The sequence below is a fragment of the Eleutherodactylus coqui genome, chromosome 1 (assembly GCF_035609145.1).
Source record: "Eleutherodactylus coqui strain aEleCoq1 chromosome 1, aEleCoq1.hap1, whole genome shotgun sequence".
NCBI lineage: Eukaryota > Metazoa > Chordata > Amphibia > Anura > Eleutherodactylidae > Eleutherodactylus > Eleutherodactylus coqui.
In genome coordinates this window covers 459,340,721-459,412,809 of record NC_089837.1, presented here as the reverse complement: position 1 = coordinate 459,412,809, position 72,089 = coordinate 459,340,721, and the positions used below count along the sequence as shown (strand labels likewise).

General features: G+C 44.8%; 1 protein-coding gene across 2 annotated transcripts; it reads left to right on the top strand.

The window, feature by feature from the left end:
• Positions 1–38,489: 38,489 nt before the first annotated feature.
• On the top strand, positions 38,490–65,049 carry LOC136583401 (transcription factor Sp1-like). 2 transcript variants are annotated; one of them, XM_066584242.1, is made up of 6 exons: positions 38,490–38,604; positions 39,103–39,185; positions 52,191–53,565; positions 55,723–55,891; positions 56,940–57,139; positions 59,324–65,049. In XM_066584242.1, exons 1-6 carry the CDS (start codon positions 38,598–38,600, stop codon positions 59,629–59,631), a joined length of 2,142 nt encoding a protein of 713 aa, XP_066440339.1. In that variant the 5' UTR covers positions 38,490–38,597; the 3' UTR covers positions 59,632–65,049. The 2 variants fall into 2 exon arrangements, with proteins under 2 accessions (XP_066440339.1, XP_066440338.1); XM_066584241.1 differs by lacking the exon at positions 38,490–38,604 and having other exon boundaries at positions 38,822–39,185.
• The last annotated feature ends 7,040 nt before the right edge of the window (positions 65,050–72,089 follow it).

Here is a 72,089-nt window from a genome sequence, read left to right as displayed (position 1 = left end):
CTTTTCAGGACTATATTAGCGCTGTTTTCTCGCTGCCTAGCAGTGTGGAAACAGCACTCATCTGAAGGAGGCCTAAAGTCTACTCAAAATATTCATAAGGCAATTTAGATTTAAGTATCAGTGTCAATCAGGACCTCCATGTTTGGGGTGAATTGAGATAAAGAGTCTTTTATTCTATTAGAGGCTGGTAACACTATTTGCAAAAATTGGTAATACAGAAAACCTAAAAATGGTCCTTGCACATTCAACAAAATTTGCATAAATCAATTATAAGAAACTTTGTAACATATCTCACCTGAGAACAATGCTTCTTTCTCTACTTATCAGGTTTCTTTCTCCCCTTAACCCCTTAGTGACTAGCCTATTTTTTAAAATCTTAATCAAACTTTATAGAATTTTTTTTAATGCCTATTGTTACCTTGCAATCACACTGCGGGATGCTGATGGGTGACAGAAGGAACCATATAAGGGGTTAAACTGCCAGGATCTGAGGTTTCTCTGCATCTAGCAGCCAAGCCATACCCTTAAAAAGATGTATGTGCAGGTTAAAAGCCTATTAGTGAGGTCAGTAAAAAGGCGTATTGTCCGTCTAAGGGGTATATAAACTGTTCATTCACTCTGAATAATTGCTAAAATCCATCTTGGTTGACAAAATTAATATACAGGCCACTAATAGATCGGATTACATGCTACCCATAGAATCCTATGGAGAGTAAGGGAAAGGAAGGAGGAGCTGACTGGGAAAGCAGCAGGGAAACACACAGAAATACTGCTGCAGCTAAAGTTGGGTTTGGATTGCGTTAACGCTCTCTGTTAAAGGGGTTGCCTTATGAGAGGTTTTACTGACACTTCTTAACATGGAATCTGCATTGGGTTTACCAGATGTGGATTAGCCCAATTGAATGAAGCTAAAATCTGTGAAAGAAATCTACATGAAAGGCTCAGATTCCTGTCATTGAGATTTCGTTGTCCTTACGTACCCTGAGGCTCCACCTTTCAATAGTATTAGCTATACTGTCAGCAAATACGTATATGCTGAATGATCATTGCTTTAGGAACACCTACTCAATGTGTTGATCCACTTTTTGGGGTGATCACAGCTTTCAAGCATCAAGGAAGAGATTCCAAAAGGTGGCCAACATCCTCCATACTCAACTTGACCCATGTTTCTGCAGCAGCTCCGTCAGTTGGTGCACATTTTGCGGATAAGTGGGAGCAGATCTCACAGCCTTTTCTAGCATATCTCCAACCATGCTGAGCTCAATGACACAGAGTGTTATCCTGTTGAAGATGGCACTGTAGTTAGGGAAGACTTTCTGAAGATATAGTTGCAGATGGTCAGCTAACAGGACCCTGTAGCGTTCACCATTCCAGGATTGTGGTATGATGACCAGTGGTTCTAGGTCATGCCAGGAAAATTCTCCCCAGATCATGACACCGCCACCACCAGCCTGTTGTACCCCAATGGTGCACCCATAGGATACAGCTTCATGCTGTTTACGCCCTTTGCGAACCTGGCCATCCATATGGTTCAGCAGGAAAAAGAACTCATCACTCCAGACCACAATCTGCCATGTGTTGAAGTTCACTTGACGTCGTCTTTCCTTGGTGCTGTTGGTGATAACGCAGTTTCATTAGGGGCACCCTTGTCAGTCTTCGGATCTTGAACCCCAGTTTATGCAAGATACGTTGCATTAGTCGTTGTGAAAATTTGTCTAATTTCCCTGCTGTTGTTCTGTTGGGTCAATTTGTACACTGTGTACATTATTGTTGAGATACCAAATGTGCCACCTGACATTCCCCTCTAGGATCAGCCACATGGACTGCCACTGTAAAAATCTTCCATCAGATATCTGTCCATGGTACCACCCGTCTTGGTGCACTCTGGCAGCACCAACAATCTGCCCATGGTCAAGTTATTCAAGTCACCACATTTATCCATGACTGTCGAATGTCGCCTTCTGTGGCGCAAGGGAGAGGTCAGCACATTATCTCAGAACAGATCGTGATGTGGCCATCACAACATGTCACAGGACAGCTATTCCTAATCTATGTGTAGCTACAGGTAGGGAGATAGTGGTCATGCAGACAAGAAGACAAGTGTTTGCAGAATTCACTAGAAGAGCTGCTTCAAAATAAGAAACAGAGATTCTGCAAAGTAATACTAAGTAAACTAAGATACAAAGTCTGCATGACAACCTTTTTTTCAGGTTCTGTACACAATACTTGCTGTGATTATGGTTTATACCCAGTATAGGTACAGTATTTATAGTATCACTTTCATTAAGTGGATGGTGGTAATACATAAATTAAATACTGTTTTCCAAAGACTTTCACTTGTGATTTAACATTGAGTCACCAAGATATTATATGACTGCATGCTCTTCCCACAGCCATGATCTAACTATGTCCCGAAGTAAGTGCTGATAGGATTTGAGCCCTTGGTGTGATGAATGGCGCCAGGGAGAAACCAAGCACTGGTGTTAGGTCTTGACTTGGCCAAATATGAGGAACCACAAATATCCCACTAAATTGTGAAAAATATGCTGAATCCAAGCTAACGGCTTACAGTCAAAGACAACTTTTTTTTTTTAAATGACTCCCTGTAGACACAACACAGATTTGTCGCAGGCTTTCGACAGTATAGTATACATGTTCTATCATTTATTCTGGATGTGGTTTTATCTGTGCGCAAATTAGTATCAGCTGAGACACAGCAGAGGTTGGATCTAATGTCTGAGTCATCTTTTAGAAATATTAGACATTCTGGAATTATGGAAATTGAGCTACTGTATAAGGAAAAGGAGAACTGACACTACGACCACATTGTCAGGGTCCTCACATCATCTTACTACAGGGCGGCTTTACACAAGCGTGCCGCCCGCATGAGACAAGATGTACGGTGGGCAGGAAGATTTGTCTGAACATTCGATTGACCGAACATCAGCCCATATTAAAGTGCAACAGATCAGCCGACGAATGAGCAAACACTTGTTCACTGGCTGATCAGCTCGTTTGTGCAAGCATAAAAATGCTCGCTGGTCATCTGCATATGTCCCCAAATAAACAGGGAGATGTACAGCCAACTAATGATAGCAGTGTGGGGATAAATTATCATATTAACCCTTTAGAGACCAAGCCTATTTGCGCCTTAATGACCAGAATAAATTTTGGAAATCTTTAACATAGAATAACTCCGTAAAGATTTGGCATATCTAAGTAATTCTCACATTGTTTTTTCACCACATATTGTTTTCTTATTTAGGTGGTAAAAATAGACTGTTGGAATTTATGTATATTTATTTAAAACCAAAATTTGGAACTTTTTGAAAAAATTGTAAATTTTTTCACATTTTCAACTACAATTTGTCAAATATGTGCAAACATGCTGTACACATTTTTGATTAAATATATATTACCATCTGTTTATTTTATTCTGGAAGCACATTTGAAAAACTTTAGTTTTTTAAGCAATTTAAGAGACATACAAATTTAACATTATTAAAATTTTTGAGGAACATTTTGTTTTCCTATACCAAACCAAGACTGAAAGGCTTACAGGTGTCAGAATGATACCCCCATAAGTGACCCTATTTTTAAAAATACACCGCTTAGTTATTCACTGAGGAGTCTCATGAGTACTTTCAGGAGTTAATGCAATTAATGTGATTTTAAAACACTTTTTTTTTTCTATAGTGCACATGAAAATGATTTGCACCCCAAAATGGATACCCATGTTTGTCCTGTGTTCAGAAACATACCTGTTATAACCCCAATTGTATGTCTGTATGCACAACGGGGCCCAAAACCAAAGAAGCAGCTTGTGGCTTTCAGGGCAGAAATTTTGCTTGAAGGTGTTTCAGGCCCCATAGCACACTTACAGAGCCCTTGAGCTGCCAAAACGATAGAAAACCCAGAGAAATGACCCCATTTTGAAAACTAGACCCCTTAATAAATTCATCCCGGGGTGTACTGTGTATTTTGACCCACCGTTTTTGAATAAATCTAAGCAAAGCAGAAGGAAAAAAAATACGATTTTCATTTTTTGGGCAATTGTGACATTTTAAAAACAGGGTTTTTTTGTACAGTACACATATCTATGAAGATTTATACCCCAAAATGTATACCCCTGTTTATCCTGTGTTCAGAAACATACCCATTGTAGCCCCAATTTTGCTTACTGAACACACGGCTAGGCCTGCAATGGGGGGAAAACTGTTCGACTTTCAGGGCACTGCTGAATAAATTCTAGGCCCCATTGCTCAGTTGTAGAGCCATCAAGCTGCCAAAATGATAGAACCCCCCCCCCCCCACACACACACACAAGTTACCCCATTTTGTAATCTAGACCCCTTAGCTCATTTATCTAGGTGTGTACTGAACATTCTGACCCCACAGTTTTTTGCAAAATTTATTATTAGGCAGGTGAAAAATAAATAAAATGTAATTTTTTTCACAAATGTCATTTTCATGACAGTTTTCTTTGTTTCAAGCAGGTAAAACTGGGAAGACCCACCCCATATTGTATAATATTAGCTCTTCTGTGTTCAGCAATTCCCCCATTGTAGCCCCAATCTGCTTACAGGACACATGGCTAGGCCTACAATGGAGGGAACACTCATTGAATTTCAGGGTACAACTAAATAAATTCCAGGACCCATTGCACACTTCTGCAGGAAAACAAATTTGACTCCCTAAAAAGAATGCCCCTCCTCCTTTTTGACATTCCCTAAATCTTAGATAAAATTAATAATGCAAAACTGTGTGTTATGTCTCAAAACAGGGGTAATTTGAGAGGCCTGGTTGGCATGGGCAAAACAATTGTGTATCCCTCCTCTACCCATGCAAACCCAACACTTTTTGATGTTTTCTTGACCTCATTGGCAGGGATGGGGTATAAAAAGTGGCGTTTTGTGAACCTTCGCACATCCTCAGACTCATAAGCTTGCTGAGGTGCGGTGGTCTCACAAGCTGCTCCTAGAACTGCAGGAAAGTGAGAATTCCTTGGGAGTTTTTTAAAATTACGTAGGCATTATAGCTAGCGATCTGAATAAGGATGATCGCTACATTTTTATACCATTGGGTAACGGCAATCATGTGACCAAGACTGCTCCCCAGGGGCCTCCGATCACTGACCCAGGCTCTCAACTAGCTTTGGGGCATTTTGAATTTCATGGGCTGTCCCCGGCTTCTGCACATGCGTCTTCCATTTTGCTGGTGCGTGCATGCGAAGAAGCTAGGGAAAGGTCAGTGGAGGAACATCATCGTCGAGGGAGATTGCCGAGGCCTTGGTAAGTAGTTTCATCTCCCCTCACGGGAGGCATTCTATCAGTTTGGTAGCTTGATGTCAAAGCCCAGGACATGAAAACACGTATGAGTGGTCAATAAGGGGTGAAGGATCGTTTATCCTCATACAGACAATCATCTGCCCATGTTGACATTATTAATGAGGAGTGATCAACATGCTTATTGTCACTTGGGGCTTCTTAGCGCAGGTAGATGATTTGGCCCTATAAATGCAGCCTTATTCCACAAACCCCTTTCTTTGTCTAGTAAGATAATGATAGCGCCATCTGGTGTCACTACCTTGTTGTGCAGTTGTTATAAAATACTATTCGAATTGTTATGAAATACCATCACACCTACTGGCTGCACATTTATAGCACTTCTGCCATCTTATGTGGTAGATAGGCTTCAGGGGCCCCTTAGGCAATATTGCTGGAGTGTGACTCTACATTACATCCTCTATAGCAGGGGTGTCAAACTCATTTTCACAGAGGGCCACATCAGGCTAAGGCTGCATTCCCACGAACGTATATCGGCTCGGTTTTCACGCCGAGCCGATATACGTTGTCCTCATGTGCAGGGGGGGGAGGATGGAAGAGCCAGGAGCAGGAACTGAGCTCCCGCCCCCTCTCTGCCTCCTCTCCGCCCCTCTGCACTATTTGCAATGGGGAGAGGCGGGACAGGGGCGGGGTTAATTCGGAAATGTAGCCACGCCCCTGTCACGCCTCCTTTCATTGCAAATAGTGCAGAGGGGCGGAGAGGAGGCAGAGAGGGGGCGGGAGCTCAGTTCCTGCTCCTGGCTCTTCCATCATCCCCCCCCCCCTGCACATGTGGACAACGTATATCGGCTCGGCGTGAAAACCGAGCCGATATACGTTCATGGGAATGCAGCCTTATGGTGACCTTCAAGGTGCTGATTGTAAGAAAGAATAGTAAGGGCCTGTTCACACAAGCGTATTTGCGTACATAATATACAGTGAATAGAAGCCATTGATTTCAATGAGTCATTCATATGCTGTATATTTTCACACAGCATGACCTATTTTATTACATACTACGCACCCCAATAGGCCATTGAAGTGAATGGGCCGCGTAAATATGTGGTGAATGCGCAGGAAACCTATGTATTCACTGCATATTTATGCACCATTTCAGTGGCCCATCTGTGTTCTTCTTTGCAGGCATAAGCGATCTTCGATTGCGCAAATACGCAGCGTATTTGTGCGACCGAAATACGATTACACCCGTGTGAACGAGCCCTAATAGTGACCCCTATAGTGATCGCAGTAGTAATAGTGACCCCTATAGTGGTCGCAGTAGTAATAGTAACCCCTATAGTGGCCCCAGTAATAATATTGACCCCCACAGTGGCCAAATTAGTAATAGCGACCCCCACAGTGGCCTCAGTAGTAATCACGACCCCCACAGTGGCCCCAGTAGTAATAGCGATCCCCACAGTATTATTAACCCCCTCAGTAGTAATAACCCCACAGTAAAATTATCCCTCTCCGCAATAATATTATCCCCCTCAGCAATATTACCCCCACCATAGCAATATTAACCCTCCTCAGTAATAATAGTTCCCCCCCCAACCCATATACTTAACTCCTCCTTACTGTCAGCGCCGCTCCCCCTCTGCTCGCGCTGATACCCGGGTGCACACCACATCACGCGTATTAACTTTTTCCACAACACTTCTGCCCTATTCAGCAATTACAGCAACCTGATTGGTTGTTTGGTGAATCAGCCAACCCAAACAACCAATCAGGTTGCTGGAATTGCTGAATAGGGCAGAAGTGTTGTGGAAAAAGTTAATATGCGCCCGGCACGCTTCCTCCCTGAGTCCTCTCCTGCGGAACTGAGAAGCAAGAGACTCAGGGGAGGAGGATCCCGGCTGCACACTGACGTCAGAGTGTGCGTCGGGATCAGCGCTAACAGTGATTACCAGTGGGGAGCTGCGGCACCCCAGCTGCTAATCACTTCAGTGGTGAGAGGCCATCAGCACGCCGTGAGCCACATAAAATGAGGCAGCGGGCTGGATTCGGCCTGCGGTCCTTGTGCTTGACACATGTGCTCTATAGCTATGCCACTGCCTTGATTGAACCTTGCTGTCATGTTGCATATTAGTCAGCATTCTTAAGTAAAGGTGTAGTTAAAGGGGTTGTCTCGCGGCAGCAAGTGGGGTTATACACTTCTGTATGGCCATATTAATGCACTTTGTAATATACATCGTGGATTAAATATGAGCCATACAGAAGTTATACACTTACCTGCTCCGTTGCTGGCATCCTCGTCTCCATGGTGCCGTCTAATTTCAGCGTCTAATCGCCCGATTAGACGCGCTTGCGCAGAAGGGTCTTCTCCCTTCTGGTCGGTCCGGGCACGAGCGGCGTTCTGGCTCCGCCCCCTTCTACGCGTCATCGCGTAGCTCCGCCCCGTCACGTGTGCCGATTCCAGCCAATTAGGAGGCTGGAATCGGCAATGGACCGCACAGAGCCCACGGGAGAAGACCCGCGGTGCACCATGGGAGAAAACTGCAGTGCATCCCTGGGAAAGGACCGGCGGCCATCTTTGGAAGAAGTTTTATAAGTTGCTGAAACGCTAGAATGGTGAGTAGAAACCTTCTTTAAACCTTCTTTACACGTGTACATTGTAATGTTTGATTTAGAAGGGGGACTGGGCAGAAAAAAAAATGTCACTTTTGCCTCGGGACAACCCCTTTAAGGAAGTTGTGTGTGGGGGATTTCTATGCCTATTATGGGGGGGGAGGGGGTGGGGGTATAGATTTGCTCTATAATTTATATCGGTTTCTAGTGGTCTGTGGGACCAACTCCCACACACTTTTTTCCACTTTTCAAAGGTTTCAAGAGAAACGTAAACCAGCAAGAAGTTGCAAATTATTGCACAAATGTGGCATGCATCATAATTTCCAACTCTTTTATGCCAGAAAAAGGTGTAAAGCCTTCAATAAATTTCCCACTTAGTGTCCAGTAGAACATTTCATGGCAAGGTGGTTATTCTGTTGACAGTATATATAAAATGGTGAAAGTGAGTGTTTAGTACAAAACATAATGGGAAAGTGAAGCAATCTCACAAACTTTAATATAACAATCAGTCTACTCAAGCCTTCTAAAGATAGAAGCATTGGAGATTTTTACCAACAAAGTATATAGTTTCCAGTTGGAAATGTTACTGCCTTCAGCAGGGGTGGACATGTAAGGGGGGTAAGCACTGCAGCACTCCTCCTTACAAGCTGCAGTAGGTACAGCTGCCTATACTGCAGCTCTAGGTATTGCGCCAGTCTCTGTGTCCTCTTGGTCCAGGATCAGGCCAGAAGGAAGGGAGCATAGAAAGCAAACAGCAGTGAAGTGCTATCTCAGAGGTGCAGGGGCACCATTTTGGTAAATGCTGATGGGGCTGCTAAAAAGCAGACTCCGATGCTAGCACTTCTAACCATCTGCACAATTCAGCAACGCATTCTAAAACCAAAGATTGGTTTGAAGCAGGAGGTGTCCCAAACGTTGCCATGACAGGCATACAGTGAAACTGTCAATGTCTCATGAAATCAGTTACACTTCCTTTGATCGCTACAAGGACAGTGGGACCCATGAAGAACTTTGAGTGGCCAAAGCAGGACAATGAATTCTGTCTGGGTGTCAGATAGCTGGACACTGCGCTGGGAAACCTTTGTGGACTCTGTGGGCGCATGATGCTGGAACCAGCACGTTTGCTGAACTGTAGTGGTGAATCTCTTCAAAATTGGTGGCGACAACCTGGAGGCAGCCCTCTGAAAAAATTGTTTTGACAGAGGCTGGAGGCAGCCCTGGTAAAAAAAATAAATTGTTTACATATAGCCTATGGGGCCTTCTGAAGAATTGGCTGTTCGGTATGCTGACATGCTGGTTTAGGAGGAGGAGGAGGAAGATCAGAGAAGGATAGACCAAGCAACTTCTATCAACGGGGGACACACTTGGGCCTATTATGCAGATGCTTTAAACAAACAACATATAAAAGAATGAAAAACGAGAGGAGTTTTGTTAGTTGCTATATAGTCTGTGTACACCAGTAGCAGTATACTGTAAAGAAATGGTAACAGTATGCAGTATACAGCCGGGATGCTTGTGAATGCTTTGTGTGCACTACTGGTCCCAGGCAGCCAAACTGATGATGCACACAATGAGAGGAGTTGTAGTCCTAGAAAGGACTGTTGGGTTCCAATAATTCCAATTCCATGCCACCTCCATCACAAGATTGTCAGGAGTCACAAACGTGGCCATAAAGGTGACTCAGATGCTAGTACTTCTACACATCTGCACAATTCAACCACCCATTCTACAACCAAAGATTTTTGTACCCAGAGTGCAGGTAAACACCTGAAACATTTGTTTACCCAGAGTGTAGGCGAACCCCTGAAAAATTTGTGTACCAAGAGTATAGGCGAACCCCTGATAGATTTGTTTACCAAGAGTTTAGGCGCACCCCTGAGTACAGTCAGAGCTCCCTAGCTTCCGGTTCCTTGCAGCCTGGTCAGGTGAGGCCACTACAGGCCCTGGAGATCAGAAGCTAGGTAGCGTTGACAGTGGGAAACCTTCGGAGGAGGAGAGGGGCAGTGCCGAATACTATGAAATCAGCTGGGGATACGCGGCTGATTTCCAGTCAAAATACAAACTTTCACAGTTTTTTTGGACACAGAAATGCTGTGCAATTTGCTCCCTGTATTTTTTGAACCGGCTCTGTACTTTTTATAACGAAGGACGTAAAATCATACGTCGTGATAAGCCCCGCCCCTGACCACACCCCTTTGTCCCGCCTTGACCATGAGAAAATCTGGTCCCCTTATTTAAAAGTCACTCAGGGATTTACAACAGTTTTTTTTACATATTACAGATGTAATCTCCATATAATGTTCAGTAAAGTGCCATTTACTGAAATAAATCAAAATGCGTGATAATCGTTACATCTAAATGCAAAGCCAACGTTTACTATGTTTGTCGCTCACTTTCAACCAGCATAAAAATTATCGCTGCTTCACTCACTTTTCGCTGCGTGTAAACGCTCCCCACTCTAAGCTTCTCATAGAATGTGAAGCGCTGAGCAAGAAGTATCACTCACTTCTCGCTGACTTCAGCGCTCGTGCAGTCGTCCCGTGTAAATCAATCCTAACTTTGTAAATATATCACTTCACTTATTTTGCACTGATCCCGAATTACAGCCTGCTCTATAGTCCAGTAACCAGATCCACAGAGTCAGCTTTTTCTGGAGCTTATTTCTCAGGAACAAGTGGTTCCTTGCCCTAAAATCGATTTCGCATGTAAAATAATTTTCCTACATGAATAGACCTCTGCTGGTCTCCAAGTGTATTACATGATCACTGAAAACACATGACCCTTGATAGTGCGTGAATAATAATTACTGGAGAGGAAATGGCTCATACAGTAATCTGCATTCATTTACGCAGCCGTGTATGAGCAGCAGATATACATAGTATAACTTCTTCAGAGGGAGGACTGGGCAGTGAGTTCACTTATTTACAGGGTGGAGTTTTTATACAGTGACTAAGCACAGGGAAAACCCAGCCACATGGTGAAAAATGGGCGGCGGCAAGTAACCAGAGACTAAATGGGTGTACCCAAATATTGTACTCAGCATGTACAGAATAATTATCATAGATGAAAGACCTGGCAGATTAAATTTCTCCTTAATGGTTGTATTTAGCCAGATGTTACAGAGCAAATAAGGAAGGGAGTTGTTTCTTGCCTCGAGGAGATACGAAGTCTGTTAGGGAAGTATTGGCCGGAAACATACGAATATACATCACATGCTAGAGAGGTCTATGGTTCTTGACACATAAAATGAACAGACAGCAAATTTTGTATTGAAAATGCTATGGCTACTCCTAGGATGACTAAAGCCCCATTTACACGCAAAGATGGTCGCTCAAAATTCGTTCAAAAGATAGGCAGAATGACGGTTTGAGCGATCATTTTGCATACACTACTAATGGGTACTAATGCGCATTTGTAGCTTAATTTGCATGTAAATAAGGCTCCCTTCACTGTATGCAGAGAACAGCAGGTGGTCTGTTATCTGCATACAACTCCATTGTTCTCCTGCGGGACTGCCTCTGAAAACAATGTTATTAGTGCTCCCATGAAAAATCACAGCATATGGTCCCTGCTATCAGCTGGCCGTCTGAACAATGGTTTTTATGCTGAACTAAAAATCATCATTTGGGTGAAAAGCAAATGATGGTAGCATTTACACACAACGATTATCGCTTAAAAGACATAGTTTGAACGAATTTTAAGCAATAATCGCTGTGTGTAAATGGGGCTTTAGTGAATCCTGCACTGAGCAGGGGTTGGAACCGATGACCCTGGAGGTCCCTTCCAACTCTCAACTACAAGCAGGGTAGATGTTTGAAAAGGGCAGAAATACCGTAATTTCCCCAGGACCAATGTAAAAACTCTTATTTTTCTCTCTATCTGTTATATACGAGAATCATAACAACATGAGCAATCCCACTCTCCCCATTGAGTCCCCCCTCTCACAATAGAACTGTATGAACGAAGACATTATTTTATGCTAATGACTGCTGATGTTTTACATATCAGGTACTGCTGTTTTATAAGCCAACAAATATCATCAGATAGATTGGTGTTAAAGTCAAATTGAGCCAGATGCTATTAGACATTTAGGGACATCTTCAGCATACCAAGCTAAGTTGAGTCTGGCTGGTGGAGCAATAGGCTTTGTTCCAATTTAAAGGGTTATATATAGAACTAAGGATATAGTGACACCCCATTGGGCTAGAATTGCCTGGGTGATTCCTTTAGATTCTGCTTTCCACTAGTATATTATCCTTTTTTTTTGGAGGTCCTCGACTTATTGCACATTGGCCACTTTATTGGGCTGTGCAGTCATTTTTAGGGATACATCCTTCTGCTTGGACAGTTATTATCAGGTGTGGTGCCTATGAGGTGGGTTGCGGACTCATATCTTTCCTTCTCCACATTTATTCATCATAACCATGATGAACATCCTTTTTGAGAAAACACACTGACACCTTATTCTATATGGAAGAGACAGTAGTGTTTTCAGGTTGAAAGTATCTTTATGTATTTTTTTTGGCTGCTTGCTTAGGTTTTATCTATTTTTGAAATAAAAGTTATGTTTTAGGTTCTACTCTGTGATTGGTTGTCAAATAGGAAAACGCAGGAAGGAAGACAAGGCTTTATTAGCAATGTATTTCTAAAGGCCCATTTGCACACAATGAATATAGCTCAAAATTCGTTCACACGATGGCAAATGTGCGATAATCATTGCGTGTAAAGGCGGCTATTGTTCACTTTTTGTCTGAACAATAATTTTAAGGTCGGCTTAAGATCCATCGTTCATCCGGAGAGAGATAACACAGACTGTACGCTGTGCTCTCAGCGGGTGATGAGAGATTACATGGTATTCTGCCGACAGCCCATAGAAGAACAATACAGCTGTGTGCAGAGCCCAGCCCACATGCTGGGCGCCGCAAACAGCTCCAGGAGGCCCTTTTACACGCAAATGAAGGTGGTAAAGTGTTAATGGACATTATTGTGATTGCTAAAGCTGTCAATCTTTCATTCGTTTGAAAGATTGTCTTTGTGTGTTAATGGGCCTTAAGTTAGACCGCCTCCTTTTTCGGATCAATATAAATGCTCACAGATATAATCAATATAAAGGTAACAAAGCCTGGAAGTCCGGGCAGTGTCTAAAGTCACCAGGTGATTCTCAGGCACTTGTCCGTGGGGATCAACACTTACAAAAAATAAATGTATCAATTCATGAATAAATGTATAAAAACATTAATTGGCACAAAATATAAAAATAAGGAGTATCATTTCCTAAAAAAAAGACTCCTTTTAAAAATTTATCTATACCCGAACAGCTTACAATATAAACATAGAGAATCAATTCCTTTTTGAAATACAGATATAGGAAAAGTATTCACTTTGCAATAGGCATATCTGGACTATGTTTGAGGTCAAAGGGGAATTTTCAGTCAAGCTATAAAAAAACTCATTATTCATACATATGATGTGGATGAGTGTTAAAAATAGTAAGTAAAGCTATACAGATGAAAAAACAACCAATAATTGGAATAGAGAGTGTGTGGACTATTCAAAAAAGTTATATGGACCATTTAGAACGGTTTCATTAAGACCAACAGGAAATATAGTACTCAGTTTTAAGATTCAGAAGGACTCTCTGCCTATGCTTCTGGAATCTATTAGGGATATTGTGTTCAATAGGGATGATCCGCACGCAGCAAGTAATGATTTGATTTATGTATCAGAGCAAAATCCAATGCACTATAGAACATAAATCCATTATTAATATTTGATCTATGTGTGCTAACAAAGGTGCAAATGGGAAGATGGAACAGTGCCTCTGCAGCGTCACCTATTGGAAAGCAGCATTCCTGCAAGTCGATGTCAGACTTTTTAACAAGTCTTGTAACAATGACTGGGAATATAAACCAAAGTCAGATCATTGTTACAAAGCTTGTTAAAAAGTTTGACATTGACTTTCAGAAATGCTGCCTTCCAACAGGTAGTGTGGCAGAGGCATTGTTCCATCTTCATATTTGCATTGTTACGGCACTCTGACCCCCCCGAGCGCCAAGTGGGGTGCCCTGAACTTCCCGCACCCCACTGTCCCTGCCTACTTGCCTCGACCCTGGCTAACCCCAGGCAGACAACTGGAAGGGACAAAGGGTTTCAACAAATACTTGTGGAAAACCCTATGCACTTTCCACGTGGCTGGCAACTCCAGTTCGTAAGCGAGCGGGTTAATTACACTCGTAATGGTAAAAGGCCCTACAAAGCGCGGCGCAAGCTTTAAGGACGGGACCTTCAATCTTAGGTTCCTGGAAGATAGATACACCTTCTGACCCACCTTGTAAGGTTCAGAAACTGAGAGGCTTCTCCCACTGCGCAGCTGCATGCGAGACCCCACTACTTCTAGATTCTCTTGCACTTCCTTCCATCCCCCCTGCAGCACATCGGTGGCGACATCAGCTGCAGGACAGGCAGGCGGGGTAGGAAGAGAAGTCAGAACACGGGAATGCCCTTGTGCTTCTGGCAAGACAGTAACAAAATCTACCGAAAGGTGTGACCAGGGGCACGACGGCACGGGCAACGGTCTCAGGGGGCCCTCCGGACGCCGCCGGCGACTCTTGCTGCGCGCGCAAACAGAGCACCCCCTTACAAAGTCACGTATCTGACGCGACATGCCAGGCCACCAGTAGAGCCTGGAACAGAGATCCAGGGTCCTTTGCACTCCCAGATGACCCGCGAACCCTGACGAGTGGGACTCTTCAATAACCGTGAGACGTAGCGATTCAGGCACAAACCATCTGCCCTCGGGACCCCCTGGTGGAGCGTCCTGCTGAGCACTCTGAAGGCGGGGACTGAGCGCGGTATCTACTGAGCAGAGAGAAAGGGGAGCAAGATGGCTATGGCAGGATGGTCCCCAATGAGTGGGTTCCCGGGTGGTCCAGTTGAATTGGGGGTTGTGCAACGCCAACCACGGCATCCCTAGTACGATGTCTACCGACATTTTCTCCATCACCAGGAATGATAGATCTTCCGAGTGGAGACCCCCGACCGTGAACTGTAACACTGGGGTCCTCCATCGTACCAAGCCCGTAGCAAGAGGGGTAGCATCAATGCTAGTAAAACGAATTGGCGTCTTCAGCACCACAAATTCAGCCATCAGGGGTCTAACAAAACGCATGCTTATCAGGTTAGCGGCTGCTCCGGAATCAATAAACGCCTGCCCTGGGCGGGAGAAGTTCCGGAATCTAACCTGACAAGGTACCAGAAGTTTAGGAAGTACCTGTAGTCCTAGGCGATCCTCCCTGCAATCGCCTAGGACTTGGAGTCGTTCCGCCGGCTCAGACTGTGGGCGCTGAGGCCTCAGGGGGCAGGTTATCACCCGATGTCCAGCTTTCCCGCAGTAGAGGCAGAGATGATGCAATAAACGAATCCGGCGTCGCTCCTTGGGGTCCAGCGGGTCCAGCTCTATAGGCTCAGGAACAGAGACTGGTAATGAAGAAGGGAGAACAGGACAAACGACCTCCCGCTCTCTACGGGCCTGTCTATCTTGCTTCCCAGCCCTGAGCCTCCTATCTGCCTTCACCGCTAGCTCCATAGCCTCCTTTAAGGACCCGGGAACGGGATGGGAAATTAACAGGTTTTTAACCGCATCCGAGAGGCCCTGCAGAAAAACGTCTTTCAGAGCGCTATCATTCCATGCAGTATCACCCGCATAGCGTCTGAAGTTGGAGCAATAATCCTCCACACTAAGCGACCCCTGATGCAACGCCAACAGCCGGGAAACCGCCAACCCTGCTCGGTCCGGTTCGTCGAAGATACCCCCGAGTTCCAGAAAAAATGCGTCCACGGACTGCAGGCAGGGGGAACCCTCGGGGATGGAAAAAGCCCCGCAGGAGGGACATTATCAGCCTGACCCTCTGAGCCTCCGACCCGGAAGAACGGGGACGCATCTGAAAAAACAAGCGACACGCCTGTTGGAAAACAAAACACTTGTTCCTCTCCCTAGAGAACACCTCGGGAAGAGGGCACTTGGGTTCGGGACTGGTTGAGGCGTCCGGCCCCTGCGACAACCCCCGCTGCTCCTGGGCCGCCATGCGAGCGGATAAATCCTGGACCACCGGCACCCGAGCTTGCAACTGGTTCGCAAGGAAACTGATCGCCTCCATGGAAAAAACAGTTTAAAGGGCCAGTTATTATGTTACGGCACTCTGACCCCCCAAGCGCCAGGTGGGGTGCCCTTAACTTCCCGCACCCTACTGTCCCTGCCTACTTGCCTCGACCCTGGCTAACCCCAGGCGGACAACTGGATGGCGGTCCCTATCCTGGCTAGGAACCTGGCGACTACAAGGATACCACTAACTAATGGGGGACAGAGTGCCAACAGAAAAGGCAGATGGAATGGCCAAACAGGAACAGACTGAGGTAAAGGCAAACTAGAAGGAGACTGACTAGCAACTAGTACTGACTGAGACAGGCTGCAGACAGAACTGACTAGAGGCTAACAGAACCAATAACTGGCAGTGAGCTCAGGTCACTGCCAGCCTTATAAATGAAAGACTCCGCCCAGGGGCGGAGAGTCGGAGGAGCCGACTCCCCCACTCAAGCACAAGAGAGAGGAAGGGATGCGGGTCGGCGCCCTACGGGCGGACCCGCCCATGCCGCCACACACCGGCCGCCCCACGTCGCCGGGAGAGCCCAGATGTCACAGCTCCAGGATGCCGGAGCGGCGCGCGCTGACCGCGGGACCCCGCGCCGCGCTGCATGGTAACATGCATACAATTCCCAGAGCAGCATGGGTGCGCTCTCTATGGAGAAACCATATCTTCTTAATATGGATGTATAACGGTTGAATTGCTCTCCCAAAGTATTGGTGATTACAAGGACCTGCCTTTTCCTATTTGACAGCAGCACCGAGAGCTCTGCTATTTGCCGACTTCTTATACTGCACTATGGACCTGTTTTGCAGAACTCCATTCTGATAGGGCCGCACTCCATTCTGATAGGGCCACAACTGATTTCTGCCCTACGCTGTGTTGTGTCATATGTACAACACTTTCAGGTGAGTAGGCACCTATTGTACACTGCACTAATTTATTCTTATATTCTTACACATTGAGCGCTATTTCTTTTTTTCTTTATAGATAATGCTTTTTGTCACTTCATTTGAATTCTCAAGTGCCCATAGGGAGTGTCTGATGTATTTTTGCTGTTGCAAACCAAAGGGTGTAGATGAAAAGGAGAACTTCAGAAAGGGCCCATCATAGAACATGACTTTGGGTGTTTGGGCCTGGGTGTCTTACTGAGTGCATGGATGTGTACATTTGTAGGTAAGTCACCAAATTGCACACGGGCAATTCCATTATAGTCAATAGGTCCATCCGGCGCTGTTAGGTTCTGTCCAGAGACAGAACCGTTCAGCTACAGAATCCCCAGCGCAGGTGAGAAAGCAGCCTAATACTGTTATAGGATCACTATGGGTTCCACTGTTATTGAGGAACTAGTGCTACACTATTATGGGTCATTAATGTTGGCACTGTTATCAATGAGGGGTGTACTTCGGCAGCTTTGCCTTTGGCACCAAGACTGTTTGTTCCCTCCCTAGACTGTCTTCTTTACAGATGACGCAGTAGAAATTTCAACCTGAATAGAATGTCACTTCTATTGTGCAACCACAGACGGGAACATTATGAAAACACCAGCTTGACTAGTCTAGCTCCAGGCAAAAACTGAAAATTCAACTCTGTGCCAGAGTTATAAAGCTTTACTTTCCCTCAAAGTTTCCCTTACTTCTGTGCCATCCTGGGTAACCTCTCTTGTCCTCTATTAGACCACAACTGGGCCCAGAAGCAATGCAATGAGGCCCCCAGGAGTTTGTATCGAAAATGCTCCAACAGACAAATATTAGTGACCATAGCTGTTGTGTCTATTGCATGTATAGACAGCAAGGTTTCTTCTATCAGGAGGCCATTAACAGCTGTAGGGGAGGCAGGTGGAAGTGCAGTAAGTTGTTAGATGTATTTTAGGATTTTTATATTACAGATAAGTGGTGTTGTATTGGTAGACTTTAGTCTACTCATATAGCCTACATTCAATTCCCGACAACCTTTACTGTCACCAAATAAATTAAAGTATCACTATGGTGAAAATTGTATTTGTTTATTATTTAACTAAACCCTAGTCCTTATTAGGCAGCTAGTACCGATATTACCTTGGTTAGTTTTTCCTTTCTATCTAAAACTTCTGGAGTTCTCTTCTTCAGATGGGTCATGTCTCATTGTGACCACATGAAATTCACTTGCCTCTGTGTTCTCTCAAGAAATCACTATTTCAATCACCGGAACTTCTTGTATGATGAAACTGCATGGACTGTAACGCACAGGTTGTTCACAAGGAGGATAGAAATGCCTAACATAGTTTAGAGGCTCTTGTCACATAGTTATAATGAGTTTGATTACAGATCATCCTGCCTGACTGTATACTTATGTTCTTTAGCTTATTTAGGTGAATAAAGAAACCAAGGGTAATGATATTTACACTGTCCTCCCAGCAGGCAGAGATGGTACTGGCTCTAGCTGGTCATGTGATGCTGTGTGGATGAGGAAGAGAAAGTAGGGAGAAATCTAAAAAAAAATCAAGATGGTTGTCTGCTAAGTATTAAACACGCAGCTGAACTGCATGGAATTTAGCCTAATGTACATAAAAGAAGTCCAGTGTGTGATAGACAATCAGGTGAGTGATGCAGTGATGGAAAAATGTATTTTTTGCTGGAGTGGCCCTTTACTATACATCTTCAGCTCTATGTTTAAGGGTTTTTTAAACCATAAAGATCACTTTCATGTGGTTTATAAGGGTGAAAAAAATGTGTTAAAAAATACTTACTATTTGAATTTTCCTGTTGTCATCACAATGACATACAGGCAAGCTTCACCTGACTGTGGAAACCAATAGTTGGTCACATAAGTTTATATCCTGTATTTATATAAGGAAATAACAACTAGGTTATTTCTACCCTTTCTCTATACTACAACTTCCCAAACCTACTCAAGGTCTGAAACGTGCCTTCTCAGTTATATTTGACAGATCGCTCGGGCAGCCTCTTTTTACAGGTAGATACATCGTTGACTTCAAATGAAAAATCGTTCAGTCATTCACATTCGCTGTATAAGTGAATGAGAATGACTGAATGATCAGTATTTAAATTGAACGTTATTAAACGAGCCAACAATTACTTTTATGCCTGCATAAAATGAAAAATAAAAAGTTCTGGCATGGGCTGCTAAGAGAATACAATGTAATCTCTAGCTCCCATGGAGAACACATTGATGGATTTCAATGGGGCCGCAGCAGTGCCGACCCCATTGAAAGTAATGGGATAGCATCACAGACTTCTACCACAGCTGTGACAGCTGTGGCAGAGGATTCCTTCATCCCCGCGGTCCCCTATGTTCTCAATAGGGCTGCCGCTGGCCCGATTGAAAACACTGAGCAATATTGCAAAGTTTTCTCTGCACTGCGAGGCACTCACTCTCGCATCGCAAGAATATATATCGCTAGTGGGTAGGCTCCCTGAAGTGAATGTTATGTGTTATTTTATGGCTTGATAAAGGTGCGATGATGCACAGAAACCCGTTGCCACAAGCGGCATTTGTCCAATATAGGAAGTTTTACCCCATATACCTACGGAGTAAACGGATCGTGTTTATATCTTTCCTATATATTCGACGCACCATCATCAGGAGGGGCCTTCTGCTATCCACAACCCCCCCTCCCTTCAAAGTGTGTTCGTTTCACAGATGCTTCGGGATGACTTTTATTGAATTGGGGATACCCTGTGAGTCCAGGACTTCTTTAGAATTTCTTGTTTTATTCCTTATTTATGTGTGTGTGGGGGAGCCTCATTGGAGAGGTCCCCCTTAACTCCTGCAGCTCTCCCTTCCTATGAGTGAATGTCACCTGGAGATCCTCCTTGAATCCAGGTGTCCACACCAGATGAGACTGGGATAATATAAAAAATTTCCTGAAGCGCTTTGCTGTGACTGTATACACCATCTAAAATGGTATGACAACAGAGTATACAACTCTGTCCACATACTTACGGGCAGTCATTGTGCCTCCAACAACCACCAACTCAGTCCTGCTGTCACAACTGATTGCCCCCCAAACCATGACTCCAGGGGTTGAACCTATATGGCGCTCTTAAATCACAGCAAGATGGGCCTTTTCTTCAAAACGCTGATGGATATGTTGACGATTCACACTTTACACCAGACAGAATCAAGATTTGTCACTAAACACAACTGTTCTTCGTTCATGTGTCCAGTTGCATCTAGCAGTACACCAAGTTAATCAATGCTGGCAGTGAAATCGGGTTAGCGAAGAATCTTGGGTGCAACCCGCTATCAACCATGTAAATATGGCCCAAGGCAAGTGCTTGAGTCTTTGGCCTTTTGATCAAACTTAAGATGCTATCTTGTTTGTACTGACTGTCTGGTTTCTGACTCTGGCTATTCCGGACCTCACTGCATTCTCCATTCCTGACCATGGCGTACTGTATTGACTATTCTATTTGTACCATGCTAAACCTGCTCTGTGTGCCCTGACCTCCAGCTTGCTCCTCGTTCTGAAGTTACACTGCCTGCCCCTACCTGGATGAATCTGTCCACACCTCTGTTCACAGGCTTCGATACCGCACCTTGGTCTATTGTAGTGTCAGTTCAACATTACTGGAACCACCTCCAGTGTAACGGTTTGGGGACCCTGCAACAACTGGTGGGGGTAAAGGGTGGAAATTAGGGTTCCTCAGGTGTCACCTAAACCAGTGTGTAGCACAGCAGGTCCACATCTGTTGATCCTGACAAAACTACAGCACTATTAAGGCATGAAATTATCGTGATTGACGATAATGAGGGGATTCAAAATCTATACTAAATATGCAGCGGCAAATGCACACTAAATGGCGCAAATTTGCAGTGAATGTCACCCTTTAATTTGAAAAGGTGATGTCTGAGGTGAAAATTGGCAGCATAAATTAAGATATTCTCAGCAGTATTTTCCTCTAAAATCCCATCCACAATGCTTGTACTGTAAATGCTGCATATATTAGGATATGTAGTTGTTTACATACGTGTATTTGGGGGGAGAGGGAGGCGCAATTCTCATTTTCGTTTGGTGCCCTGTGATTTAATTTTTTTTAATGAAACAATATTTATTATTTTTTTATGCATTCAATAGCACAAATAGACCAAACAAACCCACACAACAAAGAGGTCCCCCCTGAGATTTCTATGCATTTCCCCGGTTCACACACCGAAAAATGACATTGTCATGAAGAATAGAAGCACAGTGTAGCTGTGATTTCAGTATTTGTAAATCACTCACCAGTCAGCTGCAGGCTTTTCAATAGACTTCTATGGGCAACATGAGTTCCCTTCCTTTTCTTCATTTTGCTACCTCTGTTACTAGATATTAGTATCAATTCACAACAGCTAGTGGTCAATAAATTAGAAGGAAGGAAGACCCTTCATGGCCACCTGATACACCGTGAGGTCACAAGCTTACCTCTTCTGGTGGCCATGGAACTCACCTGGTTCCTGCACATAGAAGACATCCTACTCTGGTGTTTGCTTGTTCTGTTACAGGGGCCCTGAGGGTGTGCGCACACACTTGCTTGCGCTACTAAAGGACCAATACGCACTTTACAAATTCTTCCCCTGTCAATCATGTGGCACCCTTGACTATATCAGACATCCTCCCACTATGTAGGATTCCTAAATTTGCAGTCTTTTGGTCCTGCTTCAGGGACTATTCAAGTGTATTCTGATCCTCGGATTCCTGACCTCAGGTATTCCTGACTACACTCCTGTCTCTGGTCTTGACCTCCAGCTTGTTACACGTTCTGAAGTTCTGCTGCATACCTAACCTGAACTGCCTGACTACGCTTCTGTTCGCACCCTTGAGTACTGTGCCTAGGTCCATAGAACATCAGCTGGGGCCCCCGCAGCAAAGCACACACCTCAATTGCTGGGATTAAAAGGTTGAAGGCTGGGGTACCTCAGGAGTCTCCTCTAGATTTGGCCTTAAAAGAAACCAATCTGAGCGCAGTGGATATATGTCCACTGTTCCTCAATGCAGCACTTTACATTGGGTTCACAACAGCATTTTGTTTTCTTTGTTCCGTCCTAAGCAGAAAAATAAAAAATAATCCAATAAAGTCCCCAATGATTTCAATGGGACTTATTACATTTTGGTTTGCTTCAGTGCCGTCTGGTTTCTGTTTTTTGGATGGAAAAACAGACTGACTTGCAGGACCTTTTTTCCACCCCCAAAAGACAGAAACTGGATAGAATAGATCTTTCCATTTATTTTTACATTATAGTGTACGGGGAATGGACACATATGGAAAGTATTCCACTTGTGTTCTGTTTAACGGATGCGTTTACAATACAGCTGCGCACGTGCAGTTGTAAAATAGGGCTACATCTGAAACAAAGAAATGAGATACAGATGACATTACAACTGTAAGCAATCAGTGTTCCATCCGTATTTGCCTCGGTATTTACTGTCATTGTTTTTATTTTCTACTATGCATGAACCGTATTTTCACTATAAAAAATAATAATACGGGGGGAAAAAATATAGGTCATGCTACGTTTTTAAAAAACAGCCATGAAAAATACGGCCATATGCATAGATACATGGATTTACATTAGCCCCATATTAAGAAAACAAAACATGGATGAAATACAGAGTAAGGGCTCCTGTCCATGGGCGATGATTCGCTGGCGGTAAATCGCCGGCGAATCATGAGCTCTGAAACTTTCTATAGCGTTGCTATGGAAAGTGGCGGCCCCCTGTCCACGAGTGGAGAATCACTGTGATTCTCCGCTCACGGCCAGCAATTCGCAGCATGTCAGATAGGCTGAGCAGCGGAGATCCGTCTGCCGGCTCCTGCTCCCGGGCGGTGGCTCCCGCAGCGGAGATCCGCAACGCCCGTGGACAGGCAGCCTTAAAATGGGCTCGTCTGAAAGTGGCTATAGAGTGATTTATGTAAAATGATTTGCGCTTTTGCTACTTATTCTGTCTAGCATATAAGCACAAGTTGTCTGAAAAGTCAATGACCATTCAAATATCACACTTGCTGAACATTTCAAATATTTTATTAATCCTCAAACGCTTTTTAATTTTAAGTCTGGGCTCACATGGCCGTCAGTAGCTGTGCGCGGCACCATGTTGGTGAAGATAGAGGAAGAGGAACAACTACCCGTAGCGTCTGGAGAGTGGATTTAAGAAGGAGTGAGTCCCTTCCAGAGAGAGAGTGCACAAATCGAAGTTAACAAAACTAGGTACCCATTCACACCACAGGCATCTATTTCCTGTGTGACCATCAGCCATTAGGATCCCCACACAGAGGTACGTAATTGTGAGACCCACACAAATAATGGGTGGGGTGCATCTAGGCTAAGCGGTCTCTAAGTAATTTCTGCTGCCAGAGTGTATGTGGAGTGATCCTGTTACGATCGTGACCAAAGGGAGAACTGGGTATGCACACAGGTTTCTGGCAAACTGACCCTGTGCTACAGGGGAGGAATTGCATGACCCTATCTAAGCGGGGACATTGACCCAATAAGGGCAGCCCAGCGGTCTTCGGATCTGGGCCCTAGCTGATCCTAGGAGCTACACACCAGAACAGGATGCATTCACATGCCACATGACAGGGACTGAACCACAGGACACACCGAGCCAGAATACACAGCATACAGCAGCCACAATGCAAACACTAATAGCAGATGACAAGCTGAATATAAATGCGAGGTGTTAGTTCGTACATTTGCCAATGAACTTAAGTTGCAAGCCCCGGCAAGACCCCTCGTATCTTGCAGTCCCTACACTAGCAGGACACATCTACTATAGGGCCCTAGGGGCCAACCTCGCGCAGACATAGCAAACAAACTCAGCAGACCAAACTGACACAAAATAAACGTACAAACGGACATGAACCGCAAGGCACAGATCACACAGCAAGCTGCAACAAAATACAGATAGCAGGTCACACAGCAAACTTCAATAGGCAAGGATTCATGACTGCTCACCCTGAACACCAGACAGACTGACAAGGAGCTGGGTTTATATATGAGCACAGACCCAGGAGATTGGCTAGCAGGAAGTACCATACCCAGCCAGCTCAATCAATTAACCCTGTGAGGGCTGTGCTGCTACGAAGCTTAGAACTACAGATCCCAGCAGCACACATAACAGATCCCTACCTTTTACCTCTTCTGGAGGATACTTAATTTCCAGGAACGGTGATATATATATAACATGGACTATAGGGCCATAGTGTTCCTGTGTTTTCCTCTCAACCTCTGAGCTTCTGCCTGTAACTTTATGCAAGTGAATGATACCTGTAACTCCCTGTTATTTCAAGCTTATCCTTAGGTAAAGTTTTCTGTTTCTTACAGATGACACCCGCGGGCAATAGCTGCAATCGGGCCTTACGGCCGATCACGGCTATTAATCCTTTAAATGCCGCTATCAATTGTGACAGCGGCATTTAAATTCCCCAAACGATGTTTGGGAGTCCCGTACGGCCACCCTGCAGTGAGATCGGGGGAGCCATCCAGGTGTCATGGCAGCCGTAGGCCTTCTGAAAGACCCCAGGGCTGCCTTGAGAGACTGCCTATCAAGCCATCCCCGTGGGGCGGCTTGATAGGCTGCCTGTCAGAATGCAGTATGGCGTAATGCTATAGCAGTAGCAATCAAAGCATCTCTTTTAAAAGAAAAGTAAAAAAAAGATCAATAAAGTTTTATTAATTGTAAAAAAAGTTTAAATCACCCCCCTTTTGTCATATCTATAATAAAAAAAATCAAAATCATAAAAAAAATACATATTTGGTATCACCACGTCCATAAACGTCCGATTTATAGAAGTAGCACATTATTTACCTCATGTAGTGAACGTCGTCTGAAAAAAAGTTAAAGAATGCCAAAAATGCACTTTTTCAGTTACCCTGTCGTATGTATTCCGAATTGGAATAACGGAAACTACAGGACATCCCGCAAAAAATGAGCCCTCGCTTAACTACGTAGACGGAAAAAACTTAACTATGTCTTTGAAAAAAAAAAAAAGGAGTATAGTAAAAAAAAACTATACAAGTTTGGTATCGTAGCAATCGTACCGACCCTTAGAATAAAGTTATCATGTTGTTTTTTATCCATGAATAATAATGAAGTAATGCTGTCCTGAAATGTGTTAAATAAAAAAAAAGAGCGGATACTCTCCCGATCCACGTCATAGGCCTCTTACTAGCCAAGCCAGAATCCTGCTGCACACTGATAAGGGGCAAAACCTCCAAAACAGCTATCTGTGTATGGATTCTGGTATAGTTTTCAATTCCCAATCATTACTCTATAGACCTGTATGGTCAAGGATTGATTTGAAGGAATGCTGCCATCCAATAGGTGCCGCTTTTGAGGTATTGTTCTATCTTCCTTATTTGCATATTACCCAGAGGAGCATAAGTCTCCTCACTTACCTTCTTGGTGCTCTCCCTAAGAAGAGAAATTAAAAAAAAAAAACTAATGGAGTCTAATCATTACTTCACAACTTAAAAGGTTTGACAAGTCTAATACAATGCCAATTTACCAAAAAGTTGGGACACTGTAAATATATATACGATTTCTGTAAATAAGACTGTAAATGTAAATAAATGCCAAAAACAAAAGAATACAATGATTGGGAAATCTTATATAACCATATTTTATTCACAGTAGCACACATATCAGAAGGTGAAAGTGAGACATTTTTCATTTCATTTTAAAGAATTCACTTATTTAAAAATTAATGGCAGCAACACATCTCACAAAAGTTGGGACAGGGCCGTGTCTACCATTATGTAGCATCCGCTCTTCTTTTACAACAGTCTGTAAACATCTGGGAAGTGAGGAGACCAATTGCTGGAGTTTTGAATAATGTTATCACATTCTTGTCTGATGTAGGATTCTAACTGTCCAACAGTCCTGGGTGGTCTTTGCTGGATTTTTGGATTCATAATGTGCCAATTTGTGAAAGGTCTAAACTGCAGGCGGCCTCATCTTCTGCGAAGCCATGCTGTTGTAATGGATGCAGTATATGGTCTTTTATATCAGCATTGTCTTGCTGATATATGCAAGGCCTTCCCTGAAACAAAAGTTATCTGGATGGGAGCATATGCTGTTCAAGAAGCTCTATATACTGCTCAGCACTGATAGTATCTTTCAAGATTTAGAAGTATCCTATGAAATAGGCACTAATGCAACCCCATACCCAGGACCATCAGAGATGCAGGCTTTTGAACTGTGCACTGATAAACTGGATGAGTCTGCAGGACATGGCATCCATGATTTCTAAAAATAATTTCAAATTTTGATTCATCTGACCACAGAAGTTTGCCATTTTGCCTCGTTCCTTCTTCTTTGCAAGATACAGCTTTAACTTGCATATGTGGATTTCATGGCAAACTGTGTTCACAGACAATGATTTCTGGAAGTATTCCTGAGCCCATGCAGTGGTTTGTATAACAGAATCATGCTTGTGTTTTAGTGCAGTGATGCCTAATGAGGGCCTGCAAATCTCAAGTATCCAGTATTGACCATCGGACTTGTCTTTTGTGCACAAGAATTTCTCCAGATTCTCTGAGTCTGTTGAGGATATTATATACTGTAGATGGTTGAATGTTTAAATTCTTCAGTTTTACGTTGAGGAACATGTTTATGAAATTGTTTCACAATTCTTAGAGTTTTTAACAGATTGGTGAACCTCTGGCCATCTTTGCTTCTGAGAGACTCTGCCTCTTTAACATGCTCTTTCTGTACACAACAATGTGACTTGGTAGAAAATTGACTATCCAGCTGTTTTTCATTACTACCACTTACTTTTTCAGCTTTTTATTACCCCTAAAATGTGTTGCTGCTATCAATTTCTAATTGATCTTGTTAATTTTTTAAAACTTAAATGGAAAATTGTCTCACTTTTAACTTCTGATATATTTTCTGTGTTCTATTGTGAATAAAATATGATTATATGAGATTTTCAAATCATTTCATTATTTTTTTTTTACATTTATTTACATTTTACACGACATACCAACCTTTTTTTGAATTAGGGTTGTATAAATTAAAATTGAACCAAAGTATTATAAATAGTTATGTACACTACCTCTCTTTTGGGCTACGCCACAGAGGGCAAATTTGCAAAGGACATTCCACAGCAGATCTGCAGCGGAAAATCTGCATCAAAACCCACACCATTTGGTGTGGATTTTGACACGGATTGTCACCTCAGATTTTCTGGTGCAGAATTCATCCCCCTCATTAGATGAGATGGAATCCACACCAAAAATCCAGTACTATAATTGACATGTTATGGATTTAATGTGTTAATTTTTTCCACAGCATGTGGACGTGATTTTGAAAATCTTATCCACTTTGCTGCTACAGTAAATGCTGTGGATTGTGCAAAGTCTAGCCAGCGAACGCTATATCACAGGGATCTGACCTTCTAATTCCATTTTTAAGATGCCTGCATTTATAGGCTAAAAACCTGCTGGATCCAGTCCTGGTTACCAACAGCTGATATTAATTACTGTCATGGCATGCCGCTATTCACTGGCTCATCTGCCGGCGGAGCCACAGTTAAGGGCCGCTATTCTGCACGCCATCCTCTGTCCTCCTCTGCCACCCTGTTGCCTGCCCATAGGGTGCGTGCACCATAAACATTTCCCCCACTAATCCCCATCCAGGCCCTGTAGGACACCTATACAATTGGTCTCCTAGAGCCATTTTGACAAAGCCCCCATCTGTGTATTCTGCTTCTGACCTTTACTTATCTTCTTGACAATTCTAATTTCTGTGCTCCCTGACCTCGGCTCTGTATGCTGGACTTCATTATTGCCTGCTGCCTGCCCTGACAATCCTTACAGCTGGCCCTAGCTATAGCCTACTCTCTGGATATGCACCTGTTCACATTATCAGGTATTGGTGTCTCAGCCCTGTGCAGCATCACCAGCCTCACTACAAGGACTATCTCTATGAGTAACAGCTTGTGGAGCCCACAGCAAACATTATATTCTGCTTGGAGGGGTCAAAGGTGAATACCAGGCTTCCTGAAATGCTGCCTCTTCAGATAGCTCTAAGTCAATTTGTTGTCTGCTGTGTGGCAAGGCGGATCCACATCCAACTCTCTGACAATTACACTGTATCAGTGCAGGCAACATTGCTTTACTACGATTCCATACCAGTTCTCTACGGTAGAGCTATGCGGTAATACAGCGCAAGTGTTATCAAATGGAGGTTCTCCATCCCTCTTGCAAAGCAGTATTATCCATGTGCTGCCATATTAATAAGCATGACCCAAATGGGAGTATGCTTCCAGCATCCTTTTAACAATTATGTCATGTGCTTTTCATAAAGTATCAATTAAACAGATACCATTATAGCCTATTGGTGATGGAAATGTTAAGCAGATGTCTAACAGTGGCGTTGTCAATCATAGGCTATAATAGAATCCATTTAACCGATATGTGTTTTTAGAGGATACCATTATATGTTATGGGTGATGGATGCCACTGTTTAAAATGCTGACAAGGTAGGGCTAACTATGGTAAGTCAGAGTTTGACTTGCAATCAAGAACTCTTTCCTATATTGATATCTAAACCACCCTACCAGGCACATGTAATGAGTGTCCCCTGTTCCTCTGTAAAGTGCTTATACTTTGTACTCATATATTTATACATGTAAAAGAGATCACTTCAAAGGCGTCTATTTTCCAAGATGATCAATCCTACTTTTTCTAGCCTTTCATTATGAGTCCTCCCGCCACATTTAATAATCTACTCGGCCGCCTTTGAATCTTCTCCAGTTTAGCTTTTGCAATGTGGAGCACAAAACTGAATTGCATATACAAGATGTGGTCTTACAAGGGATTTATAGAGGGATGATTTTTTAAATTTATACACTCTCAAATTGTATTTGCTTTTGCAGCTGCTGCTTGACATTGAGTACTGCTGCTTAGCTTATTTGTAACCAAAATTCCACAGTCCTTCTCTTATTCTGTGATCCCCATTTTTTTCCCATTTAATGTATATGCATTAATATGATTATTGTGGCCTAGTTTTCTTTGACCAACATTAAGGTCCACCTGACATGTTCTTGTCCATGCTACCAGCTTATCCAGGTCTTTCTGTAACATTTTTCAATCAAGTTGAGTGTTAAAGGGGTTGTCCCGCGGCAGCAAGTGGGTCTATACAATTCTGTATGGCCATATTAATGCACTTTGTAATGTACATTGTGCATTAATTATGAGCCATACAGAAGTTATCAAAAGTTTTTTACTTACCTGCTCCGTTGCTAGCGTCCTCATCTCCATGGTGCCGACTAATTTTCGGCCTCCGATGGCCAAATTAGCCGCGCTTGCGCAGTCCGGGTCTTCTGCTGTCTTCAATGGGGCCGCTCGTGCAGAATGCCGGCTCCGTGTAGCTCCGCCCCGTCACGTGCCGATTCCAGCCAATCAGGAGGCTGGAATCGGCAATGGACCGCACAGAAGAGCTGCGGTCCACGGAGGGAGCAGACCCCGGCGGCCATCTTCAGCAGGTGAGTATGAAGACGCCGAACCGCCGGGATTCAGGTAAGCACTCTCCGGTTTGTTTTTTTAACCCCTGCATCGGGGTTGTCTCGCGCCGAACGGGGGGGGGGGGGGGGGGGGGTTAAAAAAACAAAAAAAAACCGTTTCGGCGCGGGACAATCCCTTTAACTAACTATCCTACAAGATTTTGCATCTTAAGCAAAAAACAGCATTTTAATTTCAGTCCCATCAAGTCAGTGGTAAAGAAATACACCTGCACAGATCCTTCTGGTAATACAATGCTGACTTTAGGGCATTTTGAGTAAGTATCATTTATGATGACTCTTTGTATTTTGCAGTTTAACCAATTTTTTTATCCATATGCATACATTGTCCCCATGTCCCAAACTCTGTAGGATCAGTACAAGTCTACTGTGCTGTACGGTATCAAATACTTTTGCAAAATCTAGATATATTATATCCGCCACATGACCAACATCCAGATTCGCACTTAAGTCCCCATAGAAACCAAGTATGTTGGTTAGGCATGAGCTGTTTTTCATGAATCAATGCTAGCTATCAGTTATTAAGTGTATCTTTTTTTTATTTTGGCACAGCGGATTGGCTAAGTTTTTCAAAAATCAAACAGCCCTGGAGCACCCCTTTAAATTAGTTACTGCTATATACTTTTGCAGTTTCTCTTTTTGAATACTCTCTTTTAAATTAAATAATTTTTTATTGAGCCTTTTTGTTTTAACAAATCAACCCACAACAGTCCCCAGTGATTGGCTGAAGCAGTCACATGTCCTGGTCAGCAACAACCAGGAAGGACAGAGTGGTTGTGAAATCCCTTTAATTTTATTTTTACATCTCATATTGAGATTTTTGTAAGCATTGAATGCTTTTTCTGAACCCTCTGCCTGTAATATTTTAAATGTTTTTTGTTTTCTTATATTTTATGCTTTCCCATTTAACCATATTGTTTTTCTTTTATTCAAGACATTTTGTTACCAGAGAGTGTAAACTCACTACATGATTCATGTAATATATCTTGGAAAACCCACCATCTCCCTCCACAATGTCACAAACTTCATACCAGACATTTCTCTAGCAGTGAGGATACCTCTCTCTGTGCTCTGCCTGCAATGGGAAGACAAGCACACTAAGCCACACCCTATTAGTAAAACCTCTCCCCTCAGTAGTCTGACAACCCAAAGTAAAGACAATCATTAGAAAATTAAAAATGATGGTCTGTGAAAGATTTCTACAATACTTACTTCACACAAAGGGGCATTTAATGCTGTTTTATGTTTACATCATTCATAGTTATCTTTATTAGGCCGACTGCACAAGGTCGAGTCCTATTCTACATGCAGGAGTCCGTAGCGGAATCCGGCTGTGACCCCGGCAGGCGACCCTGCGTACCTGTCATTTCTGTATTACGGATGACCGCAGATGCTCGCTGTTGGTCATGGGCAGTACAGATGTAAAAAATATATATATTTGTTTTCCCTGCACCGTTGCTAGGCGATAACGTGGGTACCCGTAGCCTATCCACAATTTAAATTGACTACAATGGAGGCCGTTCTGCACAAAAATAGAACATGCTGCGATTTTAAATTCGCTCATCTGAGCGGACATGCAAAACTCTATCTTTTCAATAGATGCGGATTACAGCTGGTGACGATCGCAGATTCCGCAATTGAAATCCGGTCATGTGAAGCCGGCCTTATATGGGTTGTTATGATTGTGATGAAAAAAAAATGCACATGTTGTATGTGTTAACACTTTTGCAAAATAAAACCATAATTTATTGAAAAATACGGTTTATTTTTTTTTACTGTGCACATTTTTATAATAAACTTTATTTAACTTTAATTATTTTTTTAGTCCTAAGAGAATTTATAATGCGATACTCAGGATGCCGAAGCATTATTGTCTGTCAGTATCTATATGCCTTCATGTGATAGTTCCCATCAAGAGAAACCAAGTAATCTCGTAGATATGATAACTTTTAATGGCTAACAAAAATGCATGATGTTATAGCGAGCTTTCGAGCACCTCAGGGTCCTTCCTCAGGCATAATGAAATAGATCCGAAGAGGCATGCATATATATACACACATACATATGACAAGGCACAGACATGGATGTGATTAATTTGCACTTAAAAGAATACCATAACACGATAGCATGGGCTAATAGGCATATAGTCATGGTTGGCCTGAACCTTTCCTAGGTCCCCGGTTTCTATGATAACCCATTGGCAGCATCTATAAGTTAAAATGCCCAGAATATTACAGCCAGCACTCACTGCGGATGGCATGGGCATAGCTCCTGCGCCTGTGACATCCACTGGATGTAAGTGTATGCAAAATCGCAGTAAGGCACCACTAAAATGGCCATACAGTTACATAGATTTGAAAAGAAGAGGTTAAGTTGACTCTACACATGGTAGATTTATTGTGGAAATTTATGTGAATGACACTTTCATCTGAGGGTTTGCAAGAATACATGCACGTTATAGAAGCAATCCGAATTCAGATATGTTGTTCACTGGGCCACAGCCACCAATTTCCCTTACCTCCTCTCACTGGTGGTTGCAGTCCCTGTCCTCCTGCACTTCTCATTGGTGACAAACGCTAAATCCTCCTGCTCCAGGGTAGCTGTTTCTGTTCTCCGTAGGATGCACAGCGTCGTAGAAAATAGATGCAGTACATGAGGCTGCGGTAGAGCATTAGTAGTAGCGTGATATAGAGGACTAGCCATTGATATTAATGACCTGCAGCTTGCCTCACCTACACTACCCTCCAGGTACTGATTGATAGCTATCTCTCTATACACAGCCATAGGCAGACACAAGTCAACCAGTGACTGAAGGGGTATTGGTGCATCTTGTTTCCACCAGTAGAATGGGTGGAGAGATGGGTTAGGCTGGTTGAGTTATAGAGGAGGGACAGGTGATCCCCACAACAGAGGATTGGCTGATACTAGGCGTTCTGGCATGTGTGCTCCCCGGCTGAGGTGCCATCTCCATTCATCTGCGCTTCTGTCCACCGCTGTGCGTATCCCCTCTACCCCAACGGCCTGCAATGTCCACTCCCGACTCCGCTGTCACTTGGCACACCGCTCAGCCATCATCTCCCCTCACGGCTCATGTCACTGTCTCAGCCATACTCCTATCATTTTCCCTCCCACCTGCTGTCACTCACTCTGCCAGTCTGACTTGTCCCATCCTGACTCCTGCACTCCGTGTGTGCTTCCTGTTGGGTTTCCCCTCCCGCCTTGTGTCACTCACCCTTTCGCCACTCTCCCTTGTCCCCTCATGGCTCCTGCGTTGTCAGTCTTCTCACTACCGTCCCATCTGCATTGAAATCTGTGCTCCGGTCCTCCTTCTGTGCCACTCTCCCTTGTCCCCTTCACGGATCCGGCTATGTCAGTCTCGGCCCCGCCGGCCCATCTGCGGTGAAGTCTGTGCTCCATTCTTCCTCCTGCACCACTGAAGCTAGCTTCACTCTGGCCTGAGCCCTGCGCCGCTGTCAAGTGCAGGTACATAAGCCACAGATCACCTCTGCTCCGGTCCCCCGCTGTCACTCTCGCCACCGGCCTACATTCTCCACTGTAATGTGTCCTCGCTCTCTGTCTCGGTGCTGTGTAGAGCCGGTGTGAGGGTAGCCAATCATCAGCTGTGGGCGTTCCCTATAACTCCACCAGCACATACCCATGTCTCCACCCATAGTTCCGGTGGAGACAAGATGCACCAGTGCGGACTGAAGGATGGGACAGGCGAGGCTAGCTGCAGGTCATGAATATCGAGGATTACTTTTTGTATTCCTGTGTATCTGGCTGCTGCTAATAAAATTTACATTTTTTCCAAACTACTGCACAGGTACATACAGCAGACATATCTATGTAATGAGCATGCTTATCACTATCTTGTGCTGCTCTCGAAGAGCCTCTTTAACTCCTTAATCATCACCCATACGCCTTTTTACAGCGGCCATTAAAGGGCTTTATTCTGATGCAATGGCCTTTTTACGGAGATGAATTAGAAGCGTGACCCGGGCCTTCTGTGCCTAGGGGAGTGCTTGGCTGTTGGATGACAGCCTGTCATTTTTTTTTAACAGCAGGGACCAGAGCAGCCTCTGATGCCTGCTGCGCTTCATAGACTTTATAATACACTGCTATAGGCTGATACTATCTGTTGAGTGGAGATTACTTTTTAGTAGTCATTTCTTTATAATCACAGGCAGGATTACAATGACAAGTAGCAAATCTATACAGATAACATAAGATCCACGATTCACAACATGCGATGGACACAGCTCACTTCTTCCCCTCCCTGCACAATGACCTCTGCACAGGTCACGCAGCATGCCTACAAAACTCTCCGATGTCTCTCTCATCAATGAGTCATCCTCAGGCTATAGGTTCCTATTGTCCATGAGACTGCTGTATAGCATCTGTCTGAATGTTAACAGTTCAAACAAGATGGTCGAGCCCATAAATATGTAGAGAAAATACAACCAAAATCTTTAATCAGAAAATAAAATCAGATTAGAAAATGTAATATTTATTAGTATCTGGTTTCAATTCGTAAATAAAATACACATTATTAATCATTCCCTTTAATTCAGGCTTGGCTTTGGGCTCCTATTTAGTTCCTCTTTACATTCTGACAGTTTTTGTCATGTTGCCAGCAATGATTTCATATACACTGACTGATATTAGGTCACACCCCAAGGCTTTGCATTTTAGGAAACTTTTACAACTTAAAAAAACTGACAAGACAACAAGAGGTACGTGATACCAAGTACTGCGGTAACACTTTCTAATATATATTGTGTGGACATTCTGCAAGGACCTTCACTTTGTAACATAAAAAACATTAGTAAAGAGTCACTTAAGGCGTTTTATCATTCATGTATAGAAAAAATTGACTGTATGCACCTTTTTACCAGGTTTTTGAGGATTTTTACAATCTGTCTGAGAACAAAGAATTGGGCATGTTAAAATCCGACCTCTGCATTTGCCGTCAGGGAAGAACTGAGATACCCCATACACATATTAGATCATCTCAAACGACATTCATCTAAATTGTAGGACCACCTTTTGCTTCATGCTATGGCCGGCTGCACACGACCGGGTTTGAATTGTGGAATCCACGATTGTCTCTCTGGCAGAAGATCCATGGCATCCCATCCGCATGCTTTTAGCTGCCCTACAGATGCTAATGCATCACTATGGGCAGCAAGACGCATGGATCTCCCGTGCGGGGGCCATGTGCAGATTTTATAAATAAGATCCGCCCGTAGACATTAGACCTTAATCTGCAACAAATCCATAACAGTAGCTGTGGATTTACTGAGGATTTTGCACAGCAGATTTTCTGCATGGAAAACATGCAAATAATCTGCTGCAAAATCTGGAACAGTAGCCACGGGTTTGTTAAAGCACATTTTACCCACGGAAAACACTGCGGAAGATCCATGGAAAATCCAGCCTGTGTGAACACAGCCTTAGGCCGCCTGCAGACGAGCGGGTCGGATCCGGCAGTGAGAATTCTCTTCCGCGGGACCCGACCCGAGAGCCTGCAGGGACGAGCGCGTACTCACCCGCGCCTGGCGGCCCCGGCTCTGTCATGTGCCGGCTGCGGCGCAGCCGGCGCATGCGCAGACCGGAGCCGGCGGCCGGGTGAGTGCGTGCCCCGCACAAAAATAGGACATGCCGCGGTTTGTTTGCCGCGCGAGATTTCGCGCGGCCAAACCGCGGCCGTCTGCATAGGAGTGCGTATTGTAATGCACTCCTATGCAAACTTTCAGTGGCGGAAATCCCGCGGGAAATACCGCCGCGGGATTTCCGCCCGTGTGCAGGCGGCCTTAGGGCTTATTCACACAAGCATCTTTGCGCACGTAATACGCAGTGAATAGAATCCATCGATTTCAATGGGTTTGTTCACATGAACGTAATTTGCGCAGCAAATCTTCAATCTGCAAAGAACTCTGAACCAAATCCTGCAGGTTTGTTGCTGCAAATTTCTGTGCACAGTATACAAAAATAAATGGCTTTGAAATCCACAATTGTTGATTTTGTTGTAAATCCATGGATAATCGTCTGTAATACGGTTTTTTGCAGATTTTATTTTGAATTCCCCAATGAAGTCAATAGGGAAAATCCATAAACATTCTTTGACAGAAATTGTCAAAATCCACACTGCTGGTCATTTTTCACATGGAAAGTTTATCTAGTGCAGGCCGCCTTCACACGGGCGAGAAAATCGCGCAAGATTTGTGCGTTGCGAGAGATACAAATATGAACCCCATTCTTTTGCACTGCACCAGGGAGCAGAAGTCCCGCCATACCGCCAGTCCCCAACCTTTTCACTGTAATGTTCCCGGGTGGGAGTCATACCTCAATAGCCACCATGATCCCAACCTCCCACTCTGGGACATGACATACGGTATTAAAGTGACCCTCCGGTGCTTGACAAACAAAGATGGACACACCTAATGTACACTGCGCTTTAGTATGCATCATTAGTCTAAGGTACTACACACAGCTTTGATTGGCCGATGCTGCCAATGTTAGCAGTGCTGGCCAGTCGAAGCATGTAGTGTCTTAGACTATTGAAGCATACTAGTATACAATGTACGTCGGGTAGTAAGAGAAGTGGTGCGGCCATCTTTGTTTATCCAGCACCAGAGGGTCCCTTTAAACTAATAACAATTTGGACTATAGGAGTGAGAGCCCTGGTCACAAGAGAGGGTGCCGAGCACATCCGCCAGCCGGGAGAAAGAATATCCGGCCTGCACAGAGGAGAGCCCCGCAGCGTCCAGAGGGGTGAGTATAATGTATTTTCCCTCTCCATGGCCACGGGCACGCACGGATTTCAATGTGGGATTCAGGATGCTTATGAAAACTCTGCCCATACACAATGTATTGCGCACGGACAGCGTATCATACGCAGCCTACACAAACGTATAGGGCTCACGCTGCGCGGCACGTAAACAAATACAGCATGATGCGATCTATTTCTCGTGCGTATCGATATGCAGGTTGCATGCATAAATAACAGTCCACTGATTTTCACTGACTCCATTCACCACATATCACACGTTCGTGCAACGCACGCGTAATAAGAGGTGGAAACACGGTGGCGAACATGATCCCTAAAGCTACACTAACAACAGGGGGGCGCGATATCAGACCAGGAAACCCAAACCAATATTGCGCTTGACAATGTGCGTTTTTCCCGAGAATGCGAGGCGATTTTCATGCAAAAACGCCTCGCATCACTTCAGTGAAATTGCGCTCCTCCGGCGCTTGTTTCACGCGCATTGGAGACCCGGCAAGTGTTCGATTTCAATGGGTACCATCACATCGCACAGCATGCGATGTATTTGACTGTTCCATTGAAAACAATAGGCGATGCATTCCTAGGGGCGCAAAAAAATAAAGGACCTGCAGCGATTTTTGTTTTTTACCTCGCTGTGAGGCAAAAGAAAAAAATCGCTTATATGTCTGACTCAAAAGAATGGAGTTCATATTGGTACGAGTTTTGTGTATCTCGCAACACGCAAAACTTATGTGAGATTCACACTTGTGTACATGTAGCCTTCACACGGATGTATTGCAAAACATGCGTGCTCCTGCGCAACTTTTTTGCACAATGAACGAGGGTACTTTGAGCGCGTTCCTGCGCACAATACTGTGCGTATTTGAGTAGGCACCGCTAGTTTACATGATTTAAATAGCTATCACGCCAAAGGAGGTGCCGGTGTGTGCTGCGTATTGCGCATACCCACATGTGTATATGTCCGCATTTGCACAGCTCCCATAGACCTCTATGGTACGCAAATGCACACAAAATACATCATGTCACGACTTTTACTCCGCTCGCGGAAATCGCGGTTTGATTCCACGAGCGTGCAGGAAGGCGCGATTTTTCATAGCATGCTATGAACGGTATTTGCTGCGGATCCGCCAGCTGACCAGATTCCGCAATGCAAATCCGTTCATGTGCAGGCGGCCCTTATGGGGACGAACTAATTTACGATTGTTCATCGCCATAAACCAATTTGTGGGTCATATGAAGGAAAAGTAAACGAGCGCCAATCGCTACAATCTTCAGTCAGCATTCATTACGTTGGGCAAGAACGCAGCCCGTGTTAGGCCCACTACACGCGAATGTAATTTGCTGCACCGCCTCTATGTGACAGTCATGCAGCGACGACATTGCGTGTTTACTGCGGGACACCAATTACCATGCACTATCTCGGCATATGTGCACCAAGATAAAATATGCCGCCATCTTTATTGCACACGGCAGGTTGGTACAGCATATGCTGCACGCAAAACCAACGCGGTCGCGTGAAGGAGCCTTTAAAGAACCGCCAGTAGAGCGCAGCTGCATTGTATATTCTGCCTGCCCAGATCATCAGCCATTTTGTCCTGTGTGGCCCTACCGCTCACCTATGAGGTAAACATTGCTTATTTAGCCTTTTCTGAGGTAAAATCCGTGCAGCACTGCGGTGTAAGCCCAAATAATCACCTCACAACACACTATGGGCCATATTATGTAACGAGTCCAGCTAAGGGGCATTAATAAGGTCACTAAAGTAAAAATGGTCGCTAAGAAGCCTATGACGACCTTTGAATTCGAAATGGCGCCTAAACTTGTGCTAGTTTTCAGTCACGGATCATTATAACGCGCTGCTTCCCTCTCCTCCCTCCCCTCATCGCGTCTTTATTGCCCACAAGCCACGTCAGTCATGGTTTTTTTTTACTTTGGGGAACTCAGCAGGGAGAAAAGGAAGAGAGCTACGCCCTTCTTCCCGCCCAAACCACATTCCTTCTTCTCCCTCCCCCCAACCAGTTCGTGGGCGGAGCAGCACGATCCATCATTGGTCAGTTCCCCCTGTCAATCATGCCCCTTTACCCGCCCACCGCGCCACCCCATTGGGCGGGTGGAGCCTCCCCTCAGCGGGAGTGGTCAGGCTGCCTGTCGATCTCCGCCTGTAGCCCCGCCTGCTCTCCGTCTCCGCCGCGCGGCAGGCAGGTTAGGTTGCTATCGTCAGCCGAGGTTTGTGTCTAAGTGCCTGCGTCCACCTCCAGACAAGATGAGCGGTAAGTAATGGCGGCGGCCTCTAGAGTAGCGTAGAACGGAGGGGAGGTTTACTAACAGGAGAGGAGGGGTCATAGAAGAGCGGAGAGGTCGGCGCTGTAGGCCGGTCCTGAGAGGAGGGTGAGGCCGGTGTTACCGGAGGGAGTTGTGTAGCAGTAGTGATATCCGCCCTCACCGGCCCTCCGCTACCTCGCCCCCTTTTTCCTTGGCCCACACTCGGAGGTGGTGGTGGCGAGGATCCCCTCCCTCCCGTCTCTCCACCTCTCCCGCCCTTTTCGCTGTCCCCCTGGGTGGGTGGGGTGGAAGGATATAGTTGCCCCCTCACCTGCTCTGACCCCTCCGTAACCTCCGGTGGCCGCTAGCATCATGGCTGAGCCCGGTGTCCCCCGCCCCGTCCCGGAAGTTATGTCCGTGTCCCCGTCCTGCCCGCCATGTTTAGTAATACGCAGTTCAGGATGTGCTGATGTTGTACTGACTGATGCCGCTTCTCTGCCCCGCAGATCAGGAGCCGACGGCCGAGGACATCAATGCGGGCAAGTCAGAGAGCCGGGCGGGAGGAGGCGGATATGTCCAGAAGGGGCAGGTATGTGCGCCCACCCTGGCAGCAGCAGCCCATCCCCCCTCTCGTTCACACTCAGTGCCAGGAGGAGGGTGCGGGGGGTTGGTTTGTCTCTGCTCTGCGGCTCCCACCCTTTGCTTGCCAACCCACCCACCCCTTTTACTCTCGACTGCCCACTTGGGGCTGGCTCCAGGAACCCATCCTCCTGCCCTGCTGCTGTCCCTCCAGTTCTCTGCTGCTCCTGACATGCTGGTTTGTTTACATGCTGGCAGAATGCGGATGGATGTCCCCTGGCTGTGAATGGGTTAATGAGCATGTTTTGGATGTGATTTGCTTCTATAATCTGTATAGCGCCACCCTATAGCGTAATGAAGTTCGTGCTGTCTTTACATGCCCCGTGAATGGACTGGTTTATTCTGAGCTCGCTGACATGTGAGATGGTTCCTTGTTGACCAACGGCCGGTATATTTACCGAGCCGTCTTTTGACGTGAATGACTTATTATATGGCTGGGGAGTCATGTGACCGGCCGCATAATCTTCTATTTCAGAACGTTCTATGTTAGAACCTTCAGGATGTTGCACATTTTTGCTTGTCGTCACACTTCTGGCCACCGCCGCTTTGCCTGATTTCATTAGAAGATTGCTAAATAATCAGATGGCAAATAGAGTATTCTGTGTGAGGGAGCGCGGCAGGTTTAACCTGCTTGTGTGCGGGAGGCTTTAAAGGGCCACTCTGGTGTTTTTCTCCAATTTCTTCATGGTGTAGCTTTTTCCCCCTAGTATATATGAGAGCTAGTGTTATCTCAGTTAGGCCGGGCTCACACGACCTGGTCGGATTGCGGCTGTGAGCCCGGCCAGTGACCCCGCATACCTCATTAAACTGTATTGCTGAGGCTCGCAGGTGGTCATGCGCCGTGCAGGTTTTTTCCCTTTCATTGTATTTCCTGCGACGTGGGTAACCACAGCGCACATGCAATGTCAATTGCGCATGGGCTGCGGGTCGGACGCCTCTATTGACTTCAATGGAGGTCGTCCGCATGGATCCGGCGGCACATTAGAGCATGCTGCAATATTTCTTCCGCTTGCATAATAAGCAGTTCGTATCCACAAGTGTGAATGAAGAAAAATAAAAGGATATGTCTTTCAAATGCCTGCGTTTTATCGCAGATCGTCTGTGTGACGGGCGATTGCATAATCTACAATACAAATCCGGCCATGTCAGATTAGCCTTAGTTATTTATTCCTTTCTATCTGAAACTCCTGGCTTATTTTTCTACTCAGATGGTCATGTGATCTCAGATCTCTTACGGGTTATGCTGTCTGAAACTAGTTAACTTCAGGGCTGTTGCATTAATCCTGAAACTGTCTGCAGGGGGCGACAGAATCTCCTATCACAGATGCAAACGAGGACTGCACCAGTCTAAACAGGCTGCCCGAGTGACCTGGTGATGTCACCAGCTCAATCCTTCACGCAGACAAGAATTGTGAGATTCTTGGCCTGTGTATAAGGCTCGTTAGTCGTGGAGTATAAGCTTTCTTCTGAAACAATGCTGTTCCCCAAATGTCAGGCTAAATCTTCTGGGGTGCTATGTTAATCATCTTCCAGTAGTTTGGCCGGGCGTTGTATAAATCACTACTGAGTAAGTCGCAACCAATTGGTAATGTCACTTTGTTCACTGCAATGTGTGTGCACACCTACCTTAGGATCTGCAGGCTATAAGGCAAGGCTGGCACTGCATGTACCTAATGCACACAAGAGCCTTGATGAATGTCTTGTGCTAGGCACACAGCAGACAGTCACCGCTGGCATACAGTGACCACTTGCCCTATTGGCATATGTATACAGAGGTCAGCTTGTCTGGGTGGGATAGGTAGGACCCTCATTGTCTCAGAACTGTACTACAGGATACCTTCACATAGGACAACTGACCGCTTCACTCCTGCTGTGATACTTCAGGGGGCGCTCCGATGTCTGATGCCACCACCACCCATTTTAGCTTTCTGAATACTAAATTAGAGGCTAATATAAAGGGTAACAAGCATGAATCTGACTGCCTAGTCCTGTGCTTACAACACTTGGCACTGAAGCACCTTGAACCTGCTTCCTGTTTGTTCTAGATGAGACAAATGGCATCCGATCATCTGTCATCCCCTAACATGGGCTGCAGTTCTGTGTGCTGCCTGTGACACGCGTGCTGCTGGACGGTACAGTTTGTAGCCTCTCCTGTGCCTTAGATCTCCATCTGTGGCTCTTGAGAATCCTGCTCACCATTTGTAGTCTCTGTGATTGTGATGCCTGGGCATGTAGATACCGGACCTACGGGCCATATTGGAGGTTGCAGGGGAGAAAACGGACATCTGTATGACGCGGTTTCGCTTTAATTTTCCATGCAGCCGGAGGAAAGTGAGCGGGTATCACTGGGAGAAATAAGCGGCTTAGTTTTTAGCCGTCTTAGTAGGATTTTTTTTTTTTTTTTTTTATGATGGGTCCGCCATCTTGCCTGATCTGCAGTTCAAAGATTTGTTATGCAGAAGCCGCATTGCTATAATGGTTTAGCGTATGGAGGCAGAGCGCACTAGACATCTCTTCCGGCTGCCCACCTCCATTCACTGAGCAGGCAGTCACTTGTAGATTAACGACTGTTTACACTAAGCAAGAAGTCGCTCAGTAGTTGCTACCGTTCAGTGAGCTGACACCGTGACTAGCGATTTCTTGCTCAGTACCCTGTCGGGTTCCGTGTTTATACAGGTTGACTAGTTATAAAATTTGAGGATAGTTGGGCCTGGTAAAAGTACCCTTAGGCCGCCTGCAGACGGCCGGGTCAGATCCCACTGCGAGAATTCTCGCAGCGAAACCCGACCCCCTGTCCCTGCAGGCACCAGTGCTGGTCTCGCCTGCTCCCGCGTTTCCGGCTCTCTGACGTGCCAGAGCAGAGCCAGCAGCCCAGGAGTGACATTTCTGTGCGGGCCTCTGCAAGACCCGCACAGAAATAGGACATGATTTCAAGCAGACAAATCGCGGCCGGCTGCCTGGGATTGCGTCTTCTGACGCAATCCTATGGCAGCTTCCACGGGCGGAAATTCCGCCCATGTGCAGGGGGCCTTATTCAGTTCTGTGGGAAGGTGTTGTGGACAGGGCTCTGGAGTTCATTAGCCAAACCTCCAACTTCTCAGTTTTCCCGGACTCCTAACTCCTGATTCAGACTTCTTCATATGACTTATGTTTAGGTGATTAATTTACTGTGTTAAAATAGTAAGATCAGGCTTTTCATCCACATTATGATAAATTAAGCCACATCCTATGTTCCAATTCTTAGTTACCAATGTTGATGAATAGGAAATTAGATGAATACAATGTATGTTTACAGGATAGTTGCATATTTTCCTTCATAGGAACCTAGGAAAATGTTAAACACATTATGCAGTCAATTCTATCATATTTATAATATCAATTTTTTTTTTTTATTTAAGCTACAGTTGGTTCATTTCTACCAGATTGCATCAGACAGACTCTATAGCCCTTGAGGTGTGCAGGGATGGAGTAGGTTAGCTGTGATCACCTATTGTAAATGACGGAGGTCTTCTATGCCTCCAGCTGTGAAGTCTGCAAGGTAAACTTCCAAAGCCGGCTTCACGTGACCGTATGGTAAAACACTGCATAAATATTGCAGCGTTTACTGGCATGTAGAGCTGCGGATCGCAGTTTGTGATCGCTTATGCCTGTGCATGACAGTGTATTTCACGCACGCTCTCATGCACTGGCTTCTTGGTTCCTGTGGGGGGGGGGGGGGGGGTGTTCTATCGTGTGTAATATGTGATAAATAGAACGTGCTACGTTTTTTTTCCGTTTGTTTTCGTGTAGATTATATACAATAAATATACCGGAGTGTGTATGGATTAATGAAAATCAATGTACTTTCATTGTGTCCATTCATCGGGTATTATGTGCACTGACCCCGCACGTGTAATATATGATGCTCGTGTGACCCTGGCCTAATTCTGGCTGTGACTCCTCTATTTCTCATCACTTGGACTCCATAACTGGCTCGTGTATCATAATTAGTAGTTGACTGTAGTAAAATGGTAAATATATATACAGCATGGCAGCACCTGATGAGTTCCAAGAGACATGCCTACACCAGATACATGACTATTGAGATGTATTACTGCCATATTTATTCATTTGTGGTTTCTGGCTCACATTTTGATCAAATCGGTTGTCTTTTATTTGGGGTTTCGTGGCGCTTATAGGGTGCTGTGAAGCAGTCTTGTGGTTTTGCACTAGAGCCACTATGGTGTGCCTGTGTATATGCCACTTTTGTCTTGGAGGTCCTGTCCTAACCATGTTCTTTCCTCTAGTATACCGGTAACAGCAGATGGATATTGATATGTTATTTCCAGTATTTTTATGTAGTGGAGCTGTAATACTTTTATTGTCTCCACCCAGAACTGCCTTCCACTTCACAGCGCTGTTTATAATATAGGTGTTCCCTGTCATTGTAATCCTGCCCGTGATCATGCGAAATGATATTACAGGACAGGAAATGTCACGCTGTTGTGAGGATTAGTGGGAAAATTGTAAGGCTGGGTTCACACAGGGCGAATTTGCCGCGCGGAATTTCGCCGCGGCAAATCCGCCCACGGCTGCTAATCTCGGGATTAGCCAGCCATGTGGACGAGATTTCTCAGAAATCTCGTCCACACGGCACGGCCAATCCACTGCTGTAAGTCCGGCTTTCAGAATATGCAGCATGTCCATTCTTTTTTTTCGTTCCGCTGCGGCCGCGCTCTCCTCTATGGGAGCGCCGGCCGTAGGGAAAGAGCGAGCGGCTGGGCCGCTTCAAAGCCGCGGCGGTTCTCCCGGCGGAAATCTCGCAGTTTTTGCTGCGGCCAAACTGCGGGATTCCGTCCTGTTTGAACCCAGGCTAAGTTATCAGCTGGTAGCGTGAGCAATAAAATAACACACACACCACCTCTACAGTGGTCTCACACAACCGGATTTCCGCGAGCTGATTTAAAATGTCAGCATGTTCTATTTTTTGTGTGGAATCGCGGGTACCCACGTCATTACCTAACTACGGCATGGGAAAAACATACATAAAAAAAAACAAACTGCACTGCGCATGAACAGTGGCACGCATTCAGTCATCCGCAATACAAAAGGCAAAGGTGCGCAGGGTTGCTAGCGGAGGTCAGACACGGATTCCGCTGCGGGCTCCAGCATGCGGAATCCAGATCACCCGTGAGAGACCGGCCTTATTGTGTGGATCAGGTTTTTATCGAACAATAAAAGATTTTGCATAGGCTAACACTGCGGCTCCTGGGTGATCTATGCACCCCTGCTCTAGAGGGCGCTCTCACTTGCCTCATGCATGTAGGAGGGTACATTTGGCTGAGAAAAGATGTTATGCTAGATAATTACATACAATGGGCCCATGCTGATATACTGTGATAGACTAGGTGCATACTGGCATTTTGGGTCCCTCTTTGTGTCTGGCAGAACTGTTACAGCTAGTGTGGTAATAGTCATACTTTAAAGGGGTTGTCTCGCGAAAGCAAGTGGGGTTATACACTTCTGTATGGCCATATTAATGCACTTTGTAATATACATCGTCCATTAAATATGAGCCATACAGAAGTTATTCACTTACCTTCCCTGCACTGGCGTCCCCGTCTCCATGGCTCCGTCTAACTTCAGCGTCTAATCGCCCGATTAGACGCGCTTTCTTCCTTCGGCTCGGTTCGGCAGCAGCGGCGTTCTGGCTCCGCCCCCTTCTATGCGTCATCGCGTAGCTCCGCCCCGTCATGTGTGCCGATTCCAGCCAATCAGGAGGCTGGAATCGGCACACGTGATGGGGCGGAGCTACGCGGTGACACGTAGAAGGGGGCGGAGCCAGAACGCCGCTGCTGCCGGGCAGACCCGAAGGCAGAAGACCCTTCTGCGCAAGCGCGTCTAATCAGGCGATTAGCCGCTGAAGTTAGACGGAGCCATGGAGACGGGGACGCCAGCGCAGGGATGGTAAGTGAATAACTTCTGTATGGCTCATATTTAATGCACGATGTATATTACAAAGTGCATTAAAGGGGTTGTCTCGCAGCAGCAAGTGGGGTTATACACTTCTGTATGGCCATATTAATGCACTTTGTAATATACATCGTGCATTAAATATGAGCCATACAGAAGTTATTCACTTACCTGCTCCGTTGCTGGCGTCCCCGTCACCATGGTGCCGTCTAACTTCAGTGTCGTCTTGCTTTTTTAGACGCGCTTGCGCAGATGGATCTTCTCCCTTCGGGTGGTCTCGGAAGCATCGGTGTTTTGGCTCCGCCCCCTTGTACGCGTCATCGCGTAGCTCCGCCCCCGTCACGTGCCGATTCCAGCCAATCAGGAGGCTGGAACGGCACACGCCATGGGGCGGAGCTACGCGATGATGCGTACAAGGGGCGGAGCCAAAACACCGATGCTTCCGAGACCAGCCGAAGGGAGAAGATCCATCTGCGCAAGCGCGTCTAAAAAAGCAAGAAGACACTGAAGTTAGACGGCACCATGGTGACGGGGACGCCAGCAACGGAGCAGGTAAGTGAATAACTTCTGTATGGCTCATATTTAATGCACGATGTATATTACAAAGTGCATTAATATGGCCATACAGAAGTGTATAACCCCACTTGCTGCCGCGAGACAACCCCTTTAATATGGCCATACAGAAGTGCTGACCCCCACTTGTTTTCGCGAGACAACCCCTTTAAGGAATAAAGTCCATACGCTTTAGGCCGCCTGCAGACGAGCGGGTCGGATCCGGCAGTGAGAATTCTCGCCGCGCGATCCGACCCGAGCGCGTACTCACCCGCGCCTGGCGGCCCCGGCTCTTTCATGTGCCGGCTGCCGCGCAGCCGGCGCATGCGCAGCCCGGAGCCGGCGGCCGGGTGGGTGAGTGCGTGCCCCGCAGAAAATTAGAACATGCCGCGGTTTGTTTGCCGCGCGAGATTTCGCGCGGCCAAACCGCGGCCGTCTGCATAGGAGTGCATATTTTAATGCACTCCTATGCAAACTTTCAGCGGCGGAAATCCCGCGGCGGGATTTCCGCTCGTCTGCAGGCGGCGTTAGATGACTTGCCGGAGTGTGTGTTTTTATTGGTTAGTGGGGAATAAGTAGCTGCAAGACACCTGGCATCTTATAGTATCGGGCCTTCTGAAATCAACATGTCAGATTTTGCACTAACATCGGAGGATAGTCAAGACAACCGCCATACACATTAGTTAGTTCTGCTGAAATTACTGGCTTTCATGAACTTAGTCTATTAAAGGGGTTGTCCCGAGGCAGCAAGTGGGTCTGTACACTTCTGCATGGCCATAATAATGCACTTTGTAATGTACATTGTGCATTAATTATGAGCCATGCAGAAGTTATAAAAAGTTTTATACTTACCTGTTCCGTTGCTGGCGTCCTCGTCTCCATGGTGCCGACTAATTTTCGCCCTCCGATGGCCAAATTAGCCGCGCTTGCGCAGTCCGGGTCTTCTGCAGTCTTCTATGGGGCTCCGTGTAGCTCCGTGTAGCTCCGCCCCGTCACGTGCCGATTCCAGCCAATCAGGAGGCTGGAATCGGCAGTGGACCGCACAGAAGAGCTGCGGTCCACGGAGGAAGAGGCCATCTTCAGCGGTGAGTAGAGAAGTCACCGGAGCGCGGGGATTCAGGTAAGCGCTCCGGTGAGCTTTCTTTACCTCCCTGCATCGGGGTTGTCTCGCGCCGAACGGGGGGGGGGGGTTGAAAAAAAAAAAAAACCCGTTTCGGCGCGGGACAACCCCTTTAAGGACCAAGTGCCATAAATATATGGTGCTTTAATCATGACCAATAATAAATATATGGCACAGGATTAAAGCTCCTGCAATCTAGCAGAATTTACAGAATAACAAAAAAAAAATACACGACTGATGCCATGAAACCCAATATCTATCCAACGTGTGAGGTTCCCGCAGATGTGAGTTTTTGTGTCAAACACCTCCCACCACTCGAGTACACTTGCAATCCTGGGAAACATCACATGGCGTGTACATCGCATGCTGTGCCACGTGTTTTTGAACCCCATTGAAAACGATGGGCAATCCGTTCTGAGGGACCGCCCAAAGATGAGATTTTTTTCCCCTGAACAGCGATGTGGGGGGAAAAAATCCCTTGTGTATATAGCCCTGTTCAATGGAATACGGTTCATATTCGTGCATCGCAATGCACAAATCTTGTGCGTTTTGTTTTCTTTTTTCGGCCTAAGGATGCAGGCCTTATCTTCACCCCATCCCCTATTTTTCTCCTCACTTTGATGAATAAGTTTTTTGTGTTTTTTTTTTTTTTAATTTAAACATTTTTTTTTTTAGCATAGTTGAGGGCTTGTGTTTTTGCAGAACGAGTTGTATTTTTCAATGGTACTATGTAATCCGTACCATATAATGGAGCTGACCGACTTTTGAATCCTAGTGGCCAGTGTGAGAACTGCAGAATCTCAGGATTTTTTTTTTCTAATGGTACATTGGAAACTCAAAACGACACCTAAGGGCTCTTGCTCACGTCCGGGTTGGATTCCACTTGTAAAATCTTACAACGGAATCGGACCCCGCGCCCCCCCCCCCCCAGAGATCCCATGCTCACCTGTCCGGATCTGCCGCGAGTGTCGGCCGGCACGCAGTGCAGAGTATGACGTGGATTTCTGCGACACTTCTGCTGTGCCCACAGCGTGGAGTATCGCGAGACGGACGGCTTCCATTCGCTGTAATGGAAGCCGCCTGTGTGGTGTTCTGCACAAATTAGAACATGCTGAGATTCTCCTCCCGCGAGTGGAAAATCGCAGCTGATTTCTGCTTGTGGCCATTGGAGAACCGTTTTACACAGCATGTCTATGGACGGACATTGCTGCGAAAATCGCGGTGGGTGTCTGACCGCAATTTCCACAGCGATAATCCGTCCGTGGGCATTTGGCCTTAAAGGGGTTGTCCCGCGCCGAAACGGGTTTTTTTTTTTTCAACCCCCCCCCCCCGTTCGGCGCGAGACAACCCCGATGCAGGGAGGTAAAGAAAGCTCACCGGAGCGCTTACCTTAATCCCCGCGCTCCGGTGACTTCTCTACTCACCGCTGAAGATGGCCTCTTCCTCCGTGGACCGCAGCTCTTCTGTGCGGTCCACTGCCGATTCCAGCCTCCTGATTGGCTGGAATCGGCACGTGACGGGGCGGAGCTACACGGAGCTACACGGAGCCCCATAGAAGACTGCAGAAGACCCGGACTGCGCAAGCGCGGCTAATTTGGCCATCGGAGGCCAAAAATTAGTCGGCACCATGGAGACGAGGACGCCAGCAACGGAGCAGGTAAGTAAAAAACTTTTTATAACTTCTGTATGGCTCATAATTAATGCACAATGTACATTACAAAGTGCATTATTATGGCCATACAGAAGTGTATAGACCCACTTGCTGCCTCGGGACATCTCCTTTAAGAACACAAGACAAAAATTAAGCAGGTTTACAAATTTTAATGTGGGGGAAAAACTAGTTCATATTGTGAAAACATATTGTGCTGACTGGTAGCGATCCTAGTGAAGGGGCTCCGCTCCGAGTTTTGGATTAGTTAAATATAGAAAATATGTGATTTTCTGATGACGTGTCTTGTAAGGGGTTAACCTGGAACGTCCCTGCTGCCACGCAGCTGGAGCTTTGGCAATGCTTGCTGCCTGCTGGACTTCACTTCTGGGTGCAGGTTCTCTTTGCCTCACACTTAAGCTTGGTCAAGATGAGATATAGATGGGGAGAGGGGTAGGTATCTAATATATATGAAGCGAGCTTGTGTCTCCGCTAAACACTTTTAGATGGAGGTCAAAATGTATTTACTAGCCACCAATGCCAGATGGAGCAACGCTGACTGTGAAGGGGTTTAAAACGCTTGTAATTTCCCTATTTAATCAAAAATATTTCCACCCATTGCATTTACTATTGTGCGGCCTAATATACACGTGGTAATCTGTTGAAACCTCCTATGTTCTGAAACTGAAAGGGAGGAGACACAAATTAGATATTAGAAAAAACTTTCTGATGATGAGGGTGATCAATGAGTGGGACAGGTTACCTCAGGAGGTGGCGAGTTCTCCTTCAATGGAAGTGTTTAAACAAAGGCTAGACAAACATCTGTCTGGGATGATTTAGTAAATTCTGCACTGAGCAGGGGGTTTGACCTGAGGTCCTTTCCAACTCTTCTATGATATTAAGACACAGGTCTCTACTACACTTTGAGTTTTTTTCTATCACTCATGTGGTCCTGCAGAGACTTTCCTGACTATTATTCCATGAGGTAAATTGGGCACACGGTGGATTGTGGCAGCTCATCTACTCAGGAGATGGTGTTACATCCTTCCCAGATTTGCAGGCTGACTTTTAAGGGAACTTTTCAGCATTTCTGAGCCCCTTTAACTACTTTAGGTGAGGGAACGGAGTTTTATATTCACCTGATGTGTCGTCCCAGCACTGTCCCCCCGAGATATCGGTGTGCGTGTACAGTATGGCGCCATCCAGAAGGCTGTGTGCATGTGCTTTACCATAGCGATCAATGAGAGATGTACACAGAGTTCCAAGGTGTGAACAAACTCTTAAGCATGCTGAAGAAAGACAGCTGTGTCCTGGTGGGCTTCCCTTTTTGCGACTTTCCTTCAAACTTTACAGTTTCACCACCTTATATCTGCCTTTTCTACTTTCCTGTCTCAGAGGGTGAGGCTGGTTTAGACCAATTTTCTGCACATTGTGGCACAAATGAACATAACCAAATGCAGGTATCCGCTGAAAAGTTGATGGACCAAGTTGTATTCTTATGGTCCAGGTCAGCTTAGTCCGAAGTGATAGGTGGTTTTGCTTGAAAAGCGTCCCGCATCCGCAGGTAAAATGTGCAATATCGGGCAGAGTTTCTCACCCTCATTTCACGCTTGTCCGTGTGAAGGTAGCCTAACAGATATATTGGTCTCAAGGACTCCGACTAGTAGAACTAATACATAAGTGAAAAATACTACACACAGGTAAAGTAAGCTAAGTGCAAGTTGAGTCAAAAACCATATAGTAGAAAAGTACCAACCAATGGCACCAGGAGACACCCTGCCGTGTTTGTTTCCTTTCTCAAGGGGTTACACTCCCACACCTCCTGTTATACCCCTCCCAATGAACATATGGTAGGAAGCTGGTGCTGGAGACAAGGTGGTGCATGAGTAGGAATTCGCAAGTAAAAGTGCAAGCTATACTCTGGTCGGAGCAGGGTGACGTGTGCGGTGTGATAAACGGCGAATTTATCCCCAATTTAAACACTGTATAATATAACCCATATCAATAATATAAGAAGGGGTATGCGGGAAATTCACCAAGGAAGATGCTACCAAACAAGTGCAATAAGTGAGATGAAATATGAGGATGAAGTTCATTAAGATGCACAAAGTGCAAACATGTGAGAGAAGAGGTGAAAAAAGAATATAAATATATATCTCAAAATAATAAACAATATTGTTTGTTTTTGCCATTCCTTTTTTCTCCGACAGGCCGGGCTCACACGAGCGTAATTTCTGTGTGTATTAAGTTCGCCGTGTACACGCCCATAATATGTGGTGAATGGAATCTATGAAAGTACCTTGATTTTTCATTGATCCGCTCATACTTGCGTATATTGATCGTGTATAATGCATAAAAAAAGAACACCATGTTCTATTTTATCGTGTGATGGAGCCCCAGTGTTCTCTGCGCACAAAAACATTGCACATACTCCATTACATTGCATATGTGCAGAGTTTTATACGCATGTTGCTAGGAAGCAAAACAAAGAAATTGTAGAGATCTCAGACTATATCCTCATTGCAAAAAACCATCTCCAAAATCTGTTGCCTGCTGTTCAAACTTTACTTCTGATGAACCGATCTGACTCATCCAGAGGAATTTGCCAGCTTGGACAGCACTAATTGTGAAATAAGCATGAAAAGAAGCAGCGTGTAGTAATGAGGTGATCGAAGTCTGTATACAAAAAAAACATCATCCATATAACGCTACCAATACATAGTCCGTGGCTTGTGCACCCTCGCCATGAAAAATCTCCCCTTCCCAGATGCCCCCATAGCAGTCCCCTGCTTCCGAAGAGAGAGAAATAATCTTTCGAAGGTAAAATGATTGTGCTTTAAAATAAACCTCCGAAGTTGTGTAATAAAAGCACATAAATTGCTGCTGTCCCATCTGGTGGTCCCCAGAAAGGAGCGGACTGCCTGCAGCCCCTCATGATGTCTTGTATCAGTGTATAATGACTCAATGTCAGCTGATACTAGAACATCTCCGGCTCCATACAAATCCCGTCCAATCTCCCTAAAACGCCCGTGGTGTCCCTATAGGAGGGCAAGTTGGTGACAAGGTGTTTCAAATAGTTATTAAATGTACGACAGACTATTGGTTTTATTTTGTCATTTTAGTTCTAGAAAGCCTGTGTAATCCCTGTGGCTATAAGCTGAGGCTGTATGTAAGCGCTGCGGCATTGATGCTCGATGCTGTCTGAGCATGGGGATGCTTTCCACTCTTCTGCACTTGCGCACTCTTCAACTTTATCTGAAGAATTGTTATATTGGAGTTCTTTATGCTGCAGTTGTCACTCTGTGTGGGCTCAGTTGCCTGGTTGCTGGTTTGTTCTCTTGATTATTGTCTTTGTGATTTGAAAAGTTGGAGAAAGTCCATGCGACAGCTGTTGGATTGGTCCAGAATTTTTGGATTCGTTCTGATTGATGTCTGGGAAATCTTTATTTTTGATAGTTGGTCTGCAGTGAGTACCTACCAGTATAAAGCTAATTCCTGCTATCTGCTAGACCCTTAGAGTGTGCTTGCTACTGTGATGCATGGATATCCCAAAGTAACCATCCCCCTCCCCCTCTACCCCTTGCCCAGAGCATTCTTATCAGAACTTTTTTACACTTATGAAGCTGTTTGTTTCACATTTGGCTGACTTTTTTTAAATTTCTCTTTCTTATAACTCTTGATAGGACTCCCAGCCTTCTCCGTTGGCTTTATTGGCTGCTACATGTAGTAGGATTGAGCCTCCTGAAAATGGAAATGGTGCCGGCCAGCAGCAGGGTGCAACAGAACTGGATTTGAGCACTGCCCAAATAGCACAGACAGCCAACGGCTGGCAGATCATATCGACGGCTCAAACCAAGGACCAATCTGGAGGAGATAACTCTTCAAAGAACCGTCCAATAGCCCCTGGACAGTATGTAGTTGCAGCGGCCCCGAATGTACAGAATCAGCAGGTCCTAGCCAGTCTGCAAGGTGTAATGCCTAATATTCAGTATCAAGTTATACCCCAGTTCCAGACAGTGGATGGGCAACAGCTGCAGTTTACCACTGCTCCTCAGGTCAATGTCCAGCAAGATGCCTCTGGACAGCTGCAGATTATCCCAGCTACAAATCAACAAATAATTACTACCAATCGCACTGGTGCAGGAAACATACTTGCTGCCATGCCCAACCTTCTTCAGCAAGCTGTCCCTATTCAGGGGGTTGGTCTAGCCAACAATGTCCTTTCAGGACAGACCCAGTACTTGGCCAATGTTCCAGTTGCGCTTAATGGCAATATCACCCTTCTCCCTGTGAACGCAGCTTCTCTGACGCCCACATCTCAGTCAGTGACACTGAGCACTCAGGATAACTCTCAGCCTGTTACTTCATGCGTTAGTTCTTCTCAGCTGGCCACCTCTCAGGCAAACACCTTTTTTACCAATGCCAATACCTTTTCCACCAGCACCACTGCTAGCGGTATGAACCTCTTGAACTGTACCAGTGGAAGTAGCACACCTGGGACCAACGTCCAAGTTCAGAGTTCTCAGAGATCCACTGGTCAGCTCAGCTTGGTGACAGACTCTGTTCAACAGGGCCAACAAAAAGATGGCGACCAAACTCAGCATCAACAGATTCTCATTCAACCACAGATTGTTCAAGGTGGACAGACTATCCAGACATTACAAGCTGCACAGCTTACTGGCCAAACCTTCAGTGCACAAGCCATCTCCCAAGATGCTCTACAGAATCTTCAGTTTCAAACTCTGCCCAACACTGGTCCAATCATAATCCGCACTCCTACAATGGGCCCCAACGGGCAGGTTACTTGGCAAACGATCCAGTTGCAAAACCTTCAGGTTCAAAATCCTCAAGCTCAGACAATCACTCTTGCTCCCATGCAAGGTGTATCGCTGGGGCAGGCAGGCAATGCCAATATGCAAGCTGGTACAGTGACCGTGAATGCTGCTCAACTTTCATCAATGTCGGGCCTTCAGACCATCAACCTAGGTGCCTTAGGAGCCTCTGGAATACAAGTACACCAGCTTCAAGGGGTTCCACTGACTATAACTAATGCAGCTGGTAAGTCTCTTACACATTTGTATTTGATTTGTAATAATTGGCTGATGGACAGAAGTGATTATTGGCCTTTTCTAGCTTGGACATGTAACCAATGCGACTAAGAGAAATCTCTTGGACAGGCTGCTTAAAGGCCATGGACACCTTTTTGGGCAATTTTTGTAAGGTTTAAAAAAAAAAGGGGGGGGGGGGTATTTTGGAGGCTGTCCAATAGTGAAGATTTTTTTTTTTTTTTAACAAACCCAATTTGTCTTCTGCATGCCCCTTTATATGGCAAACTGAAGACTGAGGCGAGGCTCACACAGGTAGAGTTCAATTGCAGAATCTGTGATCGGCGTCCATGCGATGAGTCTGCAACTAAAACGCAAGCATTAAAAAGCATGTACTTGCGCTTTTTTGTTCACACTCATGGATATGAATTGCATATTCCGCAAACGGTAGCAAAATCGCAGCATACTCTTAATTTGTCACAGAGAGCCTTCGTTGTAGTCAATGGAGACCGTCTGACCTGCGTATGGGCTGCGGGTACATTGCGTATGGGCAGCGGGAACTCGCATCATTGCTAAGCAATGATGTGGGAAATGCAAACATAGGAAGAAGAAAAAACTACTAACTGGCGGTGAGCTGCTGTGGTCATCCACGTTAGAGAATCCGCTACTGGCCTCCCGCATGCAGAATCTGGTCTGCACATATGAGCCTGGCCTGAGTTTCAAGAGACCCGTCAGTGAAGCTGGACTGAGGGCTTGGTGGTCAGTCCTTACCTCTTCTGTCCTGAACATTCTTATCAGCTAATTATTACCCTAACAAAAGTTTAGCATTGTTATGGTCATAAATTAACTGATTACTTTCAGGAGAACAGAGGGTAATCACACTGTTGGTCCAGCTTCACTGAAGACTTATGTTGACACTCGACCTGGAATTTTATATATATATATATATATATATATATATATATATATATATATATATATATATATATATATATATATATATATTTATATATATATATATATATATATGCAATGATGTAAAAGCTGTAGAAGACAAACTGCTAAATTTTTAGCTAAACCGACTGCAAAAATGATTTGCCTCAAATTAAATGCATTTAAGTGTGGGAAAATTTGAGTGAGCTCCGGACTGGTGTATGTGCCACACGGAAATGTTATTTCTGGCCACACAGGGTTAAGCAAACTGCACATAACGCCAGTTTTCACTTTTACAAGCTTGAGCTTTGTGTAGCCTGTGCAGGATGATGCATTATGCACCTCAATAAAGGACCAGGCAAAAGACTAAACTCAGATTCCACAAAATACTTAAAGGGGTTTCCAGGCAATTTTTATTAATGACCTATCAGGATAGGTCCATGAGGCTCATTTACATGCAATGAAGTGCTAATGGGCATTAGTGCCCATTAGCACTTTATGCAAAATGATCACTGGAACTTTCAATCGTTTGAAAGATTCTTTGCGTGTAAATGAGCCTTTAAATTGCCCTCTCCAGCAGCATGTCTCCAGTAGTTAAAGAAAACCACTTGCTATTTAGTGATCCTTTCCAGTGTCTTGCAGCTATCTGGCTATAGCGATGCATTGGTACATGCAAATGTGTCTTTTCTTCTTACAGATCCTTGCGTCTTGTAGCAGCAGCACTGGTTTAACTAGTTTTGTATATTTAAACTGCATTGCATAATACGGATTTGCTTGCAGCTACCGGACTCATAGCATTAATAAATAACGGCATTAACTGCTTATAAATATACTAACATGTATAATGAGTCATATGCTGGTAGACTGCTAGTACACTGACTGCTAAGACTGCCTGTCCATGGGCAATAGTCATAGCGTGATCTGCGCCCGCGGATCACGCTATGAAAAGCTTTCCATAGGCTAACTATTTAAATCGTGGCATGCTGCGCTTTGCCACGATTCTCCGCGGTGAGCCTATCTATTAGCTGACGTGGGAGCACTGACATGGGCATTAGGGCCCATTAGTAGCTTATGCAAAATGATCATTAAACGGTCAATCGTCCTATCTTTTGAACGATCCTCTTTGTGTGTAAATGGGGCTAAAGAGGGTCCTGTAACAAACTAGGGCATGTTTAAAATGAGTGTGGCATTGACCTTTTTCTGGGCAGCATGCAGATAACATTATTTCTCTCCGCAGGAGATGGAACCGGCCACTTAAGCATTCATGCAGCTGGTGCTGACGGTTTACATGAGGATCATTCTGCCATGGAAGAAGGTGAAACAAGCCCAGATCCTCAACCCCAACCTGGACGGAGGATGCGTAGAGAGGCTTGTACTTGTCCTTACTGTAAAGACAGCGAAGGAAGGTATGAATTGCAAATAAGGCAGCTCAGTGCTGTATAGTAAAGATGATGCCTTGCCATCTGCCCCTCAACACTGACCCGTTTTTTCCCCACAAGAAATACAGAAAGCAAGCATTACACGGCGACCATTTTTAAATCCATGGATCATCGGCAAATTAGGTCTTAACCTTTTTTCAATCCAATTTCCCTGCCACCTGCACACTCCCTAGCTCTTATTTATTTTTGGGTAGGAAAGTGCGTTGTGGATGCCTTGGAATTATTCAACAAGCACATAAAAATGATGTCATAATGATTTTATTAGCAATTTTTTGAAAATTAAACGTGGGATGATATGTATATTACATCTTCTTCGTATTAGAAACCTGTGTTAGACTTTGCCCAATATGAGAGCTACGCAGGGAAATCTGTAATGGGTGAGGTCCAACATTGGCTTGGAAAGGGTTAAAGGAGTTGTCTGGGCCTTCAAAAAAAATATTTTATTGACCTATTCTCGGGATGAACTATTTAATGTAATTTGCGTCTGCACTACCAAATGGGGCTGCTGCAGTATGGACAGCGCGATCTGCTTCCTGAGCCGTCTATACTGACAGCTGTGACAGAAATCGTCTGATCATCCTGAGTGGTAGAACTCTGCTGATCATCTGCCCTGTGGATGGGTCCTTAAAAGCAAAAATCCTCAAAGTCCCAGACAATCCTGCTTGGCTTCTGCTTCATAGCCACTATAAAATCTACATCTGAAGTACCGTATTGGTTTTAAAGGGAATGTCTGTAGGTGGAGCAGATGTTTCTGCATGCAGACTTGAAATCCGTGTGCAGAAAAATGACATGTCACTTAATACAGAATCCATGTCCTGAAACCACTACATGAATTTTGCCCATTGACTGGCCTATATCAAAGCGTGGATCTGTAGCAAGAAAGTAAAAATCTGTAAGAAATCCCTGAGAATACAGAATTTGTAGGTTTTGATTGAAATATGCATTGTACTAATAAAACCACAAAATAACCTAGTTTTAACTTCAAACATCTTCAATCAACTTTCTTTATTCTCAGGAGTTCAAGTGATCCAGGGAAGAAAAAGCAGCACATCTGTCATATTTCAGGCTGTGGCAAGGTTTATGGGAAGACATCCCACCTGAGGGCTCACTTACGCTGGCATACAGGAGAAAGGCCTTTTGTCTGCACTTGGGTGTTTTGCGGAAAACGTTTCACCCGTAGTGATGAGCTACAGAGGCACAAACGTACCCACACTGGTGAGTTGTGTATTAAGTATTGCCAGTCACACTCGTAGTGACAAGTATGGACCGAACGTGAAGGCCGCCTGCAAACTACCTGGTTGGATCCCGACCTGTGCCCCTGCAGGGACCAGTGCAGGTCTCACCTTCTTCCGCGGCTCCGGCTCTCTAATGTGTTGGCCAGCTGGCGCAGAGCGGAGCCGGCGGCCTGAGAGTGACATTGCTGTGTGGGGCCTCTGCGAGACCCACACAGAAATAGAACATGCCGCGATTTGTTTTCCGCTTGTGATTTCACGCGGACAAATCACGGCCGTCTGCCTAGGATTGCGTTTTTTAATGCAATCCTATGGCGGTTTCCACGGGCAGAAATTTTGCGGGAAATACCGCCGCAGAATTTCCGCCCGTGTGCAGGGGGGCCATACTTTTCACTCCCTATTTGGGCTTCTATTAGTTGAGACTATTACAAAATCATATCACGTGATTACTGTTTGGAGACTGTTGGGGCTCCTTGCACGTCTGTGGGAAAGAAAATGCTACGTTGCCAAAGCTGTGCATTGTATGACTGGTTTATATATATATATTTTTTTTCAATAGTAATTACTGTTAAGGCTGTTATTGTATATAAGGCCAGGCTCACACGACTATGATAAAACGCTGTGTAAAAATAGCAGCGTTTAACCAACGTATTGTTGCGTCTTTGCTAGCATTTACAGCGTATTTTATATGCGCTGTCATGCCCTTTTAGGTTTCTTCAATTTTTTATTTATTTATTTTTATTCCTCCTTACGTATGTCTCCTAGCAACATGCGTAAAAAATGCAGCACATATACAGAATGTAATTGCGTATGCACTGCAGTTCGAATGCATCCATAGAGAATAGGCCTCTGGCACACATAATACGTGGTTAAATAGAACATGCTCTGTTCTTGCACGCACAACATATAATGAATCGGTGTACTTTCATTGATGCCATTTACTGTGTAGTATTTGCACCTAATACACAATGCAAATACGTCAGTGTGAGCCTGACCTAAAACACATTTTAAAACTTGTATTTTTGTAGAATGTATAGCCACATGGTTTGTGTCTTGGTTTTTTTAGGGGGGGGGGGGGGTTAGGAAATTTGGAGCTCAGAAAGCTACAATTAAAGTTCCTCTTTAAGCAGTCATTGAATTAAAACACTCCAGATGCCTGCAGCCTGCATTGGGTGGCTTTTAGCTTTAGTAAGCAAATTCAAATATCCCATAAGGGGTGGCTTCCATCTGTTCAGAACCGTCCTATGTAAGCCATAGTTGAGTCCATACAAAGACTGTTTTGCTCGGGTGCTCCTGGCTCAGGGCGGCCCATTGATTTCATTAGGAATTGTCATTGCATCGGCATTGCAAGAGAACTGAATGCTTGAGGCACCTGGACGAGGGCTATTGGTTCTGTTTAATAATCAGAAACCAATCCTACGCAAATGGAAACCTGTTTTGTTTTTGTTTAACCTATTGAAAACAATGAGGGAACGTTAAAAGCATTAATTTAGTTTCTTTGCTCCAAAAACAGAACAGAGATGAAATTATAACTGAAAGCACTAACGCAAGTGTGAGTGTACTTGGTCAGATTTTTATGTCCTCCCATAGGAGCCTCTGATGCAGATATGAACTTGGCCTTATCTGACTAAAGTCCCATTTAGATGGGACGACCATCAACTAAATGACTGAGGGCTGACTTCACTGGTAAAGGCCTTTGGCAATCGTGGATAGCGTTTAGGTAGTCAGAGAACACTGCTGTATTGCGGGCTTGTTGCTCACAGCGAGAAGCCCGCGATCCAGCTGTGTTTTTTTTTTGTTCTTTTTTTTTTTTTATTCGGACGGAAGGTGAGCGACTAGTGTTTGTTTGTTTTTTTTTGTTTGTTTGTTTTATGTGTTACACAGAACAATTCTTGCTCATTTTCATTCATTTGAATTCAATTTTGAGCGATAATAGTCCCGTGTAAATGGACCTTTACACAAAGGGACTAAGTGAACAACCCCTATGCTAATCTGCATGGTATTTGGATCTCCATCCTTTTGGAATAAATTTACACAGGGTTTGGACTTGGTATGAAGAGGTTCATTTAATATTCTACTCAATATACTCCACTGCAAGTTATGTGAGCTGATAACATATTCTATTGATCTTGTAGAAGATAAGTTAACCTGTATGTGCTCTTTTTAGGTGAGAAGAAATTCGTGTGTCCTGAGTGTCCGAAACGCTTTATGAGAAGTGATCACTTATCCAAGCACATAAAGACACATCAAAACAAGAAGGGGCAGGCGGGACCAGTAGTCATGACAACAGTTTCAATGGAAGCAGGGACAGGCTCTGATGGAAGTGCTGCCTCCACTCCCACCCCTCAGGCCCTCATCACCACCAATATGGTAGCCATGGAGGCAATGACTCCCGAAAACATCGCCCGTCTTGGCATAAACGTCATGCAAGTGGCAGACCTGCAGTCAATCAATATCAGTGGCAATGGCTTCTGAGGGCCTTGTTCAGGCAGGACTGTAAATAATTGGGGAAATGTATTTGGGTATTGGAGTTGGGCTGTAAAGGAATGATGGGTCCAAAAGTGTCAAACATCTATTGTGACATGGAAGTTTGTGCCAACTTATCTTCTCACTTTTGTGTGGAAGAATCATGCTCTGTAGCACATTATTTTTTTTTCTCCCTCCATTCTCATTAATTAACGTTGTATTATCTACAGGGCCTTCTCTTTAGAAGGAAGGTAACCATGTATGTGTTAAAATGGAAAATCTCCAGTTATTAAACCTTGACCTGGTTCTGGCAGAGTGGATTTAAGCTTTACCCATGTGATAAAAAGGTTAATAATACCTTCTGATTACCTGAAGGAGAGCCAGCAGCTAGCCACTGTAAAGCCCTTGACTCTGTTGGGTGAAGGTTGTGAAGATGTTTGCCAGGACTTATCTATTCTTCCTTTTTTATTATAAATATATATAATAAATATTTCTATTTTCTTATATGTTCAGAAACAGAGGAAAAACTAAGGTACACCTGTAAACGTTGAACCTTTATAATTATTGTCAAAGCAATACATTTTTAACAAAATGCGCATATATATAGAGAATATTAAAACCTGAAAAAAACAGAAATGCCAAAAAATGTAATGTTATAACAAGTGCTTAGACCAAAATTTACTGTGGTCACTCTGCATAGCCTTATCTCGTTAGTACACTTTTATTTTAATTGTTTTGCTAATAGATTGCATTTTACATTGAATTTCAGGCATTTTGTCGGATTCTGTATACGTTTTCTCTAGTCTTTTCTCCACTAACATGACATTCCCATTGAGCAGGAAAAATTATCCTATGGTGGTCACAAACAGCTACTGCAGTATCGCCTGTCTTTTAACTGGCATGCGGTCTTTGATGAGATCCTGCTGCTACATGTATAACTAGTCTCTTGCTCTATTGCTTTGGTCAGGTTTGCAGAAAAAGATGAAATGCCTATCGGTGCACATGATTAAAGACTATAGACACCTTTTTGAGAATCTTTTCCCCACCCCCCACTTAAATGCATTCTTCTACATATCATTGTATATAGTAACTGCATTCTAAGGGCTCGTTTTATTTATTTATCCTAACTCTCAGACTCTATTTGAGCATTAAATTGGGTGAACAAATAGCAGCCGCAAGCACGTTGTGGTTGATGTACTATTTTATTGTTTAGGGGAGGAGAGGGGGGGCATTGATGGGAATCAAAAAACAATCTTTCATCTGAAAGAACCCACAAGAAACCATGGGTTCTTTTAGATACACTTTTTTGACGCACCTACTCAGTGTCAAAACAACTGTTGTGAGAGAGGCCTAAGGGTGACTTTACATGGTACAACTATATGCAAAGAATAAGTGTTTTTCAGCAATAGTTGTCTCTTGTAAACACTGGATTCGACAGCATACTGAGCAAGAAGTTGCAAAGTAGTGGCTCTCACTCAGTGTAAACAGGCAGTTTTTCTTTGACTGGAGATGGGCGAAGCAGCGGGACGAGCTCTACGTGCGTTCTGCCTCCATTCATAGAGCGACTATCGCTCCTTTATGAAAGCACAAGAGCGACAGTTGTCCCGTGTAAAGTAACCCTGAAGCCAGTGTCACACGGACCTAAGTGCATTTGCGCAATCAGTGTTTTGTATTTTTACGCGCAAGTGCGTGTTTTACTGTATGCGTTATGTTGAAAAACACGCAAGCATGCTCTCACTCATTGAAATGGGCAGTTAAGTTGGTTCAATATGTGCTGTTTTCGTGCTTGGATACACGGGAAAATAAAGCGTACTGCGTGGCCGAAATGGATGCACAAAATACGTGCATGTGAACAAATCCATTGAAATCAATAGGCTCTGTTCACTACATATTGTATGTGACACAGCCCTGAGTCTCAATATGAGATCTGGCAGTGAAGCTGGACTAACTGCTTGGTTTCCCTCCGTTTGTTCTTTTGTGTTTTTTTTTTTTTATCAGCTAAAGTTTTTGTGGTCAAAAATTAGCTAATCAGTACAGGACAGATAAGGGCAGAAAACCAAGCCATCATTCCAGTTTCACAACTGAGATTTAGACTGCGGTTACTATATACAGTGATACCTAGAAGCTGCAGAAGACAAACTACAAGCAGCATGAACCCATTGCCCCTGTGTATGTTCTAATCTGAAACTTGGGGGCTGGCTGGTTGCGCCAGCCTCTCCCTGCCTGCAGCATTGAAGGTTGACTGCTCTTTATGCACAAGCAGGGAGAGAGCTGTCGGTCTTCATGCGGGGAGAGACCGCTATAGCCACCCCTTGTCAACTCAGCGTCAAACTTCATACAATTGGGCAATAGACTTTTCAGTCTTGGGGTGGAGGGAGTTTCCTCCTGACAGATGTCTTTTGAGGTCAAACTGTATGCAAGGAGTTACCCAGATTGATCAGTGATGGATGAAGAATTTGAAGGCTTGAACACAAGATTCAGGTGCTAATATGCAAATTCTACTTTATAGTCCCTGATGGTGGACGGTCCATTTAGAACTGAATACTTCAACGAAGCAATAAAATGCAATGGACAGTAATGCACCAGTGTAGTGAACTTGTGCAACCAGATTCTTCTAACTTGCATTTTATAGGTCGTGTGTTGGCAATATATAAGCTTCTACTTTTTCTGACTGGAGGATTATGGAAGAGTGCTCGCTGCTTTTGGGTATTTGACGCAGTGTCTGTGCGGTGGGAGTTTTGCTCCTGACACTGAATGTTTTAAAACACCGCAATGAACGTAACCGTTCCATCTATCCGTGTCCCCGTTTGCTCACGTTCTGACACCTTTTGCATAAGTTAGTGGAGAGGTCTGTTTAGTTTTGTTTTCTTGTTAGAATGACTTGTGTAAATATACATTTATGGAAACTGTATTTGATTGGGGCTTCCACCTACATAGTTTTATATAAATATATACATGCAGCCTACACATATGGAAACGTACTATATAGTGAATTTACCCCCCCGGGTATTTCTGGTCATCCTAAAGAATAAGGTAAAAGCGTACAGATCTCATACTGCCGTGTTTCTCATCGAATTCTCGGCAGATATGAAATGTGTGCATCTGGCCTTCACTCCAGAAGTGGAGGTTGTGTTCGATCGAAGGCTAATGATGATTGCAGCTGGAAAGCCAGTTGCATTTAATGGAGATGTTTTTTTGTTTGTTTTTTTTTTCTTAATGACTGTGCCTTAATCCGTCGTCATGTGGCTAGACCATAAATGATTACTTTGTAAGGAAACAAGGTCGATTAGTAAGGAGCTATGCATTATCATCAACTGTTGTCATTCGTATATCACACAACTTTTTTTTTTTTTTTAAATACTTGTCCCCCCCCCCCCCCACACACACCTTTTCCAGTATCACGTCTTATGCATTGTACTTTATTTCCAGCATTTGATACCTATGTAATTGCTAGAAGTTTTATTTTTTAAACCTATGATTTCTGTGACCCATATATCTGTTGTAAATAAAGGACCGCTTTCTGTTTCTGTCAAGAGGCTTCATATTTGTTTCATTTTTGCTTTGCAGTTAGTTTAGGAAAGCAATGAAATTCCATCAGAAGGTTAGAAAAGTTTTTATTCTTGTCGGTATTAATACGATGTACGCAAGTAAGTGTCATGGCAGCCGAATGTTAAGGGGTTGTCCTCTGAAAAATATTAGGCTGGATTTAACTAGAAATACTTTTTTTGCATTTACTTATTAAAAACCATATTTCTCACCCCAGATATTCAAGGACTAAGGTTTTTCCAATAGTGTCAGTTTCTGTTTTTGGTTCCCCCCCCCCCTTTTATTGGAGTGTTTGTTTTGGTCAACTTCAGTAAATGCTCTGAGGTGTCTTTCGGTCCCCCCCCCCCCCCTCTGTTAACCCTGTCTCCTGTTATCGTTGGTTCTCTGTCTCTTCTGACGACCTAAGACTCAGCAGCTCATCAAGCCAGAAATCCCTCCACATACCCAGCAGAGCAGAAAGATGCAAAATTGAGCTGATGCAATAATGGCAGAGGTAAACACAAAGTGGAGGTGGCATTCTAACATTAGTCCTGGAATGTCTGGGGATGGAAACTTTTTTTTAAAGGATTTTAATAATTGGATCTAATTATAAACCCTTTTCTTGTGAGACAACCCCCTTTTAAAACCTAACCAAAGTGTTAACATGCCTGACCAAATGCCAGAGCATTCAAGACCTATCAGGAAGTTGTACAAATGCCTAATTTTTAAGGGTTTTGTCACCATTTTTAGAATTTTCAGGTCCACTCTAATACCCCCTGTTCATTGGTATTTTATATTGCCGCCATTTATTTGAATGGGACTGCGCTGTAACGCCAGACACAAGCATTGGGCAACAGTGAAATGGTTTCTGGAGGGAGGGAAAAAGGGAGGTATCCTGTTATGACATTGAAAGGTTAGTGACTGGATAAGTTGTATTGTATTGTCATGACAGACAAGCCTGTATGTAGGTAACAGGTAATCTTCTGTAGCCAAGAGGTGATGCCTCATAAGGCAGTGTATTGTCAAGCAATGCGTCCAACATACTAATGAGGTTTAAGTAAATTTTAGCAGCGTTGGACTATAAAGGGTTTTATTAGTTATGCTTCTATACAACATGTTTTATTGTTTTTTTCCAGTAATGTCTACAAAGGTGCTTGGACACCTTGATGAGTAATTGGAATCCCTGGTGTCATTTGGACAGGGCGGTGTGTGGGGAATACAGGTCTACATGTCTAATAGTGACTGCATGTAAAGTGACTTCGGTGGAGGAGGTTCTCAATGTTTTTCCATCTATTAGGATATAATCGGGTTCTCACATATTGTGTTATAAATTGTCTGGTGCAGTTTGGCTCTATTATATTATGTGCTGGGGTTGTGTATTCTGGAGTGTAATGAGGTCGGAGCGGCTCCGTTGTAAGTGTAGGGTGGCCATCCAATAAGTTGACCCTCCTCTTTATAAGATTACTCTTAACCATGCATTTAGTCTATGTAAGTTGTGAGATGAGCTGATGACCGGGAATGTAGATGATGTGTTTGGTTTCGTTTTTAGTGTTTTTCAAATCAATATTTTTGTACTTTGCTAATTTTTTGTCAGATCTGACCTTCAAGTTTATTCCTCTGTTGACTTTGATTTTTGGGCAGTATTCTTCAAGTCATTAACTTTTTTCCTAAAACCTCTGGGAATGTATAAACCGTGCCTAAAACTCTTAACACTGGCAATAACTAAAAGCGCAACTATAATTAAACCTTTTGTAATGTTCTATGATTTTTTTTTTTGTTTAAATCCTGGTGTAATATGGGAAACATTTTAAAACCATTCTTTTGTACAAAGGTGACAATTACTGTAGTTTATAACTCATTTGTAAAATTACCTTTTTTGTTTTTAATAAAGTTTCAAGAGCACTACTGGATCTGGTGGGTTTTATTTTCTTACTGTAGTGTTTCATTGTGAACTTGGGGGGAAAAAAAATCACCCTTTTTTTTGTCATTTGAACAGACAGTGATCTTAGGAAATTATACACATGCAGACTTCAAATGCATCTTCACTGTTTATTTTATTGGAATTTTTATGTAAGAGAGATGAACAAGCATACTCGTCGGAGCTTGATGCTTGTTCCAGTAGTAGCATACTCGATGGTGCTCGATACTCGAGCGAGCACCACGCAGTGCTCGAGTTTTATGTCCCCTCCTTGCATGTTTAGCGCCATTTGTTAGCCAATAAACATGCAGGGAAGGCTTTACCACTTCCTGCTGTGACGTGCCAACCCTGTGCACGTCTACAGCAGTGACTGGCTGGGCTGATCAGGTGACCGCCGAGTTATTGTCACCCGCGGCTCGCCTGACGCATGCTGCGTGAGCTTAGGGATAGAGCTGCTGCAACAGGGAAAGCGTTAGTGTGGGGATTAGGTTGCAGGTAGGCAGGGATCCTTACCCCCAAGAACCCAACAGTCTTTTCTAGGACTACTACTCTCATTGTGTGCATCAGCATTGTGGCTGGCTTTTTTTTTTTTTTCCTTCAAGCATCCCGGCTGTATTCTGCCCAATGTTACCGGTAGTGCATAGGAAGTAACAAAACTCCCATCATTTCTCTTGGGGGGGGGGGGGGGCTCAAAGCATACGCTATATACCTGTGTTGGTGCTATGAATCTATGCTAACAGTATACACTCTAGAAAAAATTTTCTGGCCCTACCGAGAGCGTACTCTATATGCCAGTCTCTGGGGCCTGTAAATCTGTGGTATCGAACAGTGTACACACTAGAGAAATTGTTCTGGGCCTACTGAGAGCGTGCTCTATATACCAGTGTCTGATTCTCCGCTATCTACCAGTATACACTGTTTCTTGTGTCTATTTTGGCCTATAAGCGTATGCACAGTAACTAGCATTTTGCATAGCATTTACTCCAAGTGCTTTATTCAACATGATGAAGACTAGGGGTAAGGATTGAGGTCAAGGACGTGGGCGTCCGATTGAGGGTGCGAGCAATGACTGAGGTTGTGGGCGGGATGAAACAGTGCCTGCTCCTGAGGGATTAGTAAAGCGCCGTGTATCTCCCCTCCCCAGCTTCATCTCACATTTTGCAGGGCTGTGTGGTAGACCATTATTAAGGGCACAACAGTGCGATCAGGTGCTGACGTGGATAACGGATAACGCTTTCAATACGTTATCCAACACCCAGTCTTCCACACAGTGCATTCATGCCAGCCAAGGGACTGCATCTCTGAATCTGCAGGCTGCACCTTCCTCGCAGCCTGGTCACTCCAGGAAAATGAGAGATTCTGAACAGGCATACTCCCAAGAACTGTTCTCGGGGTCCCTGCCCTGAGTAGGAAAAAACGGTTCATCAGCTACCTGATGAGTTTGTTGTGACCGATGCCCAAAATGTGGAACTATCACAGAGTGAGGCTCATGAGGCTGGGCACTTCCAAGTAGTGTCTGAAGAGCTTTTTGTGGAAGATGATGAGACACAGTTGTCTGTCAGTGAGGGTGTTGGGGCAGTAAGTCTGAGGGAGGAGCTGGTGGACGATGAGGTAACTAATCCCATCTGGGTTGCTAAGCCAAAAAAAAGCCAGGGTGTCAGAGGGGGAGGCAAGTGCAGCAGCAGAACAGGTTTGAAGAGGCAGTGGGGGCGCCAGAGGGAGAAGCAGGGCCACAGCAAATAATACCTCAACTGTTCCCCACAGCATCTCCTCACGGCAAGCCTCCGTGCTGAGGGCTAGGTGTTCGAAGGTCTGGAGTTTTTTTTAATGGAGAGCGCAGACAACCGACGAACAGTGCTGTGCGACCTGTGCCCCACCAAGATTAGCATGCGCAGGCTTATGATGGCTAAGCACCCAATGAGGTGGAACGAAGGCCATTCACTGCCTGTGGGTCACACCACTGCCTCTTCCCCAGTGTCACATCCTGCCAGAGATGCAATACCCCTCCCAGGACGCAGGCTCGAGTATCTCCCGGCCTGCACCCACACCCTCACCTCCACTACCTCCACCAATGTGTCCCAGCACAGCATTCAGCTGTCGCTAACCCAAGCGGTAGAACGCAAGCGTAAATACGCAGCCACCCACCCGCATACACAGTCTTTAAATGTGCCCATTTTAAAACTACTCAGCCTGGGGATGCTGCCATATAGGCTAGTAGAAACGGAGGCTTCCCGCAAGCTGAGGGCGACGGCTGTCCCTTGGTACTCTGTCCCCAGTTGTCACTATTTTTTCTGCTGCGCCATTCCCGCCCTACACTAGTACGTCTCACGGAACATAAACCGTGCCCTCACCAACTCGGTTACTGGGAAGGTCCACTTAACCACCGACACGTGGACAAGTGCTGGCGGGTAGGGACACCACGTCTCCCTGACGGCACATTGGGTGAACTTGGAGGCTGGGACCGAGTCTGACCCTGGGTCCGCTCACATGCTACCAACACCAAGGGTTGTGGGTCCTACCTCAGTGATGGTTTCTCCTGCTTATTATGCCACCTCCTCCACCACCACTTCTCAATTACCATGTGTGAGCACGTCTCCTTCAGTCGGTAGCTCGAGGTGCTGCAGCACTGCCATGGGGAAACGTCAGCAGGCCATGTTGAAACTCCTGAGCTTAGGTGACAAGAGGCACACCGCCCAAGAGCTGCTACAGGGTTTGACGGAATAGACAGATCTGTGGCTTTCGCCGCTGAACCTCCAACCAGGCATGGTCATGTGAGACAATAGGCGTAACCTGGTGGCAGCTCTGCAGCTTGGCAGACTAACACATGCCATGCCTGGCCCATGTGTTCATTCTGGTGGTTCAGCGCTTTCTTAAAAACTACCTACCTTTGTCTAATCTGCTCAGCAAGGTACGTCGCGTGTGTGAACATTTCAGAAAGTCAACCACAGATGCTGCTACCCTCAGGACACTGCAACATCGCTGCAGTGCACCAACTGTTGTGCGACGTGCCCATGCACTGGAATTGTACGTTGCACATGTTGGCCAGGCTTTACGAGCTGCGTAGAGCCATTGTAGAATACCAGCTGCAACATGGCTGTCGGAGTGGTAGTCAGCCTCCACAGTTCTTCACAGAGGAGTGGGCATGGATGTCTGATATCTGCCATGTCTTAGGAAACTTTGAGGAGTCTACACAAATGGTGAGCTGCGATGCGGCCATTATCAGTGTAACCAACCCACTGCTTTGCCTGCTGAGAAGGTCGCTGCTAAGCATTAAGAACAGGAGATGGGGGGTGACAATACGTCGGTTGATAGCCAGACCACCCTAATGTCTGTTTCTCAGCGCGCATTGGAGGGCTGCATCCAGGCTCTGTTAGCAAATTAAGCAAGTACGAGCTCTATGTTTTCAGGGGTACACCTGTACTCTTGGTACACAAATTTTTCAGGCCTTCGCCTATACTCTTATTAAACAAATTTTTCAGGGGTTCGCCTATACTTTTGGTACACAAATGTTTCAGGGGGTCGCCTATACTCTTGGTACACAAATGTTTCAGGGGGTCGCCTATACTCTTGGTACACAAATGTTTCAGGGGGTCGCCTATACCCTGGGTACACAAATGTTTCAGGGGTTCCCCTATACTCTTGGTACACAAATGTTTCAGGGGGTCGCCTATACTCTTGGTACACAAATGTTTCAGGGGGTCGCCTATACCCTGGGTACACAAATGTTTCAGGGGGTCGCCTATACCCTGGGTACACATGTTTCAGGGGTTCGCCTACACTCTTGGTACACAAATGTTTCAGGAGTTCGCCTATACTTTTGGTACACAAATGTTTCATGGGGTCACCTATACTCTTGGTACACAAATGTTTCAGGGGGGTCGCCTATACTCTTGGTACACAAATGTTTCAGGGGGGTCGCCTATACCCTGGGTACACAAATGTTTCAGGGGGGTCGCCTATACTCTTGGTACACAAATGTTTCAGGGGGGGTCGCCTATACCCTGGGTACACAAATGTTTCAGGGGTTCGCCTACACTCTTGGTACACAAATGTTTCAGGAGTTCGCCTATACTTTTGGTACACAAATGTTTCATGGGGTCACCTATACTCTTGGTACACAAATGTTTCAGGGGGTCGCCTATACTCTTGGTACACAAATGTTTCATGGGGTCGCCTATACTCTTGGTACACAAATGTTTCAGGGGGTCGCCTATACCCTGGGTACACAAATGTTTCAGGGGTTCGCCTACACTCTTGGTACACAAATGTTTCAGGAGTTCGCCTATACTTTTGGTACACAAATGTTTCAGGGGGTCGCCTATACTCTTGGTACACAAATGTTTCATGGGGTCGCCTATACTCTTGGTACACAAATGTTTCAGGGGGTCGCCTATACCCTGGGTACACAAATGTTTCAGGGGTTCGCCTACACTCTTGGTACACAAATGTTTCAGGAGTTCGCCTATACTTTTGGTACACAAATGTTTCATGGGGTCACCTATACTCTTGGTACACAAATGTTTCATGGGGTCGCCTATACTCTTGGTACACAAATGTTTCAGGGGTTCGCCTACACTCTTGGTACACAAATGTTTCAGGAGTTCGCCTATACTCTTGGTACACAAATGTTTCATGGGGTCGCCTATACTCTTGGTACACAAATGTTTCATGGGGTCGCCTATACCCTGGGTACACAAATGTTTCAGGGGTTCGCCTACACTCTTGGTACACAAATGTTTCAGGAGTTCGCCTATACTTTTGGTACACAAATGTTTCATGGGGTCACCTATACTCTTGGTACACAAATGTTTCAGGGGTTCGCCTATACTCTTGGTACACAAATGTTTCAGGGGGTCGCCTATACTCTGGGTACACAAATGTTTCAGGGGGTCGCCTACACTCTTGGTACACATATTTCAGGGGTTCGCCTATACTCTTGGTACACATGTTTCAGGGGTTCGCCTACACTCTTGGTACACAAATGTTTCAGGAGTTCGCCTATACTTTTGGTACACAAATGTTTCATGGGGTCGCCTATACTCTTGGTACACAAATGTTTCAGGGGGTCGCCTATACCCTGGGTACACAAATGTTTCAGGGGTTCGCCTACACTCTTGGTACACAAATGTTTCAGGAGTTCGCCTATACTTTTGGTACACAAATGTTTCATGGGGTCACCTATACTCTTGGTACACAAATGTTTCAGGGGTTCGCCTATACTCTTGGTACACAAATGTTTCAGGGGGTCACCTATACTCTTGGTACACAAATGTTTCAGGGGGTCGCCTACACTCTTGGTACACAAATGTTTCAGGGGGTCGCCTACACTCTTGGTACACATATTTCAGGGGTTCGCCTATACTCTTGGTACACATGTTTCAGGGGTTCGCCTACACTCTTGGTACACAAATGTTTCAGGAGTTCGCCTATACTTTTGGTACACAAATGTTTCATGGGGTCGCCTATACTCTTGGTACACAAATGTTTCAGGGGGTCGCCTATACCCTGGGTACACAAATGTTTCAGGGGTTCGCCTACACTCTTGGTACACAAATGTTTCAGGAGTTCGCCTATACTTTTGGTACACAAATGTTTCATGGGGTCACCTATACTCTTGGTACACAAATGTTTCAGGGGTTCGCCTATACTCTTGGTACACAAATGTTTCAGGGGGTCACCTATACTCTTGGTACACAAATGTTTCAGGGGGTCGCCTACACTCTTGGTACACAAATGTTTCAGGAGTTCGCCTATACTTTTGGTACACAAATGTTTCATGGGGTCGCCTATACTCTTGGTACACAAATGTTTCAGGAGTTCGCCTATACTTTTGGTACACAAATGTTTCAGGGGGTCGCCTATACTCTTGGTACACAAATGTTTCAGGGGGTCGCCTATACCCTGGGTACACAAATGTTTCAGGGGTTCGCCTACACTCTTGGCACACAAATGTTTCAGGAGTTCGCCTATACTTTTGGTACACAAATGTTTCATGGGGTCACCTATACTCTTGGTACACAAATGTTTCATGGGGTCGCCTATACTCTTGGTACACAAATGTTTCAGGGGGTCGCCTATACCCTGGGTACACAAATGTTTCAGGAGTTCGCCTATACTTTTGGTACACAAATGTTTCAGGGGGTCGCCTATACTCTTGGTACACAAATGTTTCATGGGGTCGCCTATACTCTTGGTACACAAATGTTTCAGGGGGTCGCCTATACCCTGGGTACACAAATGTTTCAGGGGTTCGCCTACACTCTTGGTACACAAATGTTTCAGGAGTTCGCCTATACTTTTGGTACACAAATGTTTCATGGGGTCACCTATACTCTTGGTACACAAATGTTTCAGGGGTTCGCCTATACTCTTGGTACACAAATGTTTCATGGGGTCACCTATACTCTTGGTACACAAATGTTTCAGGGGGTCGCCTATACTCTGGGTACACAAATGTTTCATGGGGTCACCTATACTCTTGGTACACAAATGTTTCATGGGGTCGCCTATACTCTTGGTACACAAATGTTTCAGGGGTTCGCCTACACTCTTGGTACACAAATGTTTCAGGAGTTCGCCTATACTTTTGGTACACAAATGTTTCATTTAGTCGCCTATACTCTTGGTACACAAATGTTTCATGGGGTCGCCTATACTCTTGGTACACAAATGTTTCAGGGGTTCGCCTATACTCTTGGTACACATGTTTCAGGGGTTCGCCTACACTCTTGGTACACAAATGTTTCAGGAGTTCGCCTATACTTTTGGTACACAAATGTTTCATGGGGTCGCCTATACTCTTGGTACACAAATGTTTCAGGGGGTCGCCTATACCCTGGGTACACAAATGTTTCAGGGGTTCGCCTACACTCTTGGTACACAAATGTTTCAGGAGTTCGCCTATACTTTTGGTACACAAATGTTTCATGGGGTCACCTATACTCTTGGTACACAAATGTTTCAGGGGTTCGCCTATACTCTTGGTACACAAATGTTTCAGGGGGTCACCTATACTCTTGGTACA

What these genes read in the sequence shown, in the direction of transcription:
- LOC136583401 (XM_066584241.1), top strand. Translation starts at nt 39,081, where the DNA reads ATGCCGCTTCTCTGCCCCGCAGATCAGGAGCCGACGGCCGAGGACATC. An exon ending in GACTATAACTAATGCAGCTG is followed by an intron (nt 53,566 to 55,722) that starts GTAAGTCTCTTA and finishes TTCTCTCCGCAG; the next exon opens with GAGATGGAACCGGCCACTTA. An exon ending in GCACAAACGTACCCACACTG is followed by an intron (nt 57,140 to 59,323) that starts GTGAGTTGTGTA and finishes TGCTCTTTTTAG; the next exon opens with GTGAGAAGAAATTCGTGTGT.